The sequence below is a fragment of the Nycticebus coucang genome, chromosome 6 (genome assembly GCF_027406575.1).
Source record: "Nycticebus coucang isolate mNycCou1 chromosome 6, mNycCou1.pri, whole genome shotgun sequence".
Lineage (NCBI taxonomy): Eukaryota > Metazoa > Chordata > Mammalia > Primates > Lorisidae > Nycticebus > Nycticebus coucang.
The window spans coordinates 104,544,356-104,596,796 of NC_069785.1; the positions used below are offsets into that span (position 1 = coordinate 104,544,356).

At 41.4% G+C, this 52,441-nt stretch overlaps 1 protein-coding gene and 1 non-coding gene across 2 annotated transcripts; one reads left to right on the top strand and one right to left on the bottom strand.

The window, feature by feature from the left end:
• Positions 1 to 9,253: 9,253 nt before the first annotated feature.
• LOC128589422 (U6 spliceosomal RNA) lies at positions 9,254 to 9,358 on the bottom strand. The gene has a single exon (XR_008381004.1). It is a non-coding gene; the product is annotated as a U6 spliceosomal RNA (small nuclear RNA).
• An 18,598-nt stretch (positions 9,359 to 27,956) lies between these two features.
• On the top strand, positions 27,957 to 37,514 carry BCL2A1 (BCL2 related protein A1). Its single transcript, XM_053594502.1, is given in 4 exon segments — positions 27,957 to 28,546; positions 37,245 to 37,326; positions 37,329 to 37,405; positions 37,407 to 37,514. Coding segments are annotated over 4 exon segments (753 nt in total). The 5' UTR covers positions 27,957 to 27,991; the 3' UTR covers positions 37,446 to 37,514.
• Positions 37,515 to 52,441: the final 14,927 nt, after the last annotated feature.

The following is a 52,441-nucleotide window of genomic DNA, read 5'->3' on the forward strand; positions in this document are numbered from 1 at the left end:
AAGTCCCTCAAAGCTCCTGAGGCCCCCTAGTTTTTCCCTGTCTTAGAGCCTGGGACAAAGAAGAGCCTGCAGATGGGAGTAAGAGAACCACAGGCACGGGGAGTGGCAGGGAGCCGGGCAGGTGCCCAAGTGCTCCAGGTCAAACGGTCAGCACAATGGACTTCCTCCTTACTGGGGCATACTCGTCTTCATTAGCTTGGCTTCCAGCTGCTTCAAATGATGTTTGTTTATATTTAGTTTTCTTACTCACTAATGAGAATGGGGGGAAAGGAGGCTTCCCAAGATATTAGCCAATCCAAGAACTTGATTGTGAAGAATGAGATGGAAGGGTGTACAGTGAGAGGAGGAGTTGAGGAGACCCACCTGGACTGCCACAGACCTGTGACATCTGCTGGAAGACTGTGTTCCTTTTGACACCGTCATCCACAAAGCTTGCCTGTGGAAAATCTCCGGATGCCAACGCAGTGGGGACCTGCCCCTCTTGGGAGATCATCTCCTCACACTTATGACTATGACTGCTGAAGCCTTCTCCCAGCGTTGGTTCAGCCTCAGTAATGGGGATGGATGGAGCCAGCCACGCTGCACTGTTTAAGGAACACTCGCAAGCCTAGAATGTTCCCAAAGCTGCTGGAGGGGGTGGCAAACAAGCCAAAGATTTGGTAGTGGTTCTTCTGGAGCCCTCCAATGTGGAAAGAGAAGGAAGTATTCCACAGACTGGAGGAGTCTGATGCCAAGAAAATGCAGGGTGCATACTACCATGAGCAGGGTTTCCAAAAGGATATCCCACATCTTCACAGCATTAAAAAAAGCTTACAAACAATAGACAAAAATAATATAAGGAGATACTGTCCCCTCCAGGAGGTGGAGCTTTGTGCAAATAGAGATAGACTCCCATCTTCTAATAGACACAGCACATGTGGCGTAGACACCTTTGACCCAGGACTCCAAATGTGGGGCACAACTTTCACAGTCAGATGTGGGGCTCTATTCATGGTCCTTCATAGCCTGGCCTCAATTATCCTTCTGGCTTACTCTACCACTGTGCTATTTAGTGTCATGGGGCCATTGGACAGCCTGCCATAGCTCTGTTGGGCCACCATAAGCAAGCCTTGTCCCATTCAGCACTGCCTTCCCTTCTTCACCTGGTCAATTTTTCCTAGTAATTTTTAAGCTTCTTCTCCTTCTTCTCCTCCTCCACCTCCTCCTCATCCTTCTCTCCTCCTCTTTCTCCTCCTTTTCTCTTTTCCTCCCCCTCCCCCTCCTCCTACTCCCCCTCCCCCTTTTCTACTCCCCCTTCCCTCCCCCTCCTTCTCACCCCCTCCTCCTCCCCTTCTCCTCCCCCTTCTCCTCCCCCTTCTCCTCCTCTTCCTTTTTTTTTTTTTTTTTGACAGAGTGGTAGAATGCTGTGTCACAGCTCACAGCAACCTCAGACTCTTGAGTTCAAGTGCTTCTCTTGCCTCAGCCTCCCAAGTAGCTGGGACTACAGGTGCCCACCACAACGCCTGGCTGTTTTTTTTTGTTGTTGTTCTTGTTGTTGAGACAGTGTCCCACCCTACGTCCCTGAGCAGAGTGCAGTGGGCGTGGTAGCTCACCACAACCTCAGACTCAGGCTGTGGGCACCCTGCTGCCTCAGCCTTGGGAAGCCACTGGGATTACAGGCGCTCCCTGCAGGGCCCGGCTGGGTTTTTCCATTTTTTTCATGAGTCAGGGTCTCACTGTCGGTCTGGCTCTACCTCAGGCTGGTCTCAAACCTGTGAGCTCAGGTAATCCACCCACCTTGGCCTCCCAGAGTGCTGGGATTACAGATGTGAGCCACCATGCCCAGCCACTCTTTTCTTCCTAACTTTTCTTTTTTTTTTTTTTTTTTGCAGTTTTTGGCCAGGGCTGGGTTTGAACCTGCCACCTCCAGTATATGGGGCTGGCACCCTACTCCTTGAGCCACAGGCGCCGCCCTCTTCTTAACTTTTTTTTTTTTAAATAGGAATATACCATTTTAATACATAGAGAATCACAAAAATGAAAATAGTGTCTCAAAAAGGAAACTAGATTACCTACCTCCACCTACAGAACTGGGGGAAGGCTGAGGGCAGGCAGTGTGAGTTTCTTGCCTCACTTAGCCCAGTGGGAAGCTATGATGAATAGTACCAATCTAAAAAATGGCTGATGTTACCTTAGGGGCCTGAAAAGAACAGGGGTCCTTAAAGAACAGCCACCCCTTCTAGATGCTCAGGAAGGGCACATTTTCAAAGCTACTAAGCAAGCACTTCCATTTCAGGATTTTGTCTTTGGCTGCATGAAAATATCCCTTCTCCCCCAAAGTGGTGCCCTTCATGATTAGAGACTAAGACTGGGGAGGGCTGGGCAGCTCAGCAGTGCCCAGAAGCATTCACGCAGCTCAGTTCCCCTGGGCTCAGAGTCCTTGTTTCTTTGTTTCTGTTTAGTTTGGGGGATATTTATTATATTTAACATGTTTTTTATATAAATACAAGGAGAAATAGAAAATATAAAATCTGAGGGGGTAGAGGAGAAAGTTAGGGGACTCAATAAGAGGCCTGAGCTGGAGAGGTCTGCACGGGCCAGCTGGACCTCCTCCTGACCCCTCCTTGGTTTTTTCCTCTTCTGTGACTTCTTTCTTCTCTTTTGGATCTTTTTCTTTTTCATTCTCTGCTTTGACTCTCTTGGCTTTTTTGAAGTTGGAAGTGTTCCTGCGGCCATCCTCTCCTTCCTCATCAGAGTCGGAGACTCTTCCTCACAGGCAATTCGCTTCCAGAGGGACAGATGGAGACGTGCTTGTCAGGGTCTTTGCCACTTTCCTCTGGGATGGCATCCTCAGGAATCGCCTGCTTTTGGATCCCAGGAGCTTGGAGCAGTATCCTAAAGTTCCCAGGAAGTGGCTGTTCGATATTCTCCAAGTACATATTTGTATTCTGGTTAGTCGTATTGGAAAGACTGATGTGAAGCTCGAAATCTGGATCAAAGTATTTGAAGTAGTCATTGTATGGAAGCTCATTAGGGATCTGTGAGTCCAGGGCCACAGCTGTTTCACCGGTGACAATGCAAATGGTGTAACCACCTCCTCCCAGCATCAGCATGTTGAAGCTGTTGACAGATTCCACACACTGGGCATGTCCTTTGATGGTCAGACTGAAGCAACCTGACTGAGCTCCAGACAGGGAGTTTGACCACACTGGACCACCACACTAGGCTGGAGCATCTCCATTATTTTGGATGTGACTGGTTGAAAATGGCCTCATAGCACTTGTTATCAATCCTATCTTGGAGCAGATAGTAACGGCATAATTCTTGCATTTGCCAGCCCCAATGTCCTATAGGTCCACAGATCCTGGGAAGTACTCTGGGTATTTATGAAAGGACATGCCACGGTGAATATCACTGTCAATAAATAGCACCCTCTGGTTATACCTCAGCAGTTCCAGAATGGCCAAGATGGTATCATTGATGTAACACAAGCCAGATGCCTCAGACTTCTTTGTGTGGTGCAGGCCCCCAGCCCAATTCACAGCAATGCCTGTCTGCTGCTTATTAAGTTTCACAGCACTTGCCACAGAGCCATCAGTAGACAACTGACAGAACTCAAAGGGTCTCGCAAATACTGGATAGTCCTCACCAACGTTGAATCTCTGCATCTGCTTGCTGTGTTCAGACATGTTATCTGCAGGGATGGAGTGCAAGAATTGAATGTAGTCATCGTTGTGGGGCTTGGTCATCTCAGCATTGGCTTTGGGAGGACAGTAGATTTCCATTTTTCAGTAGAGACCATAGTTAAGCAGCAAATTGTGAGTCATGCGGATTCCATGGGGCTTCACTGGGTGGCCTTGTCCATAATAATTTCCAACAGTCCCGTCGTAGTAGTAACAGACTTTCCTCCTGATGCGCTATGTCTGTGCCATCTTGCTCTCCTTCCCAACATTTAACATTTTGAAAAGCATTTTTTTTTTTTTTTTGTAGAGACAGAGTCTCACTTTATGGCCCTCGGTAGAGTGCCGTGGCCTCACACAGCTCACAGCAACCTCCAACTCCTGGGCTTAAGCGATTCTCCTGCCTCAGCCTCCCGAGCAGCTGGGACTACAGGCGCGCGCCACAACGCCCGACTATTTTTTGGTTGCAGTTTGGCCGGGGCCGGGTTTGAACCCGCCACCCTCGGCATATGGGGACGGCGCCTTACCGACTGAGCCACAGGCGCCGCCCTTTGAAAAGCATTTTTAAAAAATTTAGTTCTGATACATAACACTCACTTGGAGAAGTATATCAACACTCACAGCTCCATAAACTAATATTATAAAGCAAATATCTAAGTAATCCACACCCAGGTCATGAAATAGCACTGCCCTCATGTCAGCTCTCCTGTACCCTAGAGGCCTTTCTCTAATTACAAAATCTCTTCCCCTCTTCATTTCAAACTTTTATGGAAACCACTTCCCTGGGTTTTTTTTTTTTTTTCTTCTTTTAGGAAATAGGGTCTCACTATGTTACCCAGCTACCTTGGAATACCTGGGTTCAAGCCCTCCTTTCCCCCTCAGCCTCCACGTGAATGGTTGGTCTCTGGGACATGCATATCCCAGACGGAGACCACAGGCATGTGCCACTACACCCTAATCCTGCATTTTTTTCTTGCTACATAGGAATGTAGCCCTAAATTCTACAATTTTGTTTTGCTTGCTTTGAACATTATGTAAATGGAATTGTACAGCATATACTCCTGTGTTTTGCTATTCCATATTACTGAGAATATCCAAGGTTCTCTCTTAGCTATAGGTAGTCCCCTGGAAATGTTGCACAGATACATCATAAATCAGTTATTTGTTCTACTGCTGAAGGACATTCTGCTGAAGGACATTTGGGTCATTTCTTGTTTTGGTGTTTATGGTTGCTGCTGCTGTAGATGTTCTTTTGCATATCTCCTGCACCATCCATGTATGCATCTCTGCTGGTGCAAAACCTGCAGTGCAATTTCTCCATCTTAAGGTATACTAACTGTCAACTCTCATAAATACAGCAAACTCATGATGGTGCCAATTTACACTTTGCTGCTGTATGTAAGATGTGGCTGTTCTGATCTGCCCAGCACTTGTTACTGTTGCTCTTTTAAATTTTTGTCATTCTGGAGGGATGTGAGTGGTTTTCATTGGCATATTTCTGATGATTAAGGAGATTGAGCACCTCTTTGTACATTTATTAGCCATTTGATATTCTCTATCTCAAAGTGTTTATTCAAGTCTTTGGCTCATTTATCTGCTGTATGCTCTTTTTCTCCTCACTCTGCGATACACACAGACGTATGTATTAGTCAACACTGTATACAATATGGACAAGGCATTTTGTCTGTTATATGTATTGCAAATACCCCCACCACTCAGAAGCTTGCTGTTCTGTTAATGCTATCCTTTGATAAAGAAGTTTTTATTGGGTGGCGCCTGTGGCTCAGTGAGTAGGGCGCTGGCCCCATGTGCCGAGGGTGGCGGGTTCGAACCCAGCCCCGGCCAAACTGCAACAAAAAAATAGCCGGGCGTTGTGGCGGGCGCCTGTAGTCCCAGCTGCTCGGGAGGCTGAGGCAAGAGAATCGCGTAAGCCCAAGAGTTAGAGGTTGCTGTGAGCCGTGTGACGCCACGGCACTCTACCGAGGGCGGTACAGTGAGACTCTGTCTCTACAAAAAAAGAAAGAAAGTTTTTATTGTTATATGGTCAAATTTATCAGTTTTTAATTACTGTTAGTGCTTTAATGTCTTCCAGAAATCTTTCTCATGAATATATTATTTTATAGTATCTAGTAGAAATGTTAAAAAATACAGTTAGGGGTGGCACCTGTGGCTCAGTGAGGAGGGTACCAGCCCCTCACCAAGGGTGGCAGGTTCAAACCTGAGCCCCAGCCAAACTGTAACAAAAAATAGCCGGGCATTGTGGCAGGTGCCTGTAGTCCCAGCTACTTGGGAGGCTGAGGCAAGGGAATCGCCTAAGCCCAGGAGTTGGAGGTTGCTGTGAGCTGTGATGCCATAGCACTCTGTGATGCCACATAGTGACAAAGTGAGACCCTGTCTCTATTAAAAATAAAAAATACAGTGAAAACTCCCTAGCTGACCACCTCCCCACACTGACCACCTCTTTAAGTTGACCTAATTTTCATAAACTGGACATGTACCACATGTGTCTGTTAGTACAGTAGGCCTAGTTCCTTATGGTGACCACCTCCTTATTTTGACCAGTTTGTTACAGTCCCTTGGGTGGTCAACTTACAGAGGCTATACTGTATTAAGATTGAGACACAGGCTTGGAGCCTATGGCTCAAGCGGCTAAGGCACCAGCCACATACACTTGAGCTGGCGGGTTCGAATCCAGCCCAGGCCACCAAACAACAATGAGGGCTGCAACCAAAAAATAGCTGGGCATTGTGGCAAGTGCCTGTAATCCTAGCTACTTGGGAGAAGGAGGCAGGAGACTCTCTTGAGCCCAGGAGTTGGAGGTTGCTGTGAGCTGTGATGCTACAGCACTCTACCCAGGGCGACAGCTTGAGGCTTTGTCTCAAAAAAAAAAAAAAAAAAAAAAAGATTGAGATACAACACAAAGTTTGTAAGTTGCATGAAGCTTAAGTGTGCAGATCAATGGATCTTTATATATGTTTATACTCACATAACCTCCATTCTGATCAAATTTACAGAAAACCAGAGGTTTCCTAGTCAATTAAGGCTATCACTATTCTAACTTCTGTTTATCTTTTCTCTTGTTGGATATTTGGGTTGTTTGAGTTAGGGGCTATTACGAATATCTTTCCATGGACATAACACAGATTGTCTTGGGTATATACCTCAGAATGGGATTGCCAGGCCATGGTATTGATTTATGTGTAGATACTGCCAAAACTTTCCAAAGTGATTGTACGGTTTACACCCCAAAAGCAGTGTAAGAGAGTTCCCATTGTTTCACATCCCAACACACCTGATACTGCTAGACTGAAACTTGACCCATTCTGCTGGGTGTGTAGTGATTATCATATTGTGGTAATTCATATTTCCCTAATGTGTAAATGCACTCTTTCATATGTTTCTTGGCCATTTGTGTGTCTTTTTTATGATGATCCTGACCAAGTTTGCTTTTAGTAATGGGATTGATTTTTTTTCTTATCAATTTGTAGATGTTCTTTATGTATTGCAATTATGAGTCCATTGATGGATATACGCAAATATACTTTCCCAGTATATGGCTTATCTTTCATTCTCTTAATAGTAACTTTTGATTAAAGAAGTTCTTTTTTTTTTTTTTCTTTGTAGAGACAGAGTCTCACTCTACCGCCCTTGGGTAGAGTGCCGTGGCGTCACACGGCTCACAGCAACCTCCAACTCTCGGGCTTACGCGATTCTCTTGCCTCAGCCTCCCGAGTAGCTGGGACTACAGGCGCCCGCCACAACGCCCGGCTATTTTTTTTTTTTTTGTTGCAGTTTGGCCGGGGACGGGTTTGAACCCACCACCCTCGGCATATGGGGCCGGCGCCCTACTCACTGAGCCACAGGCGCCGCCCCTGATTAAAGAAGTTCTTAAATTTAATAATAATAATGTATAATTTGTCACTTTTTATTCTAATTATTTTTTGAGACAGGGCTAGAGTGCAGTAGTGTGATCATTTGTTACTGCAACCTCAGTCCCCTGGGATTGAGCAATCCTCCTGCCTCAGCCTCATGAGCTGCTAGGACTAAGGTGTACATCACTGTGTCTGGCTAATTTATTTTTATATTTTTGTAGAGATGGAATCTCACTCTTGCTCAGGCTGGTCTTAAACTCCTGGTCTCAAACAATCCTCTTGCCTTGTCCTCTCGGAGTGCTAAGGTTACAGGCATGAGCCACTATGCTGGGCTTTATCAGTTGTGTTTATTAATAGAGCTTTTTGTGTCCTGTTTAAGAAATATTTGCCTATTCTGAGGTCATGAAAATATTCTCTTCTTTTTCTCCTAGAAGCCTTATTGTTTCATCTTTCACATTTTGGTCTATGACTCAGTTCAAATTATTTTTATGTATGTTATAAGGTAAGAGTAAAAGTTCCTCACCACCATTTAATTAAAAGGTCATCCATTCCACCATAGGCTTGGTGGTGGTGGTACATTTGCTATGAATCAAGGGAGGTATGCATGTGGATTTATCTCTGGACCCTTGTTTTAATACCACACTGCACTAACTAATGTGGCTTTATAGTAAGTGCTGCAACCTGGCAGTACAAGTCCTCTAGAGTTGTCGTTCAACATGTCTTGACTATTTAGGTAGTGGGTCTTTTCTTAACGTATTTTAGAATACATAAGAATAATAAAATAAGCAGCTGGGATTATAATTGAGATTACATTATATACAGATGTTCTTAAAACACAGAGTCTTTTTTTTTTTTTTTGGCCAGGGCTGGGTTTGAACCCACCACCTCCAGCATATGGGACCGGCGCCCTACTCCTTGAGCCACAGGCGCCACCCAAAACACAGAGTCTTTTAACTCATAAATATGTTACATCTCTTCATTTATATAAATTTTCTTTAATTTCTCTTGGTAGTATTTAATAGTTTTCTGCAGAGAGGTTTTGCATATCTTTTTTTTTTTTTCTTTCAGTTTTTGGCTGGGGCTGGGTTTGAACCCACCACTTCTGGCATATGGGGCCAGTACCCTACTCCTTTGAGCCACAGGCATGGTCCTTTTTTATTTTATTTATTTATTTATTTAGGTTTTAGGTTTTGCATATCTTGTGTTAGAGTACTGCTATATATTTGATATTTTTGATGCTATTATACAATAAATCATATCTTTCTTTATATGGTATCTTATTAGAGAAATAATTTCAATTACATATGAAACACAGGATGATTTACTGACTCTCACATACTCATCTTCCAGCTTGAACAAGACCCAACATTCTGCTATTCACCTCTACTAAATTTTTATTTGCTTTGCTTTATTCTTTTTTTTTTTTGGCCAGGGCTGGGTATGAACCTGCCACCTCCGGCATATGGGACCGGCGCCCTACTCCTTGAGCCACAGGTGCCGCCCTGCTTTGCTTTATTCTTGAGGTAAAATTTATGTACATTGAAATTCATAAATCTCAGCTGTGTGAAGTTTACTAGCAGATATCCATGTGTAAGACAGAGGCATGTCAACAAGTAGAGAACTGCCATCATTCCAGAAAGTTCCTTAAATCTCCCAGGCAATCTCACTGACCCCAGAGACCTCTGTTCTAATTTCTTTATTATTTTATTTTATTTTATTTTATTTTATATGGAATGCATCACAAATTTGCATGTCGTCTTGTGCAGGGGCTATCTTAATTTTCTCTGTGTTATTCCATTTTAACAAATGTGCTGCCAAAGCAAGCACAACTTTGGTTAATTTTAAAATAAATTAAAGAAATACTGGTCTACTTTTCCCAGGTATTAAGCATTAACCAGTATTCAATATTTACTTATAGTTTTTTTATTTTAAGGTAAAATTTTCAGCCAATTAAGTGCAGATGGGATTCCTCCCAATGTGTGCACTGCAGCTCAGCTACTAATGCGTATGTAGCCCAAACCCTGCCAAGGTGCAGGGTATTGCTGTACCTGGAAAGTTCTCTGACACTCTTCATAGTCAATACTCACCTCCGCCCCTCCGAAGCAGCCACTTCTCTGATTTTTTTCCCACCATAGATTAGTTTTGCCTGTTTTAAAATTTCATGTAAATGGGATTATATAGTATTTACTTTTTTATAAGACCTTTTTTATTTAGCATGATGTTTTTGACAACCATTCACATTGTTGATCATATCAGTAGTTCATTTGTTTTTTTTTTTTAATTACTGAACCGTAGCCCATTTATACATGTACATGTACTATGGTTTATTTATTCAGTATCCCATGGATGGTCTCCTGAGCTGCATTGCTAACAAAAATGAAAATTCCCAGGTGGGCTACTCGGGAGGCTGAGGCAAGAGAATCGCTTAAGCCCAGGAGTTGGAGGTTGCTGTGAGCTGTGTGAGGCCATGGCACTCTACCGAGGGCCATAAAGTGAGACTCTGTCTCTACAAAAAAAAAAAAAAAAAGAAAGAAAATTCCCAAGTGGGATGCTGGGAGCCCAGGGCCCACATTTTGGGTTCCCAGGGACTGGTATTGCCAGGCTATAGGAAGATCAGTGTGGAGGTGTTAACAGAGGGGAGTGCCCTTGGGAGAGCCTGGAACAAAGAGGGTCATGGAAACTGACCTGTGACATCAAAGGTTTTGATAGTAGGAATGAACAGGAAAGGGTCAGATGAAAACCAATTGTATTTTTTAATTCAGTTATCATTACAATGATTATTATTATGTAAAATAACATGAACATTGTTATATTGTAATATTGTAAATATTACTGTAAAAGTTCATACTTTTATTAGGAATGTCTTTTAATAAGATAGGTGGGACTTTAAAAATTATTTCATCTATTTGTCTATGTATCTATGACCGAGTATTCTTTTTGCTAGGATTCATCATCCATTCTCCTCTTCTTTTGCTTTTCCTGGCCATAGCACTAAGAAACTTATCCTAAACTAAATAAGTAGATAGGAATGAAAGACTTGTTGTATAAATGTCATTCAACTAACTGGGTATGGTGGCTCGTGGCTTTAGTCCCAGTTACTCAGGAGGCTAAAGTAAAAGGATTGCTTTTGAGCCCAGGAGTTTGAGACTGCAGTGGGCTATAATTGTGCCACCGAACTCCAGCCTGGGCAATAAAGTGAGATCCTGGCTCAAAAAAAAGTCATTCAAGGCTGCGTACAGTGGCTCATGCCTGTAATCCTAGCTCTCTGGGAGGCCAAGGCAAGTGGATTGCTTGAACTCAGGAGTTTGAGACCAGCCTGAGCAAGAGCAAGACCTTGTCTCTACTAAAAATAGAAAAACAACACCCTAGCTGGGTGTTGTGGCAGGCACCTGTAGTCTCAGCTACTCAGGGGGCTGAGGCAAGAGGATTGCTTGAGCCCCAGAGACTGAAGTTACTGTGCACTATGATGACCTCATGGCACTCAGGGCAACAGGAAAAAAAAAGGTCATTCAATTAGACATCTGGCCAAAAAAATATCACATAGTCATCTGTGGTCAAAATTGCTTTTGACAATTTATTAGCTGGTTATTTGTTTAGTGCCTAGTGATATTCTCAATATCTACTCCAATACTTTGAGTTGTCCCTTTGCTTTGGCAACTTAGAAATTTTTATGTCCTTGGGGAAAATGCACCACAGTGATAGACTAGGGATTTTGGAATAGGAAGTAGGAAGAGAAAACCACCAGTATAATCTTGCAAATACTGGCTCAGGGGCAGGCAGCTCCTGTTTAGAAGAGAGACTCATGGAATTGGGCATTCTCTTAACACTCTGGCTGGCTGCCCTCAGACACATATATACAGTATATTACACGTGTACTTGGCTTTTACAGGTATTCCCGCCTCTCTGGACCACCTTCTTGGTCTCACTGAGACTCCACTTCTAGAAGCTCGAGAACAATATCAGGGGTCCCCAGGGACTGCTCCATGTTCTTTTCTGGTCCCTCGCTACTCTCTCTCCATGGGGAATTTCAATCTCTTCCAGGACAGCAGAACTATAAATATGCTAATGACTGCCAGTCTCCAGCTGAAATGTCTCTGCTAAGCTCTAGAGCCAACAGAATTTCTCCCTTGAATGTTCCACTGGTACCTTGAACTTGACATGTCCCAAGCAGATCCCATCATTGCCCTCAAATATGACCTTCTTGGATTTCTTCCCTCAGGGAGTGTGCTCCTTACCTACTCGTCTCTTCCAGTTTTCTCATTGCCATATCATTGGCCACTGTGGTTTCACTTCCTCAATTCCTCTTGGATTCATCTTTCCCTTTCCACCGCCATGATTGCTACCTTAACTTGGGTTCTGAGCATGTCTTTCCTGGTTACAGAAGCATCACAAAATAATAAGACATCTGAATCAGGCTCCATAATTTTTGGTCCTCTCCCTTTAGTTCTCAAACTATTCTTTCCAAAATGCAAATCTGGATGAGTCAGTGCCTTGCTCAAGTCCTATCACGCACAGGAGAAGGTCTTCTCTTCACAATATGACTGAAAGACCCTTTGTGACCTGGCCCTTGCCCACCCAAAACCTTTCCTCCTCCTCCTCTGGTTGTTGACCGGACTCTGCTCAAATGCAAATGCTTAAAGCTCACAGTTTCTTTTGCCTCGCCATCCCATCCCTCTGCCCAGATCATCTATCTTTACCCCTTTCTCGGCCTGGCAAACTCCTATATGTGCTAAAGTGTCCACTCCGCTGAAAGCTCATTGGGGAGCATCTGGCACATGAGATTATGATTTTCATGCACTTTTCTATCACCTCATTGGACTGTGAGCAACTCAAAGGTAGTATCTTCTCTCCCAAAATTGTAGTGCCTCAGCAAAGGGCTGGCACAGACAAGGACCACTTTATAATATGAAGGACGTTTGTTGCTAACACAGCAAATAAAGCTACTCTGATCTGTAGGCGTTTTCCCCGCAAAGAGTTGCCAGAGGTCTCTGGTTTCTTAGTCTAGGCTAAGTCTTTGGTAACATTGGCTGCAGCACTTTCTAGTTTTTTTTTGTAGGGACAGAGTCTCACTTTATGGCCCTCGGTAGAGTGCCATGGCATCACACAGCTCACAGCAACCTCCAACTCCTGGGCTTAAGCGATTCTCCTGCCTCAGCCTCCCAAGTAGCTGGGACTACAGGCGCCCGCCACAACGCCCGGCTATCTTCTGGTTGCAGTTTGGCCGGGGCGGGTTTGAACCCACCACCCTCGGTATATGGGGCCGGCACCTTACCGACTGAGCCACAGGCGCCGCCCTGCACTTTCTAGTTTTGTATGAAGCAGAGAATGGAAGGGGCCGGTGGCCTGCCGTTTCCTCTGCTGCAGTCCCACCTACAAACACGAGATGGCGCCCTACGGAGGCCTCTTGAGAGTCTACACGGTTTTTTCCTGGGGGACCATCCTGTCTAGCCTAGCAGAAGCATGACTCCGCAATAATGCAGAGGCAATTGGTTTGTTATGTTGAATAGAGCTGTCAAATAGTCACATTTGTTCATTCATTTCGGTGTCTGAATTTAAAAACAATTATATGTAGCATTTTATCCATATACTTTGGAGTCAGATGGCCTTGGAATTTAATTCTGGTACTAACCAGCTATGTGACCTGTCAAGTTCTGAGTCTCAGGTTCCTGCTCTGTGAAACCGTTATTAACTTTTACTAACTTTAAATGAGATGAGATTTGCGGAATTCTCAGCATAATTCCTGGTATGTACTATGTGTTCAGTAAGTATCATTTTCCCCTTTTAAAAATCCTTATATCACCTCACTTACGACCTTTATACTCACTGCTTTCTATTTTATTTTACAATGTCTTCTTGTGTCTGTCTTGTTGCTACTTATTTTGGTCTGGAACTCCTGGAAAGGTAGGGCTGGTCTGATTTTTATTCATTTTCAGCACCCAGCCTGGTGCTAGGCAAATAGCAGGGGGTCAATAAATACTCAGTGAAAGCAGGACAGGCACATGGCTCACACCTATAATCCCAGCAGTCTGGGAGGCCGGGCACAGTGGCTCACCTTGTAATCCTAGCAGTCTGGGAGGCCAAGGTGGGTGGATTGCCTGAGCTCTGGAGTTCAACACCAGCCTGAGCAAAAGCAAGACCCCCATCTCTAAAAATAGGCGTTGTGGTGGGCACCTATAGTCCCATCTACTTGGGAGGCTGAAGCAAGAATTAGAGCTTGAGCCCAAGAGTTAGAGGTTGCTGTGAGCTATGACGCCACAGCACTCGACCAAGGGTGACAAAGTGAGACTCTGTCTCAAGAAAAAAAATATTCAGTGAAAGAATGATGCATTAATACACCTTATATGGACATGCCATCTACTCCCCACCTCCACATCCTCTTCCTGGACAGAGAAAATTCTGAGCTATTTAGATCAAAGTTCTTGAGCGTTTTTACTTAAAACACAAGATAGGGAAAATCTGATAAAACCTGCACTGTTCCTTTTGCTATTAGCAACCTGACCCATGAGCCAGGCAGTCTACCTGTGGTCAGTACTGTGGTCAGAAAGGTGGCCTCACTGGGACAGACTTGCCTGGCTGTGGGGAAGAGTACAATCCCTCTGGGTAGACCCATGATCCCCTGGTGTGGGAAGGGGCCCCCAGACTGGGGCTGACCACAGGGGCTTGGTTGGCAGGCTGGGAACCAAGGCTGAAAGGGTGGGTGGGCTGGAATTTCCCTTCTTTGGTTTGGGCATATATGAACTTGCCAGCCCCTCTATGACTAGGGAAAGAGGTTCAAGCAGCTCTCCTGAGAAGGTTTTTCTAAGCCTGGGATGATTAGTACATTTTCTTAGGATTGCCAACCCATTTACGGTTATAAAGGGGAGTAACCCCACATATCTTCTGGATGAGGGAAGACTTGAGCAGGGACTCTGCATGTAATAGTTCATCAGTGACTGGCAGTTGAGACAGGAGGAGATGATTTGTGCACAGGCCAGGAGGTACCTCACCACTGTGCCAAGCCCTACAGCTTCCTCAGTGTGTCAAAAGTGCTTCCAAACAGGATCCACATGTGAAATGGGGAGAAATCTGGCTGTTAACTCCTCTGCACTGCACTGACATCTGTGATGGAGACTCAGCTTTAGGGATGGGGACTTTGCCTTCAAGCAGAATCCCCAGCTTGGCCAAGAGTTTGAGTCTCCTGTTTCCTGTCTATGACTTTTTTCTTTATACCGTATATGTGATAGTTCAAGTGATCTGAGAAATGGGAAGTGAGGATAGAAGATTCTGGAAACCCCCAGTGATGCAGGCGCAGCATAACTGCTGAGGCTGTCTGGTGTGGGAGATGGAGACAGGGATGCCATGAATGACAAAGGAAGGGAGTTTCCTTTGGAAGGTACCTTTTACCAAACAGGATGGATACCTCCCAAGGGAACCAGAGAACAGAGGTTGTAAAGATGCTCAAATTCGATGTAGCGTCTATTTTTAAAAAACATTTTTATCATGGAAAAATGTTAACACACATAAGATAGAATAGTATAACAAACTCCATGCAGTCCTCATCCAGCTTCACAAATTTACAACATTTTGTCCATTCTTGTTTCATATCTCAACTTTTTTTTTTTTCTGCTAGAGCAGAGTGGTGGGAACACTTTTAGCTCATTTTAGGAGACTACTGAGCCCTTATAAATATATTAGATAAGATCAAAGATAGTGTGTATGGGGCAGGGAGGACATTTGGAAATGCTATAGTCCAACTGTGTTAGGTTACAGGTAGAAACACCCAAAGCACAAGAAGGAAATGAGCTCAAGATGCCTGAGACTGAGCCGGGGGTGGGAACCTGCCTCGGAACCCCAGCACCCGCATTCAATGGCAATGAAGAGCCAGGAAATGTCCTAGCAACACCCTACTGCCAAGGAAGAAAGTGTTACCAGTGCACGAAAGATCTTGAAGTCCTCAGAGTACTGAGGAAGCTCGCGTTGACATTGAGCTTAGAGTTTGCAAAGTGCTTTACATTTTGCTTAGTGCTTTGATCCCCACAATGTCTACAAAAGGTAGGTGCTATCATTATAAACCTCACGGGAGATTCAGGAAGGTAAAGGGTTTTAAGCCAGTGGCAGAGCCAGGAGTAGCACCCAGGTCTCAGGTTTTCCAGTCCAAGGTTCTTCTCTCCACTTGGCTATGTCCTGCTGCAGGGTGGGGTGCTCCCCAGCTGGGCCCTCTACTTCTGGAATGCAGCAGCTCTGGGACCCTAAGCATCTCTTGCAGTTTTACCCTGAAAAAGAAAACCCATAAAGACAGTGGCTTCGTGGAGAGAGGAAATTGGTCTCCTTTGTAAGATCCAGGCATTGTGATGCCATTGTGATTTTGTGCCAGTGACTGTTATTCTGCACAGCCATTTCATGTAGGGCGCTACTGGTCGGGCCCTAACGAGGCCAGATGAGCCTACGTGCCAACATCTGCAGATTCACTTCCAAGGCCTACTGTCATAGATGAATTGGTGAACTGGAGTCCATGGTACCAATCAAGGACACAGGGCATTCTGTGCACCCAGTGAAGTGTTGACTATAAATTTCGACTAGAATAAAAATGCTTTGAAGATACAGCCACTTTAAGATAGGAAGATATTATGTGACCTTGTCTGTTTTGACATGTACTATGATGAGTAATAATGTTGCTGATGTTGACATTCGCTGTGAGAATAAAAGGTAACAAAGGGAAAGAGGGGGCAGAATAGTCCTTTGAGGAGATATACCTGCCTGCAGCTCTCCGGAAATGCTGGCCTTTCTGTAAATAAAAGTGAAACTGTAGATCTCTGACCTGCTTCTCCCTTGACTGGTTCTGGGGACAGATAGATGGACTCCTTGACCTGGCAACAATTTTAGGCTCAAGACAGGGAGTAGGGAGCCTAAGTGGGAACATCTTCCCGGGTATGGCTGAAGACAATTGCAACAGAGCCAGGGATCAGAGCTTCATGATGAAGGGAGGGCCACAGGCTTGATGGGGAATGACTCTTTTTCTCACTGCTTGCTGGGGCAGCATCTTGAGTAGCAGAGGGCAAGCACCTTAGCACTTCAGCTAAAGCAAGGGTCTCTAGTCCTCCACGTTGTCCTGCAAAGCACTATATTCACATGAGCTCTGAGTCTTGAATAGCTAACATTTCAAAGGGTCTTGGGACATTAGTATAGTCTGCAGGGACAGCCCTGTGCTAATTGAGGGCTTATTAAGTGCCAAAGTCCTTTACTATGCCCGTTAATGCTTTTTATATTTTTGGTAATCCTCAAAACACATCTTCTACTGCTATCATTCATCCCAGTTTATAGATGAAGCCACCAAAGCTTGGAGAAGCTAGGAAATGTTTCCAGTGTCACAGAGTTCAGTTCTTGCTGCCTCTTTCGTCCCCTGGCAGCCAGGTCCAGGTGCTGGCTGGAGATCCCCTTGGTGGCTCCTCCTCTCTTGGAGGGTAGTCTGTGCCTCTGCTGCTGCAGGAGCTGGCCTCAGGCTGTGTCTTCTCCTGATGAGGTCCCTTGTAGTTCTTTTCTCATTCACATGGTCCTCTCTAGAGGACAAGGGAGAAGTAGTTCTCTCTACCTCTGACTTTTACCACCCATGCCTCTTAGTACAACTTTCTCTACTGTTGCTTTAGCCCTAATGCAATAGAGTTGCATTAGTCAGGACTTATCAGTAGACTTATCAGTTGTGTGTGTGTGTGTGTGTGTGTGTGTTTACCTTGCCTTTCATAGATAATTATAAGAAAAATTTACTATCGTTCCCTGAAAAGTATTGGCTCTTCAATTATTTCATTAAAGGAAGCATAAACGGATTAATTTGCTGGAGGATTTACCACCAGAAATTAACTTTTAGTAATCCCCTCTTTTCTGTTGCTCAGCAAGCTTGCATCAGACCAAGTCTTAATTTTTGGTCCTGAAGTTGCCATAATATGTCAAACTGACACTTTACACTATAGCAAAAACATATACTGTATTTTGAACAGGTGACATAATGTCAATTATATCAAATTTTTGGCTGAATATTCTTTTTTATCAGTAATTTCAGAATATTAGGGGATACATGTTTTGCTTACATATTTTATTTTTTGCAAGTTTAACAATGTTGATTCTATTAATCCATGAACATGATTTTTTTTTTTATCTGTGTACATCCTCTGCAATTTCTTTCTTCAGTGTTTCATAATTCTCCCTGGAGAGGTCTTTCACCTCCTTTGTTAAGTATATTCCTAGGCATTTTATTTTTTTGTTTGCATTGCAAAAGGTATTACATCTTTCATCTGATTCTGAGCTTGACTGTTGTTGATGGATATGAAAGGTACTGATTTGTGTACATTGATTTTATAACCTGAGACTTTGCTAAATTTATTTATTTCTTTCCAGGAGTCTCTTAGTTGAATCTTTGATTACTGGATTTAAGATTATATTTTCAGCAGAGACATTTTGATCTTTTCTTTCCCCATTTTGACTCCTTAATTTCCTTTTCTTGCCTAATTGCTCTGGTGAGAACTTCCAGCACTACATTGAATAAAAGTGATGAAAATGGGCAATCTTGTCTGGTTCTAGTTCTAAGCAGGAATACTTTCAATTTTTCCCATTCAATATGATGTTGGCTACAGGTTTGTCATATATTGCCTTTATAATTTTGAGGACTGTCTTATTTGTAGTGATTTGTTAAATGATCTTATCGTGACAGGGTGATGAATTTTGTCAAATTCTTTTCCCTGTATCAATTGAAAGGATCATATGGTATTTGTTTTTCCATCTATTTATGTAGTAAATTACATTTATAGATTTGCATATGTTAACATATGCATCCATGCACCCTAACAGACATTTACAGAATATTCTATCCCAAAACAACTGAGTATATATTCTTCTCATCAGCATATGGAGCATTCTATAAGATTAATCATATCCTAGGCTATAAAACATGTCTCAACAAATATAAAAAAAAAAGTAGAAATTATACTTATATCTTCTCAGACCACAGTAGAATAAAGCCAGTAATCCACTCTGACAGAAACACTCATCCCTGAACAAAGTCATGGAAACTAAACAACTTAATGCTGAATAATAATTGGGCCAATAAAGAGATAAAGATTGAAATCAAAAGATTTTCTTGAACAAAATGACAATGAGGACACAAGTTATTGAAATCTGTGTGATACAGCAAAAGCTGTCCTGAGAGGAAAACTCATAGCCTTATATGCCCACATTCAAAAGACAAGTCACAAATCAATAATCTAATGAATCATCTTAAGGAATTAAAAAAGGAAGAGCAAACCAATCTCAAAACCAGCAGAAGAAAAGAACCAAGATCAGAGCAGAAGTATAGTGATAAAGTTTATGTTTTGTATATTTTACCACAATAAAGTAAAAGGGCTTTTCTATTCCAAAAGCTTTGCTCAAATCCAGTTCCAGCATGTCTGTTTGCTAAACATTTCATCTACTGCCTTATTAAAGTGAAACTCATTCCAATTAACCTCAAAGAAGGCTTTAGTTAGGAACTTCTGCTCCATGCCTAATGGCATTGATAATTATTTCCTTTACTTTTCACTCTGGTTTATATAACAGGTGTTCAAAGGTTAGACATGGAAAGTACCAGGATAAACCTCATCTCTTCTAGTAATTTCATTGGAAAATGTGATTCCAGGCATTTATCCTCATTTCCTTTTTTGTTTCTTAAGAGAGGGGGTCTTCGGGTCTTCACTCTGTCACCCAGGCTGGAGCACAGTGGCATGATCATAGCTCACTGCATCCTTGAAGGCTCAAGTGATCCTCCTGCTTCAGTTTCCTGAGTAGCTAGGGCTGTAGGTACATGCCACCATACCCAGATAATTATTTTCATTTTTTAGGGATAAGGGTCTTACTATGTTGCCCAAACTCGTCTTGAATTCCTGGAATCAAATGATCCTCCTCCTTTAGGCTCCCTAGAATTATAGGCTTGAGGTACCATGCTTGGCTCTACCCTCTACCTTCATTTCTTGAGGCAGAATGTTGGTGCAAAAGCACCAGAAGAGATTTCTTCCACTGCTGTATGAGGAGTTTCTTTGTCTTTTTCTTTACACAGGGCATCATTTCAATGACATTGAAAAGAAAGGCCTCTTCTTTGGACTCTTTCATGTAGTTCTCAATAAGGAGTCTCTATATTTAAGGATGTATGTTGTCCACATCACCATGAAACTGTAGAAAATCTGTACCCTTTTTCACTATATCACCTTGGCAAGGTTTTATGTTCAGATTCGTCACTTGTCGCAACAAAGCTGGAACCTGTAATATAAAGTCCTTCTCTCCACAGGCTTCAGGGACTCCAGTGCTAAATGTCCTCAGAGAAATTTACCTCCTCAACTGTCCAATAGGAAACCCCAGCTTTCTGGTACACCTGCCAGTCATCATGGTATTCAATAGGAAACATGGAACATAGCTGTGATTTTTCCCTCATCTTCCACATTGTTCATTTTTCATGTAGGTGGCAGATTCTTTAACTTGAATAAGCTCTGAAAACTCCTGAAGGATCTTCCTCTTGCTTTTCAAGGGAGAGAGATGGCCTGCTACTGCAGGTGGTTAGGTGACAGTGGCAAGCAGGATGTGGGCAGAGAGAATGATGGGATGAGGTGTGGAGCAGGTGTGTATGTGCAAAGGCAATGAGGAGAACTGGTGATCCCAAGAAGCACAGACTGTAGGGCAAGTATAGAAGGAGAGACATCAGTTGTGGGACGATGGCATTTTCAGGCAAGAGCTGATGGTGATTTGGACTAGGATTGGTAGCAATGGAAGTGGCCACATTGGGATATATTTGAAGGTAGAGTTGTTAGAATATGCTGATACGTTGGATATAGGGTGTGACATAAGTAGAGAAGACAAGTGAGTGTTCCAGGTATTTTGAATGGGACAGAAGATGACACAATTCCTAAGGTAAGGAACACTGTGGGAGGACTAGGTTGGGGCAGGTGGTAGATCAAAAGTTTAGTTCGGACATGCCAAGTTTGAAATGCTGAAATGCCAGCTAGATGTTCAAGTGAAAAAGCTAGGTGGCCAGTTGTATTTACAAGACTTAGCATTTGGAGAGAGAGCCTGCTTCAGATGTAGACCAGATGGGGAGAAGAAGCCCTGGAATTTGGCATACTCCGTGCCTGCCACATCTACACTGGCAGGACTCAGACAGTCCAGAAGTTTCTTTGGTGCCTTCCACTTCACTACTGGCCAGAGTCATGCCTTGACAAGGACGGTGTGGTGGACTGGTAAGGATAAGGGGCTAATTGGAATAGGTTCAAGAGGTAATGGAGTGGGAGAGAATAGGGACAAGTAAGTACAGAAAATTCTTACAAAGAGAAGAAACATGTAACAACTGTAGAGGGATGGGAGTCAAGAGGTATCTTTTTCTCTTTCTTTTAAGATGAGAGGAATTCCAAAGTGTTTATTTTATTTTATTTTTGAGACAGAGTCTCATTATGTCACCCTTGGTAGAGCGCTGTGGCGTCACAGCTCACAACCTCAAACTCTTGGGCTTAATCTCTTGCCTCAGCCTTCCAAGTAGCTGGGACTACAGGCACCCACCACAACACCCAGCTATTTTTTGATTGCAGTTGTCATTATTGTTTAGCTGGCCCCGGCCAGGCTCCAACCCACCATTCTCAGTGTATGTGGCTGGTGCCCTACCCACATAGGGCTGCAAAGCTATAAAGTGTTTATCTTGTTGATGGGAATGTTCCAGTAGTGAGGAACACACATTTGCTGGTCTAGGAGATAGTGGAGATAATCGCAGGAGCAAGTGAGAAGGGGAAGGATCCAGTGCCTTCACCGCTGAGGGCAAAGGAACGGGGAGGGAATGCCAGGGACAGTCTTGCTCAACCACATGCGATTGTGCCCCAGGAAGGGGAAAAGGGGTGCAGGGGGAAACATGGCTATACATTCAATTCACTACAACAACTGTTCGCTCCACTCTACTATGATCAATGTTTCTTTCTTAGAAAACTTTTACCTTTATCCTCTTTCAAGAGTTTTCTCAGTAGAGACAAAGCCTTTTCTCTTAATGGCACTGTGTTGGGGGATTGGAAGCCTTTTAGTTAAAGGAGACAAAAAAAATTTCCTGGGAAGACTCTGAGATATTTTAGTACTAAATATGGGATGGGACAATCCAGACCAAAGGCCTGAAGACCATGCGGACACTCTCCCTCTCTGTCATTTCTTCTCCTTTCTGTGTGTGGGTTTCATTTACTTTTACCATCTTCCTTCCCCAAGCTCCTAGGCCTCATATCCAGAACGAACATGCTGGAGAGTACAGAATTATCTGCACTGTGTCATCAAAATTAAACTTCTTGAGGGAAGGCTCTGATTGGCTCTGGATGGGTCAGATACCTACTCCCAGACCAATCTACCATTATAAGGGCCTTGAGGGTTTATAGCAAAGCTGATACTTTCTAATACAATTGGAACCTTATGACTGGAGATGTGCAGTGGAAAATTTATATGGAAAAAAGGGAAGTACTATTTCTAAATGAAGGGAAGGATGAAGGGAAGACAAGAAATAGATGTCCACTACAATAACCAGATCAGGAGAGACCCATTTTTCTTTACCAAGGGAAGTACTTTCCTCATAGCTCATGTCACAGTTTGGATTATTCAGCAAATACTCACTGACTTCCCACTGGAGGACTGGCCATGTGACTGACTTTCTCCACAGGAGTGTCAGCAGATCTGACTCAAGCAAAAGTCTGGAAAGAGCTCCATGGTCAGGCTTGCACTCTTGTGCTCTGCCATCTTCATGAGAAAAGCACACCCCATGCAGGTCACCAGCCCTGCAGCTAAGAACACTGTGGGCAGGGCCAGCCCTGAAGCTCAAAACAGAATCATCCCAGTCTGCAGACCTGTGGGTGTGATACTGAATAATTCTGATACATGGCACTGAGTTTTTGGAAAATTTTTTATACAGCTTTTTGTCTCAATAGGCAGCTGATGCTTATGACAGACATACTTACGACAACTGGATACTTACGTTGATATCTATATGTGAATGTTCATAGCTGCTTTATTCATAGTAACCAAAAATTGTAAATAACCCAAATGTCCAAGAATGGGAAATGGATAAGGAAATTGTGGCATACTTATACAACAGAATGCATTATACTCAGTTGTGAAGAGGAACAGACTAAGTAAAAGAAGCTAGACATAAGGAAACCATACTGGTTGGTTTCACTTGTATGAAATTCTAGGCTAGAAAAAACTAGCCTATTGCCATGGCGGCAGAAGAACGGCTGCCTGTGGCCAAGGGTGGTAGGAGATTGATTGCAAAGGGGTGTGAGGGCACATTTTGAGATGGTGGAAATGTTTTTTATCTTGATTGGAATGTTTACATTTACATTTATGATTGTCAAAACTCATCAACATGCACTCTTAAAGTGGGTGGATTTTATTTTTAGAAATTCCACCTCAATAAAGTTGGTGTTTTGTAAAAAGAATCTCTTGTTATTCCTGACTCCAATTTCCCCAGGAACTAATACACCAGAAATAATAGTGTCCAAATAACCCTACAAAATGCAGTTCTCACCATGTAACTCCCCTGCTTGAAACTCGGCCAAAGTTCTTAGTTTTCAAAGTCAATTTTAAACTCCTAACCCAGTCTAGACAGCTGCTATGAGCTGAATTCTGCTCACCTCTCCCAACTCATCCCAGCCTCGGCAGAGGCACGAGCTCCACACCTGTGCCTAGGCACCGTGCTATGCTCTCTGCCTGCTGGCATTCCAGTCACTCCAGCATCTGTGTCAGCTTCCTCCCTTTTTCTTACAGGCTGAACTTTCATATCATTTGTTATTATGGCACTTAATGTTTTGCAGTCGAATTTTCTGGTGATTTGTGTGACACCCCATTGCACTGAGAGCACTGTGTTGGTGGAACGAACCCCTGTCTATGTTTCCCCGAGAGGCTGGCATGTGGTAAATGCTCCGTAAAAGTGTGTTGAGCACTTGGCTGAGTGGTGTCAGTTCTCTGTACTTTGCTCTTTGGTGTATTCGGAGGCCCTGACTCTGGCAGAGAACTGCCCTCCGGGGGCCCAGCCACGCTTGCCATCACTGAGAACTTCTGCTTCTTTGGTTTGTGTTGAAAGTCCTGCTGTCCCATTCAGGGCAGTGGAAAGTCCAAACCCCTCTGCGCTCATCACTGAAAAGTCCTATTCAAATAGGCTTTTCTCTTGTACTTTCCCCTAGAAGACATTTTCAGAAAGAAAAGAAAATTTTGTGTTTGCGTTGTTAGGTAAAACTTAACAGAAAAGTTAATATAGTTTCAGTCACAGTGTCAGCCTAATTGTAAAGCCAGACATTTGTAATACACTGCACATTCCTAGCAACAGAATCCATTCACCAAGTATCATGTGCTTTGCATGTGCTGGATGTTGGGAAGGAATCAAAGATAAAAAGACAGTCCTTTTACTGGGAGAACTGCCTGGTGTGCAGCACAGGGGACAAAACAGCACAAGAGGTACAGGGTAGAACCCGCTATGAGATGTGCTGTTACACACACACACACAGTCCTGAGGGGCATGCACTAGGAGGCTTTTCCAGCCAGGGCAAATAGGGGAGGCTTTATTTGATTGGGCCTTGAGGATGGGGAACATCTAAAGACACAGAAATGGAAGGGAAAAGCCATTTCATTTAGGATTAATAGGAAAATCAAGTTGCTGGAGCCGGGAGAGTCCCTGCTGGTGGCTTCAGGGCAGGCACCAAAAGGGACTGGAGTAAAGGTGAGGTTAGGCTGGCTGGGAGGCTGAATCAGAGCATGAGGAATCTTTCAGGAGTTTGGGCTCCTCTTCCTCTTGGAGAATTCTGAGCTGATTGGCAGAAGGAGTGATGGACAATAGAGTAAGATTCAGAGAAGGTGAGGAAAGACTGCTCTGATCTCAGATGCAGGCACAGGCCCTGGAGGAGCTGGGGGAGGACAGATTAGTGATTTATGACATGGAACGCTCTCAAGCATTCCATCCTATGTGGAACAGTCACAACTCTAACCTTCTCCACCAACCTTTCATCCTCCCACCCTTTCCTCCTTCATCTTAGTTGTGACCTCTAAACCGTAGCTAAAACATTCACCAGGCTTCAGGACACTTCTCTCCTTCTCTCCCTGGCTCTCGGCTCCCTGGTTCACAGCTAGTCTCTCTCTCTCTGCTGCTTTCTTTTTTTTTTTTAGTCTTTACTTTTTTATTTTATTTTATTTTTGGCCGGGGCTGGGCTTTGAACCCGCCACCTCCAGTATATGGGGCCAGCGCCCTATTCCTTTGAGCCACAGGTGCCACCCCTCTCTGCTGCTTTCTTAAGCTTCGCTCCCAAATGTAATGGGCAAACTGGGGGCAAATCTTCCTTGCATGTCATGCTCCCAGAATTTCCTAGAAATTGGTCCCTTAGGTAAGCTCCCACCAGAAGCATTGTCTTGTTAGGCTTCTGGCTTTTCTTGGTAGGGTTGGTGGGTGGGGGCTTTTCCCCATTGTGTTTTCTGAGCATCAAGTCTTGGCCCCATGGAACTGAGAGACGGGGGGGGGGGGGGGGGCATGCCGGTGGCTTCTTGTGCATATTTCCCTGCCCCTTTACCTTACAATTGTGTCACTACTGAAGGTTATTCTCCTCTTCGGAGAATTTGCCCTGGTTGGGTGGGGGGGGGGCGCCTTGGAATAGGGAAGTAGTTGTGATAAGCTCAGAGAAGCTAAAGAGCACAGCAGGTGGGAGTTCCCCTGGCCACCTGCTCTGAAGCAGCCAAAAGCTCAGCAGACTTCAGGTTCCGCCTTTGGGGAAAAGGGAAGTTGACCCAGCAATCTCTCCCTGAGGTCACGCACCTTGCCCTGGAGCCTGCATTCCTCAGGCCAGTCATTAACCTGGGTGGCTTCAGAGTCCTTTGCTCTTATTCCCATCAAAAAGTGTCAAACTGTTTATAAAACCAATGTATGGTGCCCCATGATTGCATTAATGTACACGGCTATGATTTAATATTAATAAGAAAAAACAAACAAACAAAACAAAACAAAACAAAAAAAATAAACTCAGCCTGCCTCACCCTGGGCAGAGCAGAGAAGGGTCCCAGCTGTTGAAATCATTCCAGCTACACCCGAACACCGTGGAGTCCTACTGAGAGTACTCATCCCTATTGAGTCCTACCCAAATTTCCGGTTTATGAGCAAAATACATGATTATTGTTTTAAGCCAGTAAATTTTGGGGAGTGGTTTGTTACCAAAGCACTGGATAACCAGAACATAAATGTATAAATGGGGCGATTTATGTAAGCACAGTGCACACATGAGGCTGTAGTTCACATACCTGTACATGATGATAATTGCTTTAATGAAGTCCAAGCAGTTTACAAATGAAGGAAGTTGATAATTAGTTATTAGGATGATTCCTAATTTGTTAATTCCCTGACAGACACTACTAATTCCTTAAGCCCTTCCTAGCCAGGACTTCATGCTACTTCAGCAGAAATTTCTGGACAAAACAAGCAGAGAGAAAATCTTAGGTCATAGGCACTTGTTAAGTGTGACCAGATTCAGTAAATCATCTTCCATTATCACCTCATCCCCAACCCTTGTGCTTGTTTCAGCCCATAACAGAGGGAGCCCCACGTGTGCATTTCCTCGAACCTTAGAACATCTGCACACATTTCCACTCCACAGCCTTAGTGAGGGCTCCAGGGGAGGGCCACTGGATTTACAGCCACTGCAGTGACATCCTTTATTTAGTCTCTTTGCAGTTCCTTTGACTGCTTATAGTATAGTATAGTTTGTCCCAGACTGAGTGTAGCGATTTTTATTTCAGCACCTGAGTCAGCTCCTGGCACATGACAGCAGTTTGGTGTATGCCTATGGAATAACTAAATGCCCACATGGTTTGCAGATCTCACCCATTCTGGTTGATTTGCTCAGAGTGTACTTTAACTTCACACAACATTCCACGTGTCAACAGAGTGGCTCAGAAGATGGGATCCATGCCATGAGCTGGTCTTGGTGGATCTGTGTACCACCAGGCCCTGGGGAATGCAGATGCAAACTGCAGGAGCCCTGAGAAAGGGTAACCCCACCTCCATGTCTTCACCCGGGTTCATGGTCAGTTCCTTGCCTGTGAGTCACATTTCTACCCCACCTTGCTAAGTCCAGGAGTCTTCCAGGTCCCATGATTTCTGATCCATACCTTGGATAGTTTACCTGACTTAAGATTATGAATTATCAAGCTTAAACTAAGACCTTGTTTTCAGTTAGAAATTCTAGAGTAAATGGAAGGTGAAGACCAAAGAAGATATTTTCTTCTTTTCTCCTCACATCACTCTTCCTCAGCTACTCAAAGTATCAAGGGTGGTATTGCCACAGCAACTTCCAGAAGCCTTTGTTCCCTGTTACCAGGCTGTTTCTCTAGTTTCCATCCCAAATTTTCACTAATGTGATTTACCTTCTAGATTGCATTTTAGACTATTTTAAATGAGAAATTCACAGAATCATTTTAAACTGTGTAATTCAGTGGCATTCAGTACATTCACAACATTATGCAACAACCACCTCTTGCTAGTTTCAAAACATTTTCACTGCACACGGATCAAACCCTGTATCCAGGGCAGCGCCTCTGGCTCAGTGGGTAGGGCACCAGCCCCACATACTGAGGGTGGCGGGTTTGAACCCAGCCCCAGCCAAACCGCAACAAAAAAATAGCCAGGCATTGTGGCGGGCACCTATAGTCCCAGCTACTTGGGAGGCTGAGGTAAGAGAATCACCTAAGTCCAAGAGTTGGAGGTTGCTGTGAGCTGTGATGCCACATTACTGTACCAAGGGTGACAAAGTGAGACTCAGTCTCTAAAAAAAAAAAAAAAACAAAACCCTGTATCCATTAAGCAGTTACTCCCTCCTCCCCTTAGCTCCTGGCAACCACCAATTTGCTACCTATCTCTATGAATTGAAAGAGAGTCAGGATATTTGATATAAACAAGAATTGCATAACACGTGACCTTTTCTTTTTGGTGTCTTTTTTCTTAGCACAATGTTTTTGAGGCTCATCCTTGTTGTACCATGTGTCAGTACTTCATTCCTTTTGTATGGGTGAATTATATTTTGTAATTTGTTTATTCATTTATCTGTTGATGAGCTTTTGAGTTGTTTCTACCTGTTGGCTATTGTCAACAGTGTTGCCATGAACATGATTTGTTTGAGTATGTGTTTCTAATTCTTTGGGGATATATGCCTGTGAATGGAATTGCTGGGGCATTTTTTTTTTTTTGGTACTTCTATATTTAACTTTTCAAAGAGCTTCCAAACTTTGTGACAGGGTTATTCCATTTTGCATTCCCATCAGCAATGTACAAGGATCTTAATTTCTCCATATTCTTGCATTTAATAAGACTATCAAAGCTTAATTAATCACAGGATGAGGAAGTGGCTTCTCTGTGTTTTCCTCTTTCTCTTTCACACACAGCCCACGCACGAGAGTGAGTAGGAGGAAGGACACTGCAGCATGATGCAAACAGAAATTCTTCAAGCCTCCATATATCATCATGTGTCACGACCCTGCCAGGAAGCGTTCGCTTCCAATTGCCTCATCAACTTCCAAATCGACCTGCTCACGACGCTGCTCTTCACCAGGCAGAAGATGACTGACTGTGAGTTTGGATATATTCACAGGCTGGCTCAGGACTATCTGCAGTATGTCCTACAAATACAGCAACCTGGATCAGGTCCAAGCAAAACGTCCAGAGTGCTACAAAACGTTGCATTCTCAGTCCAAGAAGAGGTGGAAAAGAGTCTGAAACCATGCTTGGACAATTTTAATGTTGTATCCATAGATACTGCCAGAACAATATTCAATCAAGTGATGGAAAAGGAATTTGAAGACGGCATCATTAACTGGGGCAGGATTGTGACCATATTTGCCTTCGGAGGTATTCTCCTCAAGAAACTTCTCCGACAGCAAATTGCCCTGGATGTGGATACTTATAAGGAGATTTCTTATTTTGTTGCTGAGTTCATAATGAATTACACAGGAGAATGGATAAGGCAAAATGGAGGCTGGGTATGTATGCTAGAAAAGTTCTTCATTGTTCTTTACTATGAATTAGAAATCCATAGTACCTTTGCTAAATAAAACAACAAGACATCTACCTAAGAATACTATTTTCCTTGGGTAGTTTATTTTAATTTTTAAAATAAACGTACTTTCTGGCTCATTTCCAACAAGTCCTAGAACTTTAAAGCTATAAAATACTTGTGTTTCCAGTTCTTACTCCTAATGGTATAAATTACAGTAGGGTTGGGGCTAACAAAGCACCTCTGCTTCTCCAGAATCAACAGTGCAGACGCTCTATCCAGGCCTTAGTTTCAGCCAGTGTTGTCATGGCAATGTAGAGTTAGTACAGGAAGAGCTGCTATTAAGTGCTGTTGTATTTAGTTATTTAGTAGGTTGCAGAACACAGGTGTACATTTTGACAAATTAATTATTTCCAAATTAATTTTTTCCTCAGTTTTCTAATAAAGCAAATTCTGTGCTTTTAAAGTTTGTCAATAAAAAAAATAATCTGCTGAACCACCAGCAAGAACTTTTATTCAAGAATTTTCAAATAAAAATTCACTCTATCATCAATGCCCCCCTCCCCAAACCAAGACTGTCTAGGGGCTTCCATTGGAGCTCATGTTGGTAGCAAGTCCCTCACAGCTGGATGTATAGCATGTGCTTTCTTTTATACTCCAACACAATTAATGCTTATTATTTTTTATTTTTTTATTTATTTTTTTTTTTGTAGAGACAGAGTCTCACTTTATGGCCCTTGGTAGAGTGCCATGGCATCACACAGCTCACAGCAACCTCCAACTCCTGGGCTTAAGCGATTCTCTTGCCTCAGCCTCCCAAGTAGCTGGGACTACAGGCGCCCGCCACAACGCCCCACTATTTTTTTTTTTTTTTTGGTTGCAGTTCAGCTGGGATCGGGTTTGAACCCGCCACCCTCCGTATATGGGGCCGGCGCTTTACCGACTGAGCCACAGGCGCCGCCCAATGCTTATTATTTTAAAGTATTAACATTCCCATGTATACTCTCTCCAACCCCTAATCCTGGTCCTCAACTCTCCCAAGAAGTAAGCACTGTTACCAATTACTTTACATGCAAAACATGCCTATTGAATATATTCATAGAAAATATGCATAGTACTTCTTTGTAAAATATTTTTTATATGTAAAGATAGTAGATGGTACTTATTCTGTAGCTTTTCTTTTTTACCTGATAGTATTTTAAAGAGTGCTATATATTTCTGTTGTATGTAAATGCTGCTGAGTATCTGAGTGTTTCTAGCTGCTAGGTTATAAAACGGCCAGATAGGTTATTTCCAGAGTTTGCTGTCACACACAATGCTTCATTATGTATCTTTTTACACACTTTCTCTTGTGCATATGTATGTTTTCTTGGGTGGATGTTGGGGTATAGCATTGCTGGGTCATTGTGTATATATGATAACTGTTTTAAGTTTATGAAATCCTTGCCCTTCTGGGCGGCGCCTGTGGCTCAGTCGGTAGGGCGCCGGCCCCATATACCGAGGGTGGCAGGTTCAAACCCGGCCCCAGCTGAACTGCAACCAAAAAATAGCCGGGCGTTGTGGCGGGCGCCTGTGGTCCCAGCTACTCGGGAGGCTGAGGCAAGAGAATCGCTTAAGCCCAGGAGTTGGAGGTTGCTGTGAGCCATGTGACGCCACGGCACTCTACCAAGGGCCATATAGTGAGACTCTGTCTCTACAAAAAAAAAAAAACAAAACAAAAAAAAAAAGAAATCCTTGCCCTTCAAAGTTACACTCCCATCATCATCTTGATAGAGTATGCAATATTTCTCCACACTTCAGCTGACTAACATTGGGTTGTAGCAATCTGTCATAATTTTCCCAATTTGTTGGGCAAAAAAAACAAAAACAAAAACTTAGTTTGTTTTAATTTGCATTTCCTTAATTATTAGTAAAGTTAAGCATCTTTTCATGTTGAGTGTCCTTTCATATGTAATTCTTATTCAGAAAATTGCCTGTTTATATCCTTTGTCCATTTTCTGATTATTGTGTCTTATTCATATTGATTTGTAGGATCCTTTGTGTATTCTGATACAAATTATTTTTATATATGTGGCAGATATCTTCTAGTTTGCTGATTATCTTTCAAAACTATAGATTTTATGCAATATAAGTGGTATATCTGCTGTTTGAAATTTACAAAGGTCTCTAATATGGTTAGAATTTTGTTAACTTTCAAAATAGTTATTTTTCCCCTTTAGGCACAAAACCAATTATGTATTATACGTGTTTTTTTTAATGTTACATTTTCTGAAAGGCATCTGAATTGACTAATCTTTTTCTATGGAAAAAACTCAAAAGTTGTTAGCTCTGTACTTTAATAAAATTTAAAATTGAAAAAAATCCCCAGACTATAGATTTTAGTCATTATAAATGTTTAAAAGTTTAATGAATTTGATTAATTTATTAATATTTTACTGGATGCCTTTTCCATTTTGTATAAGGTCTTCCTGCAGATTGATAGATATTACTTAAAAATTTAACTTTGGCAGGTTGTGGTGACTCATGCCTGTAATCCCACACAAGGCTGGGGCAGGAGGATTGTCTGAGCCTAGAAGTTCAAAATCAGCCAGGGTAATATGGCAAAACCCCATCTCTACAAAAAATACAGAAATTAGCTGGGGATGAGGTGTGCACTTACTGTCCTAGCTACTCAGGAAACTGAGGCAGGAGGATGGCTTGAGCCCAGGAATTCGAGGTTACAGTAAGCTATGATCATTGCACTCCAGTCTGGGTAACAGAGTGAGATCCTGTCTCCAAAAAAAAAAAAAAAGGAAAAGAAAAATTAACAACTTCAATAAATTTCATGAGCTCCTGGGACTCATAATCAGCAGGTGTGGAATTGTCTCTGAGAATTTCCAGAAGTGTACTTATTTTTCGGGGATGAGGGGTGATCCAGGTGTAAGCATGAGTGTGGCCATATAAAGTTATCCTGAGTGGAGATAAAACATACACATGGCCCACACACGTTCAGTCTTCCTAAAGGTTCCAAGCTCTTCTCTTTTATACCTAACTTGCTCAGGCTGTAGATATGCTAGAAACACTAAGATGTCACTTCAAAGCAATCTCAGTGATTCTTTCCCAGATCACTGGAGACACTAATTCTGTTTATGACAGGCAATGCCATTCTGAGTTGGTACATGCTGGTGTGGCAAAGTGTTATCTTCTTTCTATAGTGAGGTTGACGAATCTGCTCAAATGAATGAATTCACTCCAGAGTGACTCATTTCAGGGGAAAAGACATAATCACATATCTATATTAGTAAAGTTAGGTGGCCCACATGAAGAGGGGAAAGGTAGAAAAGGCATTCACAGCTTTATTAAGATGTGAGCATCAGTTTCTCCCTTTATACCCTCCTGAAATCTCCCCAAAAATCACCGATCAGAAGGCACACAATCTATAATCTCATTAGATGTTAAAAGTGCCTGGAGACGTCATAGAAACTTTGACTCTAGATTTTAAGAGCACCAACTCTTGAGTCAGACAGACCTGGGTTAACTTCTGGCTCCCATGCTCACCACCTGTGTGATTTTAACAAGTTACTTATTAATAACTTCCCTGAGCCTTGTTTACTCATCTGTAAAACCAGGGACATTCTTGCAACCAATCTCCTCGGACTGGTGGAAGGCTGTAAATCAGTTAATATATGCAAAGCACCTAGAACAATTCCTGCAAATGAGTACTCAAGCTAAGCTTAGGGCAATTGTTATTACTAATAGTAGTATTACCTAGCTTCCCTTGAGAGCATCTGTTTAAATATTTCTAGTCTCCATAAGGCATATGATTGAAAATAGTTGAATATTCATTACCACATAAAACAAATGCCCTAAAAGGTAAAAATAAGACTGGTCTATCAATAAGGGACCCATCTCATTCCTTGTACTCGTTCTCATTGTTATCAGCTTGACTGTGCCCCTCCCTCCCTCTCTTCCTTTTTTCCCCTTCCTTCCATTCTTTTGCTTGTGGCTTCTCATCTCTCTTTCTCCTCCTCTCCTTCACTGACCATTATTTCCTCCTGTCCTCTCTCCCAATTTGAAGTGCTAAGATTGGATGGGCTTTCACAGGATAGGAGAGCTGGAGCTATTTTTTAAGTTGTTATGTGAGAAAAAGATGGCTCTTAGAAACCATTGAATGTGTATAGGAAGAAATTCATGTCTCACCCTTTGGGACGCCCTTTCTTTTGAGCCAATTGGCTGTCTTATTTTCACACCCTTCAGTGAAGCATTCTCTTGTGTCTGTGCTGGTGGGGTGGAAAGAGTGCTCAGCCCCCAGCCCTACACAGGAGGAGGCATGTCTGCTTACGGCATCTCTGCACACCGCGTGGTTAGGGCTGGGCAGACCTCATAGAAGGTCCCCAACAACAAATACTTGTTGATGGCATGATTGGATGAGCTAACATTGAGAAATGACTGAATAAGCTCACTTTGAAACTGATTTGGATCCTGTTTTTTTCACTCACTAGAGGTACAACCTTGGATAAGTTACTGACGTACCCCGAGACTCAGATTCCTTATATAATGTATGTAATGATATGTTTGACAGGATATAATATGATAATATATTATACACCTAATATTTAATGAAGACAATAATACCTATGTTAGCAGGAACATTAAAAGATTTGAAGAGATTTTTGTAAAGGTGCTTCATAAACTGTGAAATACTATGGAACCCTAAGGATTAGATGGGGAATTCAATGCAGTGTAATCATGCAATTCTTAGTCCCTTGGAAGATGGGGATCCACAGTCAGAGCTGGGGCTTTCCAAGTAACTGGCCATATGAAAGCTTGCGTTGTAAGAGTTAGGCCAAGAGATTTTCTTTTCTTTTTTTTTTTTTTTTTTGTAGAGACAGAGTCTCACTTTATGGCCCTCGGTAGAGTGCCGTGGCCTCACATAGCTCACAGCAACCTCCAACTCCTGGGCTTCAGCAATTCTCTTGCCTCAGCCTCCCAAGTAGCTGGGACTACAGGCGCCCGCCACAACGCCCGGCTGAGATTTTATTTTCTTTTAACTTTTTGTTCTCATTAATTATCTGGTCGATTTGAGGCCAAATAAATAGGCACATAGAGACATGCAGATGATTGACTGAATGTTCAGTTTGGCAAAGGCATTTCCCAAAGGTGTGAAGATCTAGCAGCAGAATGACAGAATCTCAAGTATTCTTTACTATGTCCTTTGACTAAACAGATACTTGGGGACACATTCTTCTTATTTTTCTTTTAAATCTTAACTTGAGATTTTTAAAATCATTTAATGAAAAATAAGGTAAAACAATTTACATCATATAGAAATGCATGATACTGATGCAGGAGAAAAATGTTAGAGAAAAATGCTTCTCCCTGTGGGGCCTTCTGTGAAGCTCTCTAGAAGCTCCCTACCCTCACGAATCAGCCTTGACTCCTTTTCCTGCTACCCCACATCTAGTCCTTCGGCAAATCTTGTCAGCTGTACCTTTGAGATGCTGTATGTCCAGGGCATCTAGGGCCCCCTTGCTCTCTCCCTTGGCTGTGTCAACAGCCTCGCACCAGTCTCCTCACTTCCATTCTTTATCTGCTGTGAATCTGTTCTCCACATAGCAGTCAGAGGGACATTTTAAGAAATTGCATTAGATCATGTACTGGTCTAATCAAAACTCCCCAGATGCCATTTACACTGGGAACAAAAATACAAAGTCCTGACAGCTGTACTCCAAGCCCTCCCTGACCTGGCCCCTAACTGCCTCGCACATCTCCTTGTCTATGAATCACTCCTGTCCCCTCACAACTCTGCCTTTGCCCTTTCCCCTAGAAGTCTGCATGGCTCTCTTATTCCCTCCACTCCAGATCTCAGTTCCAAGGTTGCCTCCTGAGGGAAAGCTTCCTTGATCACCCCTCTGAGATAGAACCTCTGCCTCTCTCCCTGCAGAAAGCTTTATCTCCTTAATTATAGTTTTTATAAATGGACTTCCCATTATATGTTTATTTGCTTATCTGTTTGTCTGCTTCTGTGGTGAGAATTTAAGCTTAGTGAGGGCAGGGATCCTTTTCATCACTATATTTCCAGGGTTTTAGATGGTACCTGGCATGTGGTCAATGCTCAGAGAGTATTTCTTAAATAAATAAATGACGGAATAATCTCTAGAGAAGTGGGACTAAACATCACGGTGTTTGCCTACATGAGCTTCAGATTTTCCTTGGATTAGTGATATGTTATTTTATGTTTTAGGCTTTCTTGAAACTTGAGGTAGCTGAATCAACAAACTACCACTATTCCCAGAAATAATTAGATGTGAACATTCTTTGTTTACCACCACATTACTGATAGGATCTTGAATTTTTATTTGTATACTGATTTTTATATAATGTTTTTAAGATATAAATAGCATCCTTAAAAGGAAATATTTGAAAAAATATTTTGAAAAGAAAAATAAAATTGCTCCCACTACACTAACATGTCCACATGCAGACATTGTATGCAATCATGATTAGGGTATACCTAACAGTTTTCCATGTGATATTATAAATATTTTCTATATTGTCTCACATATTCCATGTTAACATTTCTAATGTCAACAGGCTATTCTATTCATTTTTGTATCATAATTTACTCGATCAGTTTTATTGTATGCAGTTTTCCCCTCTTAGAGACAATGCTTCAATACTGAACATGGGTATGTTTCTCCAATGCCCCCATGGGGATATTATACAAGATTGCCCCACAACGAATTTCCAACAGTGGTGGAATATTTATGTATTCCAATGGAACAACGTCACAACCACTTTACCAGCCTTGGCTGGTACTACTAAAAATAATTTTGAGTGTTTAATAAGCTTAACATGACAAGGTTAATTTAATAGGTCTAAAACCCACTAAGGCTATGTTAAAATATACAGTTCTTTAACTGCTAGTAATGTCAAGGTTTTTTTCCATATACTTGTTCATAATTTATATTTTTCTTTGCAGTTTTCCTTTACAATTTTTATTTCCTCTTCCTTTTTAACTATTAAGGGCTTGATGATTTTCTATTACATTTGAATGGACTCCTTCATGGTAATGTAAATACTTCGCTAGTTTACTGTTCATTTAATTCTTAGTTTTTTAAAAAAAATAACCTTCATCTAGTTGAATTGGACAGTGTTTTTCTTTTGTTTACTGTCTTTACTTTAGAAGTTGAATGTGTATAAGATGACATGTGAATTGCCCAAACGTAATAGAAAATGACCATTGTCATCATAATAAAAAAATCATTTTAGAAGGCCCCATTGTACTTACCAAATGTGAAGTTTATGAAATTTCTAGGAGAGGGGTCACTGAAGTGAATATATACTAGGATATATGGGAAACACATGAGTGTGTGAGAGCAGAGGGGAAGAGGAAGAAGAGGTAGGAGCAGCTTCCTCCCTCTGTGAGAGCAGACAGCGTGTGTCTCAGAGCATGACCCTACTTACCAGGCAGGCAGAAAGGAGCTTCCCTAGGCAGTCTTTCAGATGGAGAATTCCCCGACTGGTATCCGTCTGCCCTGCCACTGATGCTCATAAGGGTGATTCCAATCCACTGCAGATGTCTTCCAACTGTCAAAGAATTATGCTTGGCTTACTTTTCAGTATTAGTCATACCAGTCTATATGCTACTTTAAAGGCATTTGTAACCCCAGGTTCTGGAACTTGGAAGATACAGAGCAAATGTTTGCTAAGTGAACATTAAAAAAATCATGTTAACAATTTTCTAATCCTTTTGGTGTTTTCCTAGAAATGTATGGAGCATTTGCATTCCAGTCCATGACCCTTACTCACTAAGGAGTTGGGTAATCTTGGGTAGCCTACTTTTTTCTGTCATTTCCCTCCTTTGTTAAAATAAAAGAGGGCATTAGGCTAAGTAATCTCAGAGGTACTTTTCTGTGGATGTATAATCCATTCATATTATTATAGATTGTTAATTAATTAAATGCACTGTCCAATATGAACTGGACAGTTATCTTATTTTTTCCTATATTTTTAAAACTATGTCTAATCACAAAGAGAATGAATTATAATAGAAACAATCATCAACCATCTCATAGACTCAAAGGTGTTGGTTTAACTTGGAGGCCTTATGATTTTCAATACAATGTAGTTTACAACTTAGCACAGTTTATGTAAAAATATAAATGCATTGAAATCAATGCCAGACAATTAAACAAGAAAGAAAGAAAAAAAAATTAGACTTTCTATCTCTAGAGCTGTGCTTTCTGTCTCATATGTAGCCACTTGTCACTTGTGGCTATTGAACAATTGAAATGTGGCTAGTCTGAATTAAGATGTGGTGTAAGTACTAAATACTCATCCGACTTTGAAGATTTGGTATGGAAAAAAAAGAATATAATATCTTATTAATCATTTTTATACTGATTACAAGTTTAAATAATAATATCTTGGATATATTAAATTAAATATATCTTGAAAATTAATTGTGCCTATTTTTTACTTTGTAAAATGTGGCTGCAAAAAAGTTAAAATTACACATGTAGCTCACACTGTGTTTCTATCTGACAATGTAGTGAACTATGATGAGAAAGAACAGAGTACAGCTAGTGAAAGTACAGAGAAGATTGAACTATTTTTATTATTTAAATAAAAGTTTCTTTGCTTTTTATTTCAGCAAACTTAGTCTCCACTGATTTTACCATGTTTAATTTTTTATCTCATAGGAACATGGCTTTGTAAAGAAGTTTGAACCTAAATCTGGCTGGCTGGCTTTTCTGGAAGTTATAAGAACAATCTGTGAAATGCTGCCCCTCCTGAACTAATGACCAAAAAGGACACTCCACATTGTGAAACCTGCCTCATTTTCCTGACTCTTACGAGAACTTACCGTCAACACATACTTCTACTTTTACAAAAAACTTTAATGATGCAACTCGGCTTTCCAGAGTTACGAAAATTTTGTCCTCATTTTAATGAATAAATTGTGTGTGTTTCTCTCTATATGCAACTTATGTCTTAATTTTTGGGGTGTGCCTTGAAATTGAGCAAAAGGGTGAAGCTCAATCCAGGAGACAGGTATTGAATTAGGAACAAAGACCAGGAAGGTGGTGTCTTTTCTGCTTACGGTAGATTCTTTGCTAAAGGTGTGCCCATCACCCAGACACGGTTCTTCGTGTTATGAGGGTAGAGTCTGCTTCCCTTGTGTTGTGGCCCGATGCTGTCCTCAGTCCTCAGTGCTCCGGCTGCTTTTAGTTCTCCCTTACGTCCTCCTCTCCAGCCTTTACTCTCTGGCCTGCCTGTGGCAATACTGATAGGCGGGATATTCTGGGGTAGGTAAATGATTTAAGGTTGAGCTACTGCTGAAGTTTTTTTTTCTTTCTGGTAAAAAGTCACAAATTAGAAAATGATCTTTTGTTAGACTTTCTATTTTAATTTTTAGGTCAGCAAATCTGATTGCAACATGGGAACTCTATACCTTCTTCTAGCAGGCGTCCTCAAACTGCAGCCTGCAGGCCACATGAAGCAGTGTGAGTTGTATTTGTTCCCATTTTGTTTTTTACTTCAAAATAAGATATGTGCAGTATGCATAGGAATTTGTTCATAGTTTTTTTTTTGTTTAAACTATAGTCCGGCCCTCCAACGGTCTGAGAGACAGTGAATTGGCCCCCTGTTTAAAAAGTTTGAGGATGCCTGCTCTTCCAGGGTAGCCCTTCCCATCTTTCCTTTTCCTCCCACAATACAATCCCTACTCCCTGGGAGTTGCACTACTTTTCCCAGGAAGCTGTCCACAGATCTAATAAAGAAACCAGAGCTCCTCCTCTCAGTCACTTGTATCTTCACAGGGGATTTCCATTAATTCTTGCTTTTCTTAGGAGGTGTGGTTCTTAAGGGTGGAGATGAGGACACTGGGGCAAGTCCATCAGGGAAGTATTTTTGGTAGAGGTAGCTTTGGCTTCCTGTAGCATCTACCTATGCCATCTTGGGGTGTTTGTCTTTTGGGGACAGGGTGCAAGTTCATATTTTCTTTTACCTGTCAAGTGCCTCACCCACACCACAACTGCTTTTAATTCATTTTTTTGTTAATCAGAGCTGAGTGGTAGAAAGGAACAGTCACAAATGGATATAACAGGAAGTGGGCATATGGGTACTATTACATGGAATACATTTGCACAAGAATCCACAAAATCTGACTTTTACAGCATAATTACCTGTGGTGACATAATTACATCATGTTGTTAGTTACATGATGATGGGAAATCAGTGACCATTTCTGGTTCAGTCTGTGACTGGTCTTTTAAACTGTACTTTGCTGTGTGTTTTATTCATTCACTTTCAAAAAAGTTTTATGAACCTCAACTCCTTTCTCATGTCATTCCCAAAAGTTAAATTAAGGAAGATTATATACCTAAATGTATTTTAAAATTATATAACTTCTAGAAGAAAATATAAGAGAAAATCTTCACAACCTTCCCATAGGGAGAAATTTATTTTCTTTTCTTGTTTTTTTTTTTTTTTTTTTTTTTTTTTTTTTTTTAAGATTTCTTATCTGGAACACAAGAACCCAGAACCAGAAAATGAAAAATGTATAATATAGGATGCATCAAAATTTTAAAATTCCACTCTTAAAGAGACATTGTTTAAAACTCAAACAAGGGATAGTTCAATAAAGGATTGCAAAAAAAAACTCCCAAGAAAAACCAAAAAGGCAAGCCACAGAATGGGATAAGACATAATACACTGATATCTGACAAAGAACTTACCGCTAGTCATCAGGGAAAAGCAAATCAAAACCATAATCGGGGGGCACTACGTACCCTCCAGAATACCTAAAATGAGGAAGACAGATGATACCAAGCTTTGGGGAAAATACAACACAATTGGATCTCTTCTACACTGACGGTAATTATGTAAAATTGTACAACTACTTTGGAAAACAGCTGCAGAATTTCTTACAAAGTTAAACATACATTTACTATAGGAGTTGTAGAAATTCTGCTCTTAAGTCAGGCCTTGTGGCGGGCACCTGCAGTCTCAGCTACTCAGGAGGCTGAGGCAAGAGGATCACTTGAGCCCAAGAGTTAGAGGTTGCTGTGGGCTATGATGCCATGGGACTCTACCAAGGGTGACAAAGTGAGACTCTGTCTCAGAAAAAAAAAAAAAAATCCACTCTTTTTTTTTTTTTTATTGTTGGGGATTCATTGAGGGTACAATAAGCCAGGTTACACTGATTGCAATTGTTAGGTAGAGTCCCTCTTGCAATCATGTCTTGCCCCCATAAAGTGTGACACACACCAAGGCCCTACCCCCCTCCCTCCGTCCCTCTTTCTGCCCCCCCCCATAACTTAATTGTCATTAATTGTCCTCATATCAAAATTGAGTACATAGGAATGAACACAGGCCTGGCACAGTGACTCATGCCTGGGGAAGGCAGGAGGATCAATTGAGGCCAGGAGTTGGAGACAGTCTGGGCAATATAGTGACATTAGCATGACTGCTGGCACCTGTAGTCCTAGTGGCTGAAGTGAGAAGATTGTTTGAGGCCAGGAGTCGAAGGCTATGATAGTTTGAGGAGCTATGATGACACCACTGTATTCCAGCCTGGGTGACAGAGCAAGACACTGCCTAAAAATAGATAAGTAAAAAGAAAGAAATGAAAAATGAAAACATATGTCCATGGTATACCATTCACAGCAGATTTATTATGTATAACTGCCCAAACTGGAAACAACCTGAATGTTCATCAGTAGGTGAGCTGGAATATTTGGGAATATCTACACAATAGAATATATTATCAGCAATAAGAAGGAATGGATTATATGAGGACAATTAATGACAATTAAGGTTATGGGGGAAGCAGAAAGAGGGACAGAGGGAGGGGGGTGGGGCCTTGGTGTGTGTCACACTTTATGGGGGCAAGACATGATTGCAAGAGGGACTCTACCTAACAATTGCAATCAGTGTAACCTGGCTTATTGTACCCTCAATGAATCCCCAACAATAAAAAAATAAAAGGAATGGATTAGTAATACATGTGAAAGAAGGGATACATCTCCAAAACATTATGTCAACCAGAAAAAAGTCACAAAAATGTACATAGTATATTATCTCATTTATATGAAACTCAAGAAAGATGAATCTATAGGGGCAGAAAATGGGTCAGTGGTTGCCTGGAGCAGGAGTGAGGAGATTGACTAGGAAATATCGGAGCGATGAAATATTCTACATTATGATTGTGGTGCTAGTTATGTGGGTGTATAAACTTGTCAAAACTCGTAGAGATGTACACTTAAAACTGATGCATTTTATTGTAGATAAATAATATTTCAATCAAGTTGACTTAGAAAAATGTGTTTTTGTGAAAAATGGCAAAAACTCATTATAAACAATGTAAACAATAAGGAAAGGTACAAAATGAGAGAAATAAAAACCACTCCACATACTAATTTAAAGTGGAATCTTATTAATGCCATGAATAAAATCATGAAGCACTAGTATTTTGTTTCCCTTATCATTTAAGAAAGATTTGGTCCTTGTAAATCAAAGCCCTGCAGACACCTGGCCAGCCCTCCCTGTGTGGTTTGGTCTTACTTTAATCATCCCGCTTCATTTTAAGTTGTGTCCTCCGCGGAGGGCTTTCTCTTCTGATGCTGTTGGGCTGTTTTCAGTACTTCCTGCTACAGACTTTTGCCCATACTGTTCCCTCTGCCTCCTCACCTGGTTTTGCTTATTTGACCTTCAGATTTCAGCTCAAAGCTCACTTCTTCAGGGATACCCTCCCTGACTGGGTTAACTTCTTCTGTTAGTCTCTTAAAACACCACTATCTCAACATCACGTTCTCAGAAACAGTGTGTGCTGTGGTTTGAATGTTGCCCTACAGAACTCCAGCTGAAACTAACTCCCATGCAGCAGACTTGAGAAGTCGGCTTTTACGAGGTGATTGGACCATCAGGGCTCTGCCATCAGGAATAGATTAACTTATCCATGGATCGATGGATTGATAGGTTATCATGGGAGGGGACCTGGTGGGTTTACAAGAAGAGAGGACTGAACTGGCAGGTGAGCTCTCTCACCATGTGGTGCCCTGTGCTGCTTCCAGCGTCTGCAGAGCATCCCCATCAGCAAGAAGGCTCTCAGAAGAGGCAAGACATTAATCTCCGACTTCCTAGCCTCTGTAACAATAAGAGATAAATTCCTTTTCTTTGTAAATTACCCAGTTTCAGGCATTCTGTTATAAGCAACAGAAAACAAACCAGTGCATGGAAGAGAATAATGGCTGTTTAATGGCTGTTTTCCATGTGCTAAGAACTTTATTTATTTATAGAGAAAGGATCTTGCCCTGTTGCCCAGGCTAGAGTACAGAGGCATGGTCACAACTCACTGCAGCCTCAAACTCTGGGTCTAGGCCTCAGCCTCCCAGTACCTAGGACCAGAGGCTCACACCACCATATCCTACTAATTTTAAAATTTTTTCTAGGGCAGTGCCTATGGCTCAAGGAGTAGGGCGCGGTCCCATATGCCAGAGGTGGTGGGTTCAAACCCAGCCCTGGCCAAAAACCACAAAAAAAAAAAAAAAACTGGCTTCTTGGGGTGGTGCCTGTGGCTCAAAGTGGTGGGGCGCCAGTCCCATATGCTGGAGGTGGCGGGTTCAAACCCACACAAAAAAAAAAATTTTTTTTTTTTCTAGAGACAGGTCTTGTTATATTGCTCACACTGGTTTCAAACTCCTGGACTCAATGTGAGCCTTCCACCTATGCCTCACAAAGTGGTGGGATTATCTATGTGAGCCACTGTACCTGGCCACTAGGAACTCTAGAAACATAATCTCCTGTAATTTTCATGATGGCTCTCTGAAGTACATATTATCCTCCATTTTATTGTTAAAGAAACGTTCTTAAAACAAGTAGGATACTTGCCCCAAGTCACAGAGTTGGGCGAATGGGTCAGAGGGGCACTGACTTGCCAGTGGACTTCAGGGCCCTGGCTGGTCCTCACTCACTGGTCCTCCTCCTGGTATCAGGTGCCATCCAGATCCTCTGCTTCCTTCCCCATCCCCTTCACAAGTTGCAATTGTGTGCGAAATCCAGCTGGGTGGAAGTGGTTTTCCGCTGGTGGTGAGGATCTTTGGTGGCCAAGTAGATGTCCTCATCTTTGCTCATCTCTACCCTCCCCCTGTTTTTGTGTGTCCTCCCAGTAGTACTGACCCCAATTTAAGCTGAATGCCACTATTTTGGAGCTGGGAACTTTTTGCAAAGGGTGCAAAGCTGCCCACAGGGAAACAATTGCTTTGTAACATCCCACGGAACATGAAAATAAAACATTGTATCATATTTATAATTGGGAGCTTTGTGTGGTTATTTCTGCTTGAAGATACTATTAGGTCACATTGCCAGGACAGGGTGTGGCTAAATTATTTCTCCACAGCATTGGTAGCTCTTCTCAGATCCCTGGCCTTATGAGCACAGGCAGTGTTTTGAAGGCATTAGCTGACTAGTCTCGGGCTGCGACTTATTGCCTTAACAAGCCTAAGAGCCTCACAGGAAATCCAGACTCAAGACCAAAGTTCCTTTAAACTTATTTAAAGCGGAAGATGGATGACTATGCTATTTGGGCAACAGAAGAATGTTTATACAGAAAAAGTTTAGTATGATAAATACTTGCAACACAATTATTTTGACATAATTCCATTAAATTTGCTTCGTGTTTCATTCAGAACATCTACGTATTCTCGATGTCATATCAACCTACCTACTCTGTACCTATACTGGTGTATTTCCTTTCCAGAGATGGCCTGGGCCCGTGTGTTGACCCTGGCTTCTCACTGCCTCTGTGGGAGCACCTCTTCAGCCTCATTCTTCCCCATCGTAAAGATCCCCCTCTCCTGGACCAGGCACATCAGCACATAAACTTGGTGTGGTTTCTCCTATGACAAAAATGAAGGGAAGGGAAGGGACACAATCTGTCAATGACTACTAGATTTTTCTGCTTCCCTCAATAGAAGAACTCCTCAAGAGAGCCATCTGTACTTGCTGTCTGCACTTCTTCCCCTCTCATTGTCTTCTTGAACATTTATTTACCAGTCAGACTTTGATCCCCACTACTAAGTTCAAGAATGAATTCTCCATCCTCAACTTTCTTGATGTTAATGTAATATCCTAGGTTGGATCCTAGAACAGGACGCAGAAAAATTAGTGAGATGTATCCATGCTTCTTGGGTATATTTTGACAAATACAACAGGGAATTGTAAGATGTTAACATTAAGATGGATGGGGTGAAGGCTATATGAAAACTTTCTGTATTATCCTTGTCATTTTTATACACATTTTAAATTATTTCAAAATAAAGTTCATTAAACAACAAATAGATTAAAAAAAAAAAAAAAAAAGCTCAAGTGACCTAGACATGGCCTCTCTCTGCCTGGTTCTGACCACCTCTCAACTCTTTAAACTATCATGCTGTATTCCCCTTTAAGACCTTTGTACACACAGTCACAATTGTTTCTTTCTGGAAGATGTTCCAACCCCCCTCTGTTCTCATTCACCCTCTCACCTGGTGAATGCTTGCTTGACCTTGATATTCACTTCCTTGGAAGGGACCTGGTGGTGGTGGCAAGTGGAGACCACCAGGCAACCTCCTGATCTGTCTGAATGGAGGACATGCTGTGGGCAGGCTAACTGTCTCATGGTTTGCATGATAATTATATTTCTTCCTGCAAATTGGCACTTGTTTATATATTGCTCTATGGTAGTGCTTTCCAGACTTGAATATAGATACAAATACCCTAGGATAATGTTAAAATACTGATTCGGATTCAGTAGATCTTGGGAGGGTCTGAGATTCAGCATATCTAACAAGGTCCCAGGTGATGTTGCTGCTGTTTGTTCCAGGATCACACTCAAGCAAGAGTACTGGTGAGTGGATCCCATTTTTGCATGCTGACCAAAATTTAGTTTTAAGTCTGAAAAGGTTAGACTACAGATATAAGTAAATTTTACTTTTGATGATAGTAACTCTTATGTATTCATCTTTGCTGTCCCCTCCTCAAACCCTCTTGTCCCCATGCACTTAATTAACTTAGTGTAATATGTTGAGCTGAAAATAAACACAATCAGTGTGGCCTCATGGCTGCTGGTTATAGAGTTTTCCCAGGTGATACTACAGCTTTCCTTTTCACTTTCTATAATGGCTTACCTAAAACCTAGAGCTGAGGGAGTCACCCTCTTCTGAATGCTCTGTAGCTTGTCCAGCCACCTGGAAAATATGGCCCATCACTCTAGCAATAGCAGGATCAGTGAAGAGACTGTGGTCCTGGAATTCTATCAGCAGTGGGGATTTTGTTAGCTTAGTAGGTTGCTCTCCCACCTCGTGGCATCTTAATAGCCTTCACACACTGATTGTACTGACAGCTGTTGAGCATCTCTAGATGCCGGTCCTGTGCTGAGCACTGAGGATGCAGGGAGCCATAAAACGTGGTCCCTGTCACATGGCTGAGAGTAGGGCTGGGAACTGAGAGTAGGGCTGACCAAACCGTGCTGTGACAGAGGAGGGAGGGCAGTTTAGTGTCAATTTGGGAATCCTGGGTTAGAATCTGATAACTTTCACGTAGTAGCTACGTGAGCTACGTAGCTACGTGTAGTAGCTACGCCTACGACATCCAAATCTGTTTCCTTTTATGTAATTACATGTACACTGTGGTTGGTTTTGAGGAACACAGACGGCATGTAAAAAAAATTAGCACGGCACCTGTCACGTAGCAAGCTCAGTATTTGTTATCATCAGCATTGCTCTAGTCCACATTCCCCTCTCATACTCTAGTTTTAAAATTTTCTTCTGTATAAATCAGCTTTATGTTCACTCCAAGGATGCAGGGACACTGCAGTGCAATAAGGCCCACTGAATATTTTGTCAGGAAGACAGGTAAGAGGCCACATAGCATACAGCTGGAAAAAAAAAGGCCCTTCTTAGATATTTTTGTTCTTCAAAGTTCCTCTTGATGTATTGCTTCCAGGAACTTTCTGCCTCTCTCCCTTTTCTCCAAAGGAAACTCACCCCATAATCCTTTCTGTTGAAGTCACTCTCTCCGCTCCCCTCTTCCCTTTGAGGATTGAGCTTAAGTCCTCTAATTATCCTACATACAGCAGTTTAAGGACCATCTTTTTTATCACTGTGGCTTATGGAAGTATTTCTTTATCCCAAGTGGCTTATGAGAATATTTTTCCTAAAAAAAAAAAGTCCTACACATGGTTCTTCCTAGGAGGAGTTCTGGAGACTAAAATGTTCTCCATATGAACATATTATGACAGCACTGTCATCATCTGTGCATGACTCTGTGGAACTGCCCACACTGTGGTTACAAGCTGCAAACGCAGTCTGGATCCAGGTGGAGCAAAGCCTGGCGGCCACCAGGACAAATTTTTACTGATGGTAAGTTTTAAAGAGGTAAGGATACAATCAGAATGTTTTCTCTGTAAAGATGCTAAGTTTGGCAGCAGTGTGACCAGGTAGAAGAAATTTAATGGCTAGGAGATCAGTCAGCAGCCTGCTGCTGTGGAAGGCATGAATGCTTCTTGACCTACACATGGGTTCAACTAAAATTTGTAGGTTTTTTCACAGGCTGATCTGTCCTATTACATACTTTCACAATATTTATTTATTTTATTTACAGTTTTTTGATGTTTTTACCTTTTATTTTGAACTAAGTTTAGTTTGACAGAGCTATTGTATAAAGAGTACACTTCATCTAGCTTTCACCAACATTGACATCTTACATAATTATAGTACAATTCTCCAATGAGGAAATTCACAATGATATAATGCTTTTAAACCAATCTGCAAACATTATTCATATTTTACCAGTTTTCTCACTAATGTCCTTTTTCTGATCTAGGATCCAATAGAGGACAACTAAATTTGTTGTCATATCTCTCCTTTAATCTATGACAATTCCTCAGTCTTTTTTTTATTATTAAATCATAGCTGTGTACATTAATGCGATCATGGGGCACCATACACTGGTTTTATAGACCATTTGACATATTTTCATCACACTGGTTAACATAGCCTTCCTGGCATTTTCTTAGTTATTGTGTTAAGACATTTATACTCTACATTTACTAAGTTTCACATATACCCTTGTAAGATGCACCGTAGGTGTAATCCCACCAATCACCCTCCCTCCGCCCATCCTCCCCCCTCCCTCCCCTCCCTCACTCCCTTCCCCCATTCTTAGGTTGTAACTGGGTTATAGCTTTCATGTGAAAACCCTAAATTAGTTTCATAGTAGGGCTGAGTACATTGGATGCTTTTTCTTCCATTCTCGAGATACTTTACTAAGAAGAATATGTTCCAGCTCCATCCATGTAAACATGAAAGAGGTAAAGTCTCCATCTTTCTTTAAGGCTGCATAATATTCCATGGTGTACATATACCACAATTTATTAATCCATTCACGCATGGATTGATGGGGACTTGGGCTTTTTCCATGACTTAGCAATTATGAATTGGGCTGCAATAAACATTCTGGTACAAATATCTTGTTATAATATGATTTTTGGTCTTCTGGGTATATACCTAGTAGAAGAATTATAGGATTGAATGGCAGAGCTATTTTTAGATCGCTAAGTGTTCTCCAAACATGTTTCCAAAAGGAATGTATTAATTTGCATTCCCACCAGCAGTGTAGAAGTGTTCCCTTTTCTCCACATCCACACCAACATCTCTGGTCTTGGGATTGGGCTAATTTTACTGGAGTTAGATGATATCTCAAAGTAGTTTTGGTTTGCGTTTCTCTGATGATTAAGGATGATGAGCATTTTTTCATATGTCTGTAGGCCGTGCACCTGTCTTCTTCAGAGAAGTTTCTCTTCAAGTCCCTTGCCTAGCCTGCGATGGGATCACTTGTTCTTTTCTTGCTTATACATTTGAGTTCTCTTATACATTTGATTCTGGTTATTAAACCTTTGTTGGAGACATAACCTGCAAATATCTTCTCCCATTCTGAGGGCTGTCTGCTTGCTTTTTTTACTGTGTTCTTGGCTGTGCAGAAGCTTTTTAGTTTGATCAGGTCCCAGTAGTGTATTTTTGAACCTGCTTCAATTGCCCTGGGGGTCCTCATAAAATACTCGCCCAGACCGATTTCTTCAAGAGTTTTCCCTGCACTCTCTTCTAGTACTTTTATAGTTTCATGTCTTAAGTTTAAATCTTTAATCCAGTGAGAGTCTATCTTAGTTAATGGTGAAAAGTGTGGGTCCAGTTTCAGTCTTCTACAGGTTGCCAGCCAGTTTATCCAGCACAATTAGGGAATCTTTTCCCCACTGAATGTTTTTAATTGGCTTGTCAAAGATCAAATAACGGTAAGTAGCTGGGTTCATCTCTTGGTTCTCTATTCTGTTCCATACATCTGCCTCTCTTGTTTTTGTGCCAGTACCATGCTGTTTTGATCACTATTGATTTATAGTATAGTCTGAGGTCCGGTAGCGTGATTCCTCCTGCTTTGTTTTTGTTTCTGAGTAATGTTTTGGTGATTTGAGTTTTTTTCTGATTCCATTCATAACCTTGACACTTTTGTACCAGTGTGATTTTTTTTTTTTTTAAGACAAAGTCCCACTGTGTCCCCCAGTGGCATCATCAGAGCTCACAGCAACCTCCAACTCCTGGACTCAGGTGATGCTTCTGCTTCAGCCTCCTGAGAAGCTGGGAATACAGGTATTCCCACACCCAGCTAATTTTTTTCTATTTTTGGTAGAGACAGGTCTTGATCTTGGTCTTGCTCAGGCTGGTCTTGAACTCTTGAGCTCAAGTGATCTTCCTGCCTTGGCCTCCCAGAGTGTTATTAGGATTAAAGGCATGAAGCACCACACTCATACTAGTCTGGTATTTTGTAGAATGTCCCTCAATTTGGGTTTCATGATTTTTCATGATTATTCTGAGGTTATATATTTCTGGCAAGAATACAATAGAAATAAAGTTATGTCCTTTCTAGTGCATCATCTCAGGGGAGAGGTCTTTTTATTGGTAATGCTAACATTGATTACTCGGTAAGGTGGTTTTTGCTACATTTCTTCTTTATTAAGTATCTTGTAGGGAAATATTTTGGAGATTGTGAAATTGTCCATTTCTCATATTTTTCTACCCATTAATGTTAGCATCTATCAGTAGTTCTTGCCTGCAACAATTACTGCAATGTTTGCCTAATGTGATTTTCTACTTCCATTGTTCCTTCCATATTAATTGGAATTATATGACAAGTAAGTATGTTCCGTTTTTTCTGTTTGTTTATTCATATCAGTGTGCACTAATGGATATTTATTTTATTCTATGGGTTACAATGGAAGATTATCATCATATTGCTGTTCAAATCATGCTAGCATCAGCCACTGGAAACTCTGATTTGGCTCCTGGATCCCTTTTGACATGACATGCTCCCTTACTTTTTGAGTATGTCCTTACCTTGTGGCACCATAACATGCTCCAGGTTCATCTCTTATTTTCTCCACTCCAACTCTAGAATCAACCATTTCTCTGAGAAGCCCAGTTTTTTAAATTGGAGAATGACATTTAGAAACCACATCTGGATGTTAGATTTCATAGCTCCTGGGTGTCAAGTGTGTCATTGTTTCTAGGTCCTCTCATAAAGAAGCTAGTAAAAAAATGATCTATTTCTGTACCTATCCATTTCCACGCGTGCACGTGTGTGTGTGTATGTACACGTGTATACTAAAAACCATGAGTCATACTGACACCTCTGATTCCAATCCTATACCACTGGGGTCATTCCAGCCTTCCCCCTTTCTTTCTTTATTACTTGTTTTGCCAATAGGGAGAAACCTGACTCTCATTATTCACCATAAATTTACTTACTTGTTTAATTATAGAACACAGATAAGGTAGTTTCATAATTGCTAATTTATACCCCAGTGAAAAACAAATGTACTAATTAGAATAAAACATTTGCACAAAGTTCTTTTTGCTTTTAGCATTATCACGTATAGTCAAATGCAATTTTCCAAAATTTTGTAAGAGAGTTCTTCCCCACCCACATTGTCGTGGTTGTTAGTCATTTTAACACAATGCAGTTTGCTTGTTTCTGCTTGTATTCTATCTTGGCCTGTCTCCACGTCCTGGTTGACTATATATGTGTGTGTATGTGACAGTCAGTGTTAATACACAAAGGCATAATAAGAAAAATGTCACTCTCCTCATCACTGTTATTCCATTCCTATTCTACCATTCTTTCTAGCCTTTTCTTGCCCATTCATCTTGGATAGAAATGTCTATTCAAGTCTTTTGCCCATTTGGTTTGTACATTTCCCCCCCAAACTGAGCAGATACATGTATATTTTCTTTTAGCCTCTTCATTAATTTTATGAAATATAATCACATACCATTAAACTCACCCTTAACAATGTGCAATTCAGTGATTTTTAGAAAATTCACAGTGTTGTGCAACTATCACCACAATCTAACTTTAGAACATTTTCATTACCTCAAAAAGAAACCCTGTATCCTATCCTCCCCCCTCCTCCCCCGGCCTCAGACAAATACTCATCTATCTATTTCTGTTTTCTGTTTCTGTGGATTTGCCTGTTCCGGATATTTTGCATGAATGTAATCATGCAATATGTGGCCTTTTGTGTCTGGCTTCTTGTACTTAATGTACTATTTTCAAGGTCCATCTTATTACAATAAATACCAGTACTTCATTCAGTCTATGGCTAATATACCAATGTATGAATATACCACATTTTCTTTTGTACATTCATCAACTCATAGAAATTTGGCTGTTTCCACTCTGGTTATTGTGAATAATGCTGCTATGAACTACCATGAACAAGTTTTTATGTGAACATGTTTTCTATTCTCTTAGGTATATGCATAGGAGTGAAATTACTGGGTCATATGGTAACTCTATATTTAACCTTCTGAGGAACTTTCCAAAGTGGCTGTATCATTTTACATTCCCATGGGTATGAGGGTTTCAATTTTTCCACATCCTTGATGATATTTGTTATTTTCAATGAAAAAAAATTACAGCCATTGTAGTGGGTGTGAAGTGTTACCTCTTTGTGGTTTTGATTTGCATTTCTCTCATGATGTTGTGGATCTTTTCATGTGCTTAATGGCCATGTATAGAATTTGTATGAGGAAATGTCTATTCAGTTATTTTGCACATTTTAAAATTGGATTATTTGTCTTTTTATTGCTGAGTTTAAGAGTTCTTTTTATATCCTGGAAACAAGTATGAGATACATGATTTAAAAATATTTTTTTCCATTCTATAGATTCTCTTTTATTTCTTGATATTGTCCTTTGCTGCACAAATGTTTTAAATTTTGATAAAATTCAATTCACGTATTTTTCCTTTTGTTGCTTGTGTTTTAGTGGTGTTACTAAGAAACCTCTCCCCAATCCAAAGTGGTGAAGACTTATGCCTTTGTTTTCTTCCAAGAGTTTTATTGTTTTAGGTCTGCTACTTAGGCCTTTGATTTAGTTTGAGCTAAATTTTGAATTAAGTTAAATTTATTTATTTATTCATTCAGCTTTTTTAGACAGAGTCACACTCTGTTGCCCAGGCTAGAGTGCTGTGGTTCAGCTTAGCTCAGCAACCTCAAACTCCTGGGCTTAAGCAATCCTTTTGCTTCAGCCTCCTCAGTACCTGGGAGGACACAGAGCTAATTTTTTTATTTTTAGTAGAGATAGAGTCTCACATTTTTGCTCAGGCTGGTCTCAAACTCCTGAGCTCAAGTAATCCTCCTGCTTCAGCCTCCAAAAGTGCTAGGATTACAGGTAGAATTTAAACTTTGAACTGCCTTCTACTGCATGTGGACATTCTGTTGTCCCAGCAGTATTTGTTTAAAAAGATCAATCTTTCCATAGAAAATTATCTTGGGCATTGTTGTCAAAAAATCATTTGGCCATAAATGTAAAGGTTTATTTCTGAACTCTGAATTCTATTCCGGTTACATATCTACTTATCTAATCTTAAACCAATGTCATACTGTCTTGCTTACTGTAGCTTTGTAGCAACTTTTGAAGTCTGAAAGAGCATTCTCCAACTCTATACAAGATTGATTTTGTTATTCTGGGCTCCTTGCATTTCCATATGAATTTTATGATCAGTTTATCAATTTCTGCAAAAAATCCAGATTTGACAGGGATTGTGTTGACTCTGTAGACCAATTTGGGTAGTACTGCCACCTTAACAATATTAAGTTTTCTATTCCATAAACACAGGATGTCTTTCCATTTATAAAGGTTTTCTTAATTTTTTCAACAGTGTCAAATAGTTTTCAGAGTATAAGTTTAATGCTTTTTTTTAAGTTTAATGCTTCTTTATAAAATTTATTTCTCAGCATTTTTTGATGCTACTGTAAATGCATTTTTCTTTTCATAAAATGAGGAATTTACTCATGTGATTATGGAGGCTACCAAATCTGAAATCTGTAGAGCCAATGTCCTAGTATGAGTCTCAATGCTAGAAGCTGCTACACAACCAGGAAAAGCTGACATCCCAGTTTGAACATGATATGGCAAGAAGAGTTATACTTGCACATTCATCTCGCAGCCTGCTTGAACTCACTAGTTCCAATCTTTTTTGTTGTTTTCTTAGGATTTTCTATATACAAGATCATGGCATCTGTGAATAGACATAGTTTTAGAACTTTCATTCCAGTCTGGGTGCCTTTTATTTTTTTATTTTCATCTAATTGCCCTGCATCTCAATTTTTAGAGTTTTTTATTGCATGGTTTGAATGTTTGTTCCCAAATCTCAAGTTGAAATTTAATTGCCATTGTAACAATATTAAGAGGTGAAACCTTTTTTAAAGAGGTAATTAGGCCATGAGGCCTCATGAATGCTATTATCTCAGGAGTGGGTTTGTTATAAAAGGACAAGTTTGGCTCCCTTCTCTCTCGCCATTCTA